General features: G+C 37.1%; 1 protein-coding gene across 2 annotated transcripts; it reads right to left on the bottom strand.

The window, feature by feature from the left end:
• Positions 1 to 12430: 12430 nt before the first annotated feature.
• LOC121304827 (leucine-rich repeat and fibronectin type III domain-containing protein 1-like) lies at positions 12431 to 65247 on the bottom strand. 2 transcript variants are annotated; one of them, XM_041236235.1, is made up of 4 exons: positions 64344 to 65247; positions 40229 to 40288; positions 18866 to 20258; positions 12431 to 13771 (listed from the first exon to the last, which is right to left on the bottom strand). In XM_041236235.1, the coding sequence occupies exons 3-4, from the start codon at positions 20236 to 20238 to the stop codon at positions 12856 to 12858; spliced, it is 2289 nt and encodes a 762-aa protein (XP_041092169.1). In that variant the 5' UTR covers positions 20239 to 20258; positions 40229 to 40288; positions 64344 to 65247; the 3' UTR covers positions 12431 to 12855. The 2 variants fall into 2 exon arrangements, with proteins under 2 accessions (XP_041092169.1, XP_041092170.1); XM_041236236.1 differs by lacking the exon at positions 40229 to 40288.
• Positions 65248 to 72089: the final 6842 nt, after the last annotated feature.

Below are 72089 nucleotides of genomic sequence, written 5' to 3'. Positions count from 1 at the left end.
TTAATAACATTGCCAAATGTATGTGTTTCACCCACTTCCTTCCTATTGTCCTGCCTTCCCTGAATATATAAAAAGTATGTCCCAGCAACACTATAGACCATCCTAATTGTTTTACACAAACTTAAGTAAGTAGCTTCATACCCGCCCTTTATTATTAGCCAAGGACCCGGTGGTGGTTAATGGTTGTTTCTTTTGGTTTTCACTGGAAAAACCAAAAAACCAGTTCCATATTCCAGTAAAGGGAAAGATGGGAGATGAAGAGCAGAGGAACAAAATGAGGGGTCTCTTATCTTATAGACATATCAGCAATTAAAATGAAGGGAGGTACTGGTATATATATAATACACTCTGCATCGCCTGCAGGTAATATGCATGGCACTGCACTGTGCACCTCATAAAGGTGACATCCAGAAGTAACTGAATGAAAAAAATATATATTAGCAGCCTGTGAACTGCCCTTCTCATACAACAGGGGTTCTTTAAAGGGCAATGCCAGTTGAAAATATTGGGCTTATTTATGTTAGGGTTGTTTTTCAATGCCAAATATTGCAGGTCTTTCCATTGGTTGAGGACAAGAGTGGACATTAAACATCTGAATTCACAGTGGGCTATGCACCTGTAATTTCCAATTTATTGCACAAATTGTGGTTTACAGTCAGCTCTGCAATTAGAAGGAGGTCTTTGGCTTCCTTTTCTTGGCACACGGTTTCTTCAATTAGATCGCATCAATGGCAGTTGCTCAATTGACATTTTTACATGTAATGTTCTCGCAATTTCATAGTACAGAGTGGCTTTTAGAGCATGTGCAATATCAAGCTTGTCATGTACAGCAGAGTCAGCCTCAATATTGTTACAGCAACAAACCACCAAAAAAAAATAGTTTGGAAACCTGTTATAATCCCAAATGTATTACCTCCAAGAATCGCTTCCTTCAAAGAAAAACAGAATTGGAATTGAAGAACAGCCACGCCCATATTCAGCACTGTATATTGACAACTTTGATCAAAGTTTACAAGCTATGGTAAACCACGAATGGGATGCAACTTTCCTCAGAATCAAGCTACCTATTTAGGGAATCCAAAATCTTCTACAGTATGTATCCCGCATCTAAACCAGCTTCAAGCTGGTATTGGGTAGTTGGATGGAGAGTCATTGAATAACCTGATTGAGTCTGTCATGTAAACCCTGCCCGTATGTTTTCAGATTCAAAAGAATCAATTTAAAAAAATGCATCTGTTCCTTGTGCATATAAATATAATGCAACTGATTAAACATATAAAATGTGTAAGGTGTTGATCTAGAGGGATACATCCCTTCATGGCGGAATGTTTAGGATGTGGGAGACCACAGCCTGCTGTTCTCCAGAATGCAATCACTGTGGATACAGAGGCCCCTGCCAACGAAATGCTTACCACCAGCTCTCCTTTAGGCTGGAGGATAATCTGTTTTTATTAACCATTAGGCTACTGGGAGGCTTTTAATATATCGCTTATTACAATACCTCTACCTGTTGCAACCACACCTGCAACGCAACGCAAAAGAAATGTAATGGAGAAACTGAAAACTCACTAGTTTAATAATGAATTACAATGTCTCAGCCAGCCTGGTAGACTGATGGTGTTGTTGTTGGAAGCGAAACATTAAAATAATGAGTTTCCAGTTTATGAATTTGTTTCCTTTTCCACTATGCATTTCCAGTGATTGAGACGCGTCTTGTTGGATCCTGATTCTCCATGATGATGTTTGCTGTTTATCTATATTCTGTGGCAAAGTGGGGGTTTGCGTGCCACATTGAGGATCTAGTCCACGGTCCTTCTTATGTAAAAAGAGCATACAGTGCTTGTGCTAAGCAGAGTCCCTCAGCCGCCACCAAACCTGGTATCTCACTCCTTGTCGAGAGGGGGAGCCAACACAAACTGCAGTCATGCATAACTTTGTTTCGTCTGATAGAGTTTGCTCCACGCAAAACTACAAATTCATTTATATCAAAAAACCAACCCCTGACTGCAAATTTCCACAAGGTCTTTCATTTATTGCTTTTATATGCATACTTTTTAATAGCCTGAGGCAAGCAGCATGTGCAATTAGGGCACTGGAAACATAAGCACCAGCCACAGAAACTCTGTAGCTCTTCAAAAATATGGAGACACTGCCTATTAAAAGCTGGGAAGTATACAGTAAGTCTCTAAGATGCAATGATGTAATCTACTGGAAATCTGTTATTGTAGTCTCGCTACATTTGCCTGGAGACAGTCATGTTTTGTTAGTGTCACAGGAGCCTTAATGCAAATCAGTTTCTCCCGACTATTGCAAAGGAAGAGATGGGCATGAATATTTAACAAGGCCTTTATTAGAAAGAGGGGGAAAAGGAATACTGAAACTTCATGCATGGTTAATGCCAGTGCCTTGCAGAATTGTTAAAAAAGAACAGTGGCCTTTTAAAAAATACATGTGCTGTAAAACACTCAATGGTTAAAAATGCAGTGTAACTTATAAGGAACCAGCCAAAACATTTGAAATGACTCCAATGTGCCACTTGCAATAGTGCCCTAAGCAATTCCATTAGCTCTATGGGTCTCAAATATGCAGTGTGAAAGAAACGCAGGCTGTAGGTAACATGCATACGTAGCATACCTAAAACCGCCACCAGGAGTCATTATGACAGTTACATTTTAAACAACCTCGATATTAAAATGAAAGACAAACTATCAGACACAACTCAAAAAAGTTTTATTCAAGCACATCCTATCAAACATCTGCAAAGCCAAAACATCCTATTTAAATGAACAATTAAACATAAAAGGGTTTATTTTCTAACTTACCACATATAAAGCACTACTTCAAAAAATGAAAAACTATAATAACATACACATTTAAAAATAAACTAGCATATAAACAGGTTATGTAGATACAAAACTGTAAAAACAAAAAGAAAAAAAAATTAAACGAAAGTAACATGTTTTCTCTTGCGTGCTTTTTGATCGAAATGTTTCTGCCGAAGCACTGTCGCTAGCTGCAAGACCATAACTCTCCTATTAATATTTTCCCTGGTGCATTCCTTGTACAAAATGAAAGAATAATGGTTGCCACGTCCAGTAGAGATAACAACAGGCTTCTATATATATATATATATATATATATATATATATATATATATATATATATATATATATATATATATATATAAATAGAATATTGTAGGTTATATTCAAAATAAAAACATGTATTGTAAAAGAGAGTCAAAATGACTGTTTTAGCGGTTCTAGGTGGCTGAGATTTTAACTTCCTTATTTTCATGATCCTGCCTTTCTAAGATCAAGATATCAGGCTGCCAGTGCTACTTCTAATCCAAACAAAGACAATAGCCTTACTTAATGCAAAATATAAACGTATTCTCATTACCGTTAAGCAATGATTTACCAAGCAACACTCAGTATTAAATTGCCTCTGCCTGCATTGCTATTGAAAACAATTTGGTTGGCAGACAGACAGATAGGTAGCTAATTTATAGTTTCCTATTTTAAACCCTCTTCTCTCAAACTGTGTGTATCAAGCAAGAAAAAAGCGATAACGAAGATGTGTTCAGTCTGTTCTCCCCAAATGGCTCAGAATCTAATCAGACGATTCATTACGGGTTAATACAGGGAATGCTGCGTTTTACGCTGACCTCATGTCACTGCAGAATGCGATGCGACTCTACTGTAATTTAGGGGGTCAGTCTCTAGCGTGTTTCTAAATCATAGACACAGGGCTTGTGAATTTAACTTGTCACTGACAATTTAGTTTTTTACTCATCTTTACTGTGCCTCAGGCAGAGGACGGGAGGTATGGATTATTAATAACCCTTTTTTTCTTTCTTTCTTTCTTTCTTTCTTTCTTTCTTTCTTTCTTTCTTTCTTTCTTTTTTGTTTCTTTCATTTTTTCTCTTTCTTTCTTTACAAAAGCAATACCGAAGGTTATACAATCAGTTTCTTTAACCACTGGACCGCGCAGCCTAAAATATTGTGTAATGTGGTATATTTTAATCGCCCTGGATAAGTGTGTCTCCTAAGAAGTAAATAATAATAATAATAATAATAATAATAATAATAATAATAATAACATTGTAATTATATGTAAATACTCATGTATTTGTTAAGTAACTATGATGTGAATGCACAGTAATTAGAGACACTTAATGTAAAATGTTCCCAATAAAGCTGAATAGAATCTGTGATTTTCTGCTCATTATATGCTGTATATTTAACATCAATCAAACCCATTTATAGCCTTCAAGAGATGTATTTTGGGGCTCAATGAACCATGCAGTATATGGCTTAAGAGCCATCCATTGGAAAGCCTGCTGTTGTGAGTTATCAGAGTATATATAACCCGTTCACATAACTGTGATAGCATTAGTCTGTCAAATTGGGAATGAAAGAAATCAGGCAAGGTAACATCTCTTCAGATCTTCATATGGTTATTATATTCAATGATGTGCACAATTAGTTGTAAAAAATACTTGTAGTCTAAGATGCTGCCTGAACGGATGAGACCAAGCAATGCCCTCTTCACTTATTTAATTTTTCAAGAATGTGGATTTGTAGACCGAACACTGTTAAGCCAGACTGACACAATGGGTTTGACTTGGAGATGTGCACATATAACATTATTTATAGGTTACAATCTATTGGATTTTTCCAAATACATTGTGAATGACCTGGTTAGCCTGTAGTACCTAGGTTTATGGAGAACAAAGGGATCCACATACATGTTAGCAGGTAATCCATAATAGCTTCATTATTACACTGTCATACATAGTCCTTACATTTATCAGATTAACATAACATGTGTTGCTTTTACAATTGCACATCTGAGAACTGTACAGTATGTAGCGAATGGAAGTCCAGGACAGATAAAAGAATATATTTGGTTGAATAATGAATACCCATGACAAGCCCTTGGATAGTGATATCGTTCCAGGCAGTTTATTTTATTTTTTTGTCCATTTGTAAGCTTCACAGTTCTTAACTTATACACGCACAAACACCTTTGAAAACCAAAATGAAATCTCAGTCTCACGCTTCCCATACAAAATAGTAATACCATAACGCAACAGAGTTTGGCTGTTGAGACATCAGTGACTCTCATTAGTGTGAATGTCAAGCAGCTAACATGCTCGGCTTTGCTGTGACTGCCAGAACAAATGTATATCTACCAACCGCAACATTTCTATTTATTTCATTGATAATGACATTAAAATGAGTCCGTATCATTGCAAACAAAGGACAACTGTTTCAGTACTGTTCAAAGATCGAACCTCAGCCTTGCAAGATGTAAAGTGTAGTGTGGGAAGACTGACTGTTTGGCCCAGGACCTCACCTTCTAGAATGATAGGAGCCACCCTCGTTTCAGGTGTGACCGACGACGTCGATCAGAGGTCACCAAGACCACCGACCCCCAGAAATATTGTACTACTGTTATGGCTTCTGGTAGACTTTTGCAATGTCATTTTGTAGTTTCTTTGATTACATGATGTTAAATAAAATATTAAAATAATGTTCATTATTATTATTATTATTATTATTATTATTATTATTATTATTATTATTATTATTATTATTATTATTATGTCTCAATCCTAAAATTCTAGATGATGCAAAAGCTGTAGTTATTCCACAAATGAGGATGGGCAATACCCAACAACATGTATGAAATAAACAAAGCCCATTTCTGTGCACTCTGTTTATATAACAACTGCAATGTCTGTTTAAACCTAAATCAAACAGCTCAATGCAGAGAATGACTTTTCTTAGATCAAGCGCTGCATCTGTTTAGCAATGCAATATAATTAGGAATGGTGTAATTTGCACTGAGGTTCTGCATCTGCATAAATGCAAGATACATTCTAACATGATATATTAACACTGGATATAACAAACACTTATTGAGTAAGGATGTTACATCTACAAAAGGAACAAACTAGAGAGAGGGGTTAACTGTATAAAAATATATAAAAATGATGCAATTGAATTGGGACACAACTTGGCCCAAACTTCTAAAGGAGGATATCGATGGGTTACAATAGTTTGCCCACATGTCTTGTTTAATTTGCGCTTTTTATGCACTTCAGTTTTCTTCAGTATTACTATAGCATTAAAAAGTTGTTGATACACATTTTGGTATTTGGTCATTTTTAAAAGCAGCTATAAGAACAGTGCTGCCATAATTAAAACGTAAATCTAGCACCGCCATAATTAAACCCTAAATATAGCGTTGCTCCTTCTTGTCTAATATGCTAGATTCTTAGAGTATATACAATGATTTGGACAGCTACAGTGCATTACCTATCAGCACTGTAGAAACCAAGAAGTATATTTGTTCTCTGTCCTTTCCATCCTCCTTTGCCTTTATTTGTTCCAGTACTTAGTCTCTCGGTTCTTGCTGCATCCTCTCTGCTTTAATCCCCTCATTGATGGAATGCTGTTTTGCTTGGTTGTGTCACAGGCAAAGCTGAACCATTCGTCTCCAGACTCTCTCCTCTCCCTTGGACACTTCCTCCATTGATCTGCCCAGAACACAGAGTCAAGACTTAGTAGCTGATCTTGGCTCTGTCTAAATACTACTCAGTGTTTGGTTTGGGAGATGTGTTGTATTTCGATCCATGTCATTGATGTTTTGCTAGTGAAAGCATTTTGGGGTTGTATGTGCTGAAAAAGTTATAACTGCACTATTTCGCACTGAAATAAGCAATAGAACAAAAAAAAAAAAAGATAAATTAAAAGGATTCTTTATATCATTGTCTCACTATTTAATTTCTTGCCTGTTCAATAGCTTACTACTTTATGTGTATTCTCTGTCATCCTATATAGTTCATGCTTTTTTTACTAGGATTACTAACTAATGTGATTGAGACTCCGAATTTGTGAATGCTTTTAGAAATGACCAATAGGGGTGTGAAACAGTAAAATGTAACTCCTCAGCTGCTGTGAGTTATTAAATTAAAAATCTTTCTACAGTATCACAATTACAGATGTGGTAATAAATAAACGTCCATTAACACTTCATGAATTCAACTTTTAGGAAGGAGTCAGAAGCATGAAAAATAACATTAATTAGTAAGTTTGGTAAATCATGATCTAACGATATATAATGATACAGAACACACATACAGTACTACACGCCTTCAAATTACACAGATAGGCTTGTCAAATCCAATATAATTCTTGCCCTGGATTTAATATGGAAAGTTCCTTAACGATTCAAGCCATTTGCAAGAACAAGAATACAAAGCAATGAAAGAGGTTCCATTTATTTATTTATTTATTTACATATGGCGTGGTACCCTGCTATTTACAGTGTGTTTATATGTGCAGGACGAGCGAGGTCCGTCCGCCGCGTTATTGTTTTTTATTTTGTATTTGTTTACTTTAGAACGGGGTTTCCCCCTCCGCCTCTGTGTAATATTGTATTTGTTTGTATTATGATTTATTTGTTATATGTAAAAATAACGGCGAGAGCCGTGTTAATGTTTTGTTTTTATTTTGTATTTGTTTATTTTAGAACGGGGTTTCCCCCTCCGCCTCTGTGTAATATTGTATTTGTTTGTATTATGATTTATTTGTTATATGTAAAAATAACGGCGAGAGCCGTGTTAATGTTTTGACGGCGTGGCCTAGGTTTTGTTTTTGTATTTCTTGCAGCATGGATTGGAAGTCCATCCACATTAATAAAAAAAAAACTTGTGCAGAAGGTGGCCATCACCTGAATTAATTAACCCTCAGCAGCTCATCAAATTAGGACTGTATTTCAAAACCAATGTGTTTGAATTGACTATCTGTAAAGTTGTTGTTGTTTTCTGACCTTTGATGGTTTACTCGCCAGTGTTTACTACTTTTATCTCCTGTTACTTGGCTCAAGGCTAGCTAGAGTTGTCTACCTTTGGGGGCTTGTATTTCTCTTGTTTTGTTGTCTTACTCAAGGCTATATAGTGCAGCCTGGTTTATTCTACTTTACAAGATAAGAGACTAGGGTGTGTGAACTATACATCAGTGGCAGAGTCGCTTACAACAATGTGTCACCTGAAAGACGGAAACATGGAGGTTCAGTGACTTGCTCAGGGTCACACACAGTGAGTCAATGGATGAGCTGGGATTTGAACCCAGGACTATTGATTATGAGCCCATTTCTTTAACCACTGGACCCTGGTTAGCTTACACACACACACACACACACACACACACACACACACACACACACACACACACACACACACACACACACACACACACACACACACACACACACACACACACACACACACACACACACACACACACACACACACACACACACACACACACACACACACACACACACACACACACACACACACACACACACACACACACACACACACACACACACACAAGGAAACTAAAATAATATAATGCTGCTGTTGATTGCATGGTACTATTGATAACAATATCATAAATCAATACACACCAATGTTAATGCATTCTAGCACCGTGGCACCATGGTACTATATTAGGACCACTATGCAACATTTATTCCAATCCAGCTGGTTTCCATTCCTGGTAATGGTGTGGTCTGTTTACAAGGATTACTCCAAGGTATTGCACTGGTTTTGCAATGGTATCCCAGTGGCGTATTTTTAACTTTTCTGTAAGGTGTGCAGTTAGAGTTTGTGACCTCAATCTTGGATTCATTAGCGGAAGCCTCTTGATGTCTACACTGTTTATTTCTACCTTTCACCCCTTGCGTTTGATCCACAAATCCTTTATGCCTTTAAATAAATTATTCAACAAATTATTTTAAAGATGTTTGCACCTGGGGGCTTGCATACTGTGATCTTGCCAAATTGAATGGGATGACTTATTCTATATGCATGCACACAATAAATCCCTTTGAGAACCGGAGGCTTTGATCTCCACAGCAGACTGCATATGGATTCCTGAATAAACTTTGAGAAGAGATGTCACAAGCTGACCTAAAGGCTATATGGTTATTTTGATTTACTATTGTGTTCAACCCTATGAAATTTTGTTTACAATTATGTGTGTTTACATGATAGTTTCTTAGTAAACACATGTGTACTTATACTTAATTACAATGTTCTGTGCATAGTTACAATGTACTTGTGTAATTTTTTTGGTACAACTTAGGAGCAAGAATATATCTTTACTATTATTAAATAGATTTCTGTGTTAATGAACAATGATATTATATATATATATATTATAGATATATATAATATATATATATATATATCTTTATATACATAATGTTATAGAATATATAGTTTGCATATATTTCAATTTTTACATTAACACAGATAATTCCCAAACCTTAAAAGTAATTGGATTAAACCTTCATTTACTCTAATAAACCCAAACCCCTTAAAATGCTTAATTCCAGGATCTGGCTCCTGTAGTATATGTGACAATCTGTCATACATTTAATAAAGTAACGCTCCAGGGGTTTGGCACCTATCCTGAAAAAAAAAAAAAACAGGAACATTCATTTTCAAAAATCTGGACAATGTTCTAGCTAGCTGTAATCAAAGATTCACCTTGTGCCAGGGAAATGACGCGCTCAGTTCTGCAATATGCATTGTCTATCACTCATAGATGCTACTTAAATTTAAACAGCTGTGGGTTAAATTATCAAAATCCTGTGTTCTAAGTATTGCTGTAAATTAAACACAATTGCATATTGGTTCGATTTTTATATCCTCTTGTCAGTAAGGTCATTAATCATCTAGGGGATTACTGTCCAAACAATTTAGCAGATCAAAATTGAATCAATCTTTGCAGAACACCACCATTCTTCTCTTTTTTTTTTTTTTTTTTTTTAACCCGGATAGTGTTTTATCCGGGACATGAAGATTGAAGACACAACAATCACAATTGGTAGGGCCCTCAATTGCATCTACCACTGTTAATAATAATAATAATAATAATAATAATAATAATAATAATAATAATAATAATAATAATAATAATAGAGTAAAATCCACTAAAAAGACAACCCTGAAAATATTGGAACACAAGAGTTTATTACGGTAGGCTTTAGAGCAATAAATAAATAAATAAATAAAAATAAATTCAGAACATGGTTTTAAAATTAACAATAAAAGCAATAAGTATCAGCATTATCAAAAAAATACTTTCTTTATTGGTCACCCTCAAACTTGTACATTGGTAAGCATGGACAAATGAAGGAAAATGAACCAGCAAAGCATCTTCATTGCAAAACAGCCGCATGAAATACTGTTAAATATGAAAAAAAGGCAACCCTGTAAACATCGGAAAATAACTATTTACTGTGGGCTCAACACGCTTAAAAAAAAAAAAATGCTTCAAAACATGACTAATTGTAGACAAGCAGTACACTTCACGTGGTAACTTCACATCACGTCATTTTACCAGTTGATCCCGTGTGTCCTGGAATTTTGGTTTAAAAAAGTCATTCAAGGCTTGTTGACGCACTACAGCTTTGGACGGAAGCGAAGGTGAGCAGATTCATTGTTTTAAAGAAGGGGATCGGTGTACATCTGGAGAAGAGCTACTCTCCATAGAGCGCAAGAAGGCACAGGGAACTGTCATTGATATTGAAGCTGAGGAAGATGAGATGGAACTTGAGTGTATGGACTGTTATTAATAAGTGACAGCAATGCAAGTGACTCTCAGGATGAATAATAAGAAAATGTAATTTAAGTTAATAGAGAATATTTTTATATGCCTTTAATACACTTTGAACCCAGTTTTGAAGCTTTTTTGAGCGTGCTGAAAGTAAACCAAATACAAACTTGTTTTCTGATATTAACAGGGTTGCCTTTAGTGTATTTCAACTTTTTTAACAGTATTTCATGAATTGGTAAGCTCACTGTACAGCCGTTTGGGTGTATTGGAGGGGAACATCCAGTATAACGTGCATTATGTTATTATTCATTACCCAGCTTTTAAAATAGACTTTATTTACAATATTTCGCAGTAGCCCCAGCGCCTATTGGAGACCGGCGATTATTTGAGACTCGGCAATTATTGGAAGTTTTTACGGCATATTGCAAGTTATGTATTATGTTATTAATAAACAAAACACAGTAAACATAAATAATTTAAGTGCTTTATCTCCCTGCAAAAATTCCAGCAACCAATTGGAAATTGAAACAAACATGTAATGCCCTCTTACTGGACTCCCAGCAGGTATATCCCCTTTCAGTCACTGTGTGCATAATTGTACCATATTAAGTTTCCTATCTATATGTCCAGTTTATGTAATGTGTTTTTTTTCAAAGTTTTGGCAAGGTAACTTCTCGAACCCTAATCGTGATTGAATGGGATATACAGTTACAAGGAGTTACAAGGTATACAGCAATATATATATATATATATTATATATATATATATATATCGTATATATATATTATATATATATTAATATATTATATATATATATATATTATATATATATATATATATATATATATATATATATATATATATATATTATATATATTTTGCACACTTATTTTTAAAAGTCTGACACATTAGGGATCTCATAAATAAAAATGACAAAGCACACTCCCCTATTATTAATCACCATGGCAAAAGAACACAACATTCCACTGACCCCTTGATCACTAGTCTGCTCCCACAGCTGGCTACAAGAGGAGTTCATTTGAATATATTTACACTGGAATCATCCATTCAGGTTTTAATGCTGTCTGTCAGGGATAATGGAACTGCTCTCAACTTTAAAACATCATGCACTCATGACTAGAAAGGAAGCTAAGTGTTTCAACAAGATTATCTTTAAATGTCATTTTAAATCGCCTTTTTCCTCATGTTCTTGACTATATTATGGTCTTTTCAATCAATGGATCTGCTCCCATTGTATCATTTTTTTTCTCCAAATCAGATACCTAGATACAGTACTCAATCCAAGTAAAGGAAAATGATTCTTTTCTTGGACCAGTTTGACCAGCTCCTCAACCAGTGCCCTGATCCAGCACAACCAGTTTAAAACCAACAAACCAGCAACTCTAACCACTGCTGGTCATTGCTGGACTTTCCCTCCTGACTTACAGGTTATAAAATCAGATATGAAAAGCAGAAGAAAGACAACAAGAAGGCCATGTTAACCAACACAAAAGCTTTAATACCCTCTCCCAAGGTACTGGTGGTCCAAACGTTGATATGTCAAATAAAGGGAACATGTGATGGCACAGGTTTTTAATGTAAAAACTTGTTATCAACTCTCAAATGGGTTTTTTTGTTTGTTTTAAAGTCATGTGCCTTATATATTTAATGCACACACACACACAAAATATATATATATATATATATATATATATATATATATATATATATATATATATATATATATATATATATATATATATATATATATTTATCTAGGCCAGCCAGATACAATAAATATCAATAACATCATACAGTCTATATTTATTTTACTGGTATGTATTTATCTTTTTTTTTTTTTGTTTAGACTGGGTGCGATATAAGTCTGTGGTATCTTGTGTCTTTTGTGCATGAGTCCTCCAGAATCTGGTGGCAAGTGGAAACAGTCCTGCTATTTGATACATAAAAGGGGAAATGATCAGACAGCACTTTCCAGTTATCCAACATCATGGTGAATATATAAAAACAAACTGAAATCCAAAGGGTCTGTTATTCAATCCCCAAAAGGGGAACAAAAAAGAAAACCTAAAAAATAGAAATTTGACTAGCAGCATTCCCCACTGGTAAGTTGTTGTAATAAGGCACTGCTGCGTTAGACAGTATCTGCTTCTCCTCAGCTCCAGGGGAGTTCTGTCTGAGGTCTCATAATGCCTCAAACCGTGCTTTCCAACATCCACTCTGTGCTGCTAGAGATCACCCTCTGGTTCCCAAAAGGAGAAGCCATGTCCATGTTTAGCTGGGTAGAGGACATGTGTCTTCTTGTCCTTGCCCTTCTGGGGTAACTGTTACTCTGAAACAAAGAGTAGTCCCCATCGAAGGAGAACCTGTGCCGAGTTCTTGCAATGTCGCTGGGAAGGAGGGCAATATTAACCAGGGCACTCTTTTTATCGCTAAGCTTGGGAGCCTCTTTGTTGCCTTTGGAGGAACCTATCAAGCAGAGTGACATGGTGGAACCCGCTACACTGCTGTCTGTATGGACCTCCTCTGAAGATAGGATAGCTGCTGCTTGCTGTAGGTCTATGCTGGTCTGTGTCTGCCTCTCATCTATGGGGACCTGAGGCAACTGGACCTCAGTGATGATAGTGGTGGTGGGCTGGGAAGCCTCTGGTTTATTACAGTCTACTTTCAAGACCACAGCCTTGCAGTCTTTGTTGGCAGCTTCCTTGGCCCGGATCTCGTTCTTCTCCTCCGCTTGCTTAGAGGAGGAACGATGCAGGGCGGCTAGGTTGCCGCTGGTCTGGGAGCAGACGTTGCTCACTTTGGCTGAGGTGTGGTCATCTTGGTTGTTGTACACCTTGTAACGGATCATCAGAACGATGATGAAGACCAGGACAGAAGCCACTATGATGCCTCCAATGATGATGATCATGGTTCCTCCAAGGAACTGACTGTGGATGAACTTGCACTGGCTGTTCTCACTAGCAGTGGAGAACTGGACACAGCCCACCACTCTGGTGGCCGTCAGAGAGGTGATGCCATCGTCGTAGACAGCTAGGACACAAAGGTCATAGTCTCGACCTGCTGCTAAGTCATTCACTAGGAAGGTCTTGCTAGTTGATGGAATCATCCTGGAAAACAAAATAGAAAATAAGGTATGTGGGAGATTGTTTAATAATAGATTTGTTTAAATAACTGCCAGCATTAAACAGTTTTAACCCTAACTAATGGATTGTCCTGGGTGTCTTCGCAGTAGTAATTGTTCCTTGTTTAGTTAGTAGCTTGTATTTTATAAATAAAATAGGTAAATATCAGGGTTAGGGTAAATATCAGGGTTAGGGTCAATTCCTGTTTTTCAAGTCTAATTCTATTTGCAATTCCTTTTTAAAATCAATTCCCAATCCTCAACCCATCATTGATCAAAATTGCAATTAGTAGTGTTCTGTTAAAATTATCTGCTCACTCTTAATCATTTAAAATGGCTTCAAATGAAAACAGTTGAACAATCACAACAACTATTATGTCCAAAATATACATTCTAATTGGAATTGGTTTTAAAAAGAAACTGGAAATGAGATTGGAAGTGACAACGTCATTAAATGTAAACTGATTCAGAATTATGTCCTGTGCTGTAACTTAGTTCCTCTCCCATGGTCTAGCTACAATATGTTACACAGGGAGTGAAACGATACTAGGAAGCAAACATTAGACTTTCTTAAACAACTCTATATGCTTTATATATATTGCAAGTAATCTAAATATTCAGCACAAGAAAATGATGCTGCTTTAAGAATCAACATATGTTTTAAAAACAGCCAGCTGCTAGGAACCAGACAAGCACTGATGGGATGAATGGTCTTATTTCATTTGTACATTTTCTACTATCCTTAGTACTGCAAATGACAATAAAACGCACTGGTTTTCTTCAATTGATGTTTCTTATTGAGATGGATTCTCTACAAACGCATCACTTCTCATTACTCCCTACCACACTTAAAAAATCGAAATAATCCATGCACCCTGTGGGATAACATACCCCAGATTCTTCCATAGTTTGGCTGTTGTCTACCAAATCTTTTTTAGCTTCCATGATCTGACAAGATCAGGAATCAATGTGCTATCCCTTGGGGCAAAGTTTAAGGTTACATCTAATCTTAGAATAAACAATAAAACAAGAAATGTACTAACAAAGGCGAATGATGCACATTTTGTTTTGCTAGAAGCAACCATGGCAACAGCTAAGCAGTATTCTTTATATATCTATAAAAGGGGCATATATATATATATATAATATATCATATATATATATAATATATATATTTATATAAGGGATTCATACATTATTTCCCATTCATATATTTTGTAATAATGTTTTTATACTGCTGCAGCATGTAAATGTAAATACTACATTCAAGTTTGAGTTTTGTATTTTGGTAAATTGATTGGACAGTGTTTTCTTATTAGGCCAGCTTCTTATTCAGAAATCTCTTTTTTTTTAATTCTTGTTTCCTGGCAACGGTGCCCTTTTCCTGATGAAAGTTAGTAAGGATTGTGCTCGGGACTGCCTTGGTGATATTAGGGACTGCTGGCATATTCGTGTTGGCTTGGGCCACTCATGTCAATGTGAGTTTCTGTAAAAGCGCTACCTGACCCATATACCCTACTCAAAAGATCCACAACCTCACACTAAAACACCCTTATTCAGCTCGAAAATGGCTAGGCATACCCTATTTGAGTTTTTTTTTTTTTTTAGGCAGATAGCTTGAAGGTTGACAGAAACCCTTATATGCACCAAGAGGGACAGAAAAATGAAGTGGGATGCGATGTTGCAGACAACCCTATAGTGTGCTAATTAATCAATGGGGCTTTGCTTCTGCATCATCTAGGTTACAGGAGAGCTGACCTGCGAGTGCTTTCATTCTGTGCTGTGTAGTATGGATGACAAGGATGTTGAAATCTATACTGCATATTGGAATAAATTAGGCCGCTTTGATATGATACCCAAAATCAGGATGTCATTTAAATACCTTTTCCTTTACTTTCTTGTTAGCCATTATAAGTGATTATAAAAAATAGCAAACCAAAAAAAAAAAAACAACAATGCCAACAGTGTATAATAACTATATTGCAAAAACAAAGCAGCCCCATACACTTGGTTAGACAGACAGACAGGCACAGAAAGACGAACAGACCTGAAAAGACAAGCAGTCAGACTATATCGTCTGTAAACAATAACAAAAAAAAAAAAAAAAAAAAAAAAAAAACAAACAATGGCACAATTGTACAATAACAGTCTTATTTATAATCATAGTCTGTAATTGTTAATAGCGTAATTAACAACACCTTTAGAGCTTGTTTATAATCACTCATAATGTGTACCCAAGCTAAAGTCTTATGGCTTTCTTAGATTACCCAGTCATGTCGTTTACCCCCCTTTACTTCCCAAAGTGACATGTCCAATATATGAATCACCTCACTGTGGCAAAGTTGTTATACACGGGCATCTGCTTATGTCACATGTAACCTTTTAAATTGTCTTTATTTAAAAATATATATATATGTTGATGCTTCACTTATGTTCTAAAGTGTATTGGAGGTACACATTATTTTAGACAAAATTTACCCCATGTATTTTTCTCCCTTAATGTAATGGTAGCCACAGGCAACATGCAAAATTCTCCCTTACATTTCCTTTATTATTAAGAGTTGCATCAGTAGGCATTACAGGGTTAAATACTGTGTTATTTAAGCGGATGAGAAGCTTGGCAAACCCAATCACGCAGCAGCAAAGTGAAGGGGTGCGAGCAGCCTGACTGGCTCTGGGATTGTACAGCAGCACATAGGCTGATGGTTTTCTCCTGCGTCAGGAGCATTAACTGGAAGTCACTCTCTCTTGTTCTGGGGCGGTACAGCTTTTTGAAGTGACAGACAGCAGAACAAAGCATTTCTTTTCAGAAGTAGTATAAAAACCCCAATAACTGTAAGAACTGCTCAGATGCAACAGCTTCTGAACTGTAATTTGTTTTATAATATGCACCCTACGCTGCCTATAACTGCACAGCCTTGGATATAATGTGCACTTCTTGTAATGCACAGTGGTGTACATCATACAGAAATGTTTCCTGGTATTTTCAAATGATTGTGTTATACTCTGAGAATCATGGTAAACAGGCCATGCGCATTTCAGCGACATATTTGGGTCTCTTCAATGAGACGTGCTGTTTAGCTCATGAAAACACTGTCTAGCTATATTCCATAAAGGCTTCCATTCTACAGTATTTGAGTCCGAGCGGGACAAGTATTTCTCTACCTGTTTATTGCAATCCATTGAAGCTGAAACCATGTAGCCTTTTACAGGGCGCAAATCAGGCAGATGAAATTGGACCTCCAGGAAACCAAAACACTTCAAAGGTAATTTCCATCACTGTTCAGGAATATACCCACTCTGAACGAATCTGCTACTGGGGCTTCATTTACAAATGTTTAGGAGAGAATAGGAAGAGGCCGAAGGAGGTTAAACATATCGAGTTGAGCCCAAACCCATTTTTTTTTAATTATTATTTTATTAGTATTTCCTTAACAGACTATTGAGATAACATCCAAATGTAATGAATTATTTAGCTCCTCAATTCTTTTGAACTCACTAAAACACCTATATTTCCAATGAGTTAGTCAGTGCTGAAGGTCGCCACATTTCAGTGGGTTGCTTAGCAACCCGTCCATGCTCCCTGCTGTGTCGAGTCCCACAGCCCAGCACGACTTGGAAATCTATATATCGAGTTATAAATAAAGATATTAACATTGTATGTCTAATCTCTAATTACTGTGTATTTACATAGCAGTTACAAAGTAAATACATGTGTACTTACACATAAATACAATGTTATTATGCATAGTTACAATATATTTATATATATATATATATATATATATATATATATATATATATATATATATATAATATATTAAACCCTAAAACCTAACCTTTTTCTGTTACACATGTGCACTTAATGTCATTCAAAAAGATTTACACATTAAGTTCTTTGTATCTATGCATAATACCATTGTAATTATGTGTCAGTTCACATGTATTTGGAAAGTAACTAAATGGTAAAGCATAGGTAAGCATTGTAAATACCAGCAAGGTATGGTAAAGCATATTAATAAACATAGCAAAACAAGGGTAAACCTATAGTATAACCATGGGAAAATGCATTGCAAAACTGCAAAAATACAGTGCAAAAGCACCAAGGTAAACTGGTAGCAGTTGTAATTACACATCTAATTAAAACATGTCTAATTTAACTGATATTCATTTAAAATTCCACTGTCAACTTAAATTCATATACCACATCTTAGTAACTAAGTATTAACTATTTAAATGACTTGTAATTTTTTTTTTTTTTAACGGGACAGTGAAAATACCAAAAATATTTTAAAACAATGTATCAAGAATTACAATAAAAGCATTGAGGGATATCAGTCAAACAAACGCACTTGAATTGCTGTGTTTTCAATTTCAATTGATTGTAAGAATTGTCATCAAAACATGATAATAAACTGTACTAGTTTTCAAGGTGATTATGAAGGATTATACACATACTTATGCGGTATTAAACAGCCTTAATATTAGTGTTATCCAAAAAAAAAAAGTGTTTTGAGATGACAAGTTTCGAAATGTATTACTATGAATTTGGTGAATGTGGTTTCTTTCACAGATCCCCAGTTGTCAGCACAGCACATAAGGTGTGAGGAGTGTGGTACAGTATATGAAACAAGCCAAGAGAACAGGTATGACAGCAAGGGGGCCAGTAATAGTATTGCTCAGCTGGAAAGAGTAGACTAAGCATGTGGTTGAGTGGATTCACAGAGTAATCTAATCTAGAACCATAGATATATATATATATTCTATAGATATATATATAATATATATATATATATATATGTATGCACACGTATACATATATAGTGTGTGTGAGCAGCAAATGTATTCGAACACTCCATTGCTTCTGTAGTTTATTGGACTCCATGCATAACAAAAGTACCAACTGTACAAAAGAACGTCTGGGGATACAACTTCAAGAAAAATTGAATGAAATTACACCGGAGATGTTGAGAAAGTACACAGACACAATGCAAAAGAAAAAGATGCCAATCTGTTATTGATGCCAATGTGTTATCGGCATTACTACAGTGTGAACCTCTGCAAAGAACTGGATTCCTACCTGTAAACCAGTGTGTCATCAGAGGTGCTGTTGTATTGGATCTGATACATGCGGATGCCAGGGATGTGACGCTCAGAAGGCCACCTGATGACAACAGAGGATGAGGTCAGCTCTCCGACCACCACCTTCTTGTCTTGGTTCTTGGTGTCATTGGAGCTCGATTTGGACGAGGTGGTGATGTCAGACAAGCCAGGATCGGGCTCCTTCATGTGGCTGGTGTTGTTGATGAAAAGGGGCAGGGGAACGATGTTGACCTCGACGGGGGCAGTCGCTTCCCCGGCAGCGTTGGAGGCGATGCAGCTGAAAGATCCGCTGTCCTTAAGGGTGGTGATGAAAATGTCCAATGTTCCGTTGTCAAAGAGGACGGTCCTGGAGGTGTTTTGAATGAGCTTCCCCTCAGGAGAGATCCAATGGATGGAAGGGTCTGGATCACCAACGGCTTTGCACTTCAAGGTCACCCCTTGCCCTTCCATGACATAGGCTTTAGAGGCATGGTGTCTGGTGATCAGAGGTGGCTCACAGATGAACTCCTCCTCTTGGATGGACCAGAAGTATTTATCCATTAGGGTGTCAGGGGAAGCACATGTCTCCAAGTCATCTTCCCTGGTAAGCCTCCTGAGCCAGAGTAGCTCGCAGTTACAGTGTAAGGGGTTCCCTCCAAAGCTGACTGTCAATGTGGAAGGGTTGGATGCCTTGGCATTGGCCAAGACTTGAGCGCGTAGGAACAGGGTGTCTGGCGGCAGCTTGTGCAGCCGGTTCGAAGTCATGTCAAGCCTGACCAGCTTGTGAAGCATAGAGAAGGTCCCTTCTTCAATATGATCTATCAGATTGTGGTCCAACGTGAGGGTGTTGATGTTGGTCATCCTGGCAATAGCCTCCCAAGGGAGGGTCTCTAGGTTGTTGTACGAGATATCCAAGTCTTCAATGGTGCCAAGAAACTCATCAAACGTGGCAGAAGCCACATGGTGGATCTGGTTGTTACCCAAAATGAGGTGACGAAGGTTGCCGAGACCCTTGAAGTGCTCGTGCTTCAGGGAGTTGAGCCGGTTACCATCCATGTGCAATGCGCGGAGGGCTCTCAAGTCCACAAAAGCATGAGGCATGATCTGGCTGATGGTGTTCCTAGACAGAGTGAGATGAACCAGGCTGGTCATGTTGAGAAAGTCCTTCCTCCGGATAACGGTGATGAAGTTGTCCGTCAGGCGGAGCTCCACGGTTTTGCGGTCGATGGTGGGCGGCACAAACAGGAGTCCCGTTTTGGCACAGAGCAAAGTCAGGGTAGGAGAGATGTTCTGGCAGATGCAGCGACCAGGGCAGTTATGAGCCTTCACCAACACGCCAATCATCAGCACACAGAAGACAAGCCTGTCCATGGTATATCAGCTTACTGTTCCTGAAACGAAATGAAACATTCTGTTACAAATCCTTGACCGACACAATACTTAACTGTTTATATCTCAAGATCACAATTCTTCAGTGAGGATGAACAACCAATAATTCAACAGGGTCACACTTTGTGTCTCTAATTACTGTGTATGTACATAGTAGTTACTTAGTAAAGCTATGCGTACTAACACAATTACAATGTTATTATGCATTAATTACAATGCACTTAATGTGTGCATTTTTGTGCATGATAGAACCTAAACCTTTTCTGATACAGCTGTTTGAGTTTGGAACAAACAGTGGTACTATAGAACTGCAATGAACTGCCTGTGTGTATTAGCTTACACTATTGAAATTCCATGGTGAGTCAACATATGTTACTATTCTACCAATGTCTTGTAGCTACTACCATTAGTATATCACCAGGTCATAAGCATGCATATATATATATATATATATATATATATATATATATACACACACACACACATACACACACACTGTATGTTAGTGTCTGGGTTTTCATCTAATCAGAGACAGATTTTTTTTTTCTATAGATCTTCTAGCATATCCCTGTACAGAAGTCAGTTTCCATGGCAACTTGTTATGTAGAATGCAAGGCTTTGATGCACATCCTAGAGCCCACTAGGCTCCAGAAGAAAAGAAATGATATGAGTTCATTTGGAATGTTTACACAGCATATTGTTAATTTTGCAGCCGGTACGCTTGATGTCAAAGTAATACACAGCACTCAATATCATAGCCATCCAGAGAGTTTTGAGCTTTCCAACAATGCTCTGGGATATGGGATAAAAAAATAAAATTTAAAAATCCTGTGCTGCACTGCAACTTCCGATAATTTTGGATTTGTCTGCAAAAGGTTGCATTTTTTTTTTTTTCAGGCTTGGAAGGACTAAGACCTTCAGTCTTAACTTAGCACTTGCAATGATTGCAAAGCATTGGCTATTGATGCAAACTATGCCTCCTGTAAATCAAGCTGCTGCAGTGCCATATTTGTTGAACACCAGCACAGCTTTCTGTATAATGAGCATTTGGTTAGCTGAACTATAATTGAATAGATCTGGGGTTTAGGGTTTTCATCTGAGTTCAGTAGCTGCTGCCATTGATACAGCTACCTACCGTAGACTTGATCAGTGAGTGTCTGTTTACAAGAAAGAGACAATGCCATCTAGTTATCCGATGCTTTGCAAACACATTTGTTTTAGAGTTTGTAGCAATACACTGCCTTGCACTAAACTGGCTGTTCTAGCCTTCATTATAAATATAAATGTCAGGCAGCTAGAACTACAGCGCTGTTCTTGAACTCGATCAAAACACCTTAACATAGGTTATCAAAAAAAAAAAAAATACTCAAAAAGGTAAGATAACAGTAAAAGGCAATGTAATTTGAAGCTATTTATTCTTTAAACAAATAAGTGTTGACAGTTTAAAATAGACACGGGGCGGTAGAGCATGTGCGGGTAAGATCTTGTGTACTGCTATGTTCTTTGAATCCTTTTTTTTTTTTTTTTTAATGTAGTCTTACTCTCCCTAATCCTCACTAGAAACACAAGCTCTGTGATCTCTGTCATTTACTTTTTAATAAAGCCCTGCTCCTGTTTCGGAATTGCACACCCAGTATCAGCAGTTTATTTAGCTGCCACTACTTCTTATCTACTTAATACATGCAAATGCTGGAAACAGAGAGACAGCTGGGATGTGAGACAAATACTGAACAGTACAGCCTGAGATCAGGGTGGATGTGGCGTTTTCTCTATAGAAACAAACACAGACTATTGGCACAAAGCATATTTATGGATGCCAGACTCTAGCAATAGCTCTGAAAGCTACTCATGAAGGACAGTTTTTTTTTTTTATCACCTGTTTCCGCATGATGACCAGGATAACATATTTGTTGTCTGCTGGAGTGGGGGAAAGATGCAATCGGCTAGTAATAAACTGATTTGCTGAACCATTTCAATAATAGTGTCAGAAGATAGGCGTTGCATTCCTATTCTGTTATGTTGCTATGCTTTGTCTGTGTATTTTATTTTTCTTCTATTCACATTTTTTCTCAATGTAAACACAAACTTATGGAAAATTACTGATAAGGACACATTCCTTATTTGGGTATGATATATGGAGGTTGTGGGTTCTTGTGCTCTGTTTGTGTGTGTGTGCGTGTGTGTGTCAAATGCACAAATTGTGAGTATATTTATTAGAAGGACCAAGAAAAACCAAACACTCAATGTTAAAAATCCCCTGTTATGCATGAAGTGATATCAATAAATACAAGCACCTCCAATACTTCCCTCTAACTTAAATATACTTCCACTATCAGGGCGAGCTGGAGAGATCAAATTCAATGAATTCAATGATAACTGGAGCTGATCTCATCAGATTTCAGAACACAGGCCCAAATCGCAGATGGAAATGTGTACAGTTTCCCAAAATAGCTGATTATAATAATGGAGACCTGAACACTGATTGAAAATGGTTTATAAAAGGAACGGCAGCACCAAATGCGACAGCTGAAAAGAAACAAAGCAATTAACGTTGCAAGTAGCTACTTAGTTAAATGATCAATCAATCAACTTTTGTGTGTGTGTGTGTGTACTAGATGAAACTCATATATATTAGAGAGAGAGAGAGAGAGAGAGAGAGAGAGAGAGAGAGAGAGAGAGAGAGAGAGAGAGAGAGAGAGAGAGAGAGAGAATGAAAGTTTCTCTTCATTTTACTCTCAAGATTAGATTTCTGATTAAGGACTGCCAAGGACAACACTAGAGTGAATATTGTACCCGTTTTGGCACCACTCAGGAAAATCATTTTTTTAGGGGGTTAAAATAGAAAACAAATGCTTAACCTGGTCATTCAGTGAAACAGACTGTCCATAAAATTCTTAGTATATTTTTATATGCTATTCAGGGATACCAAGATATTTAGAAAGTAGGGAGTCTGAATGAGGCCAAATGGGCAATACAACCCCCACCCCTAGTCTTGCTGTAAATCATTTGTTGTTTCCAAACTTTTGAACAATACTGTAAATCAAACAGCAAAAACACTATTTATGTGCAAAAACCCCACCAAAAAAACTGCAACATACAGTAACACTGGGAAGACTGTGCCAATCATGGGCAAAAGAGACTTGCAGCATGATGGCACATGGCAAATCCAGTGTGCTGCTAAAGCTGTAAATCTGTACTTCTAATCGATAAAGTGTGATATATAGATCGAGACAAATACAGCCTCCATATGCCCTCAGATTAGAAGCCACTTAATTTGTCTGCAGCAAGTTTCTACATGTAATGTATGCAAAACAAAACAGTGTCAATGTAATCCTTTAAAAATGCTCCACAATCAATCGTGCTGACAAGTCCTCTAGCTGTTGCTACAATTGTTAAATGGACATGTTCCCTCACTTATCCACTACAGATGTCAACAGGGGTATTAAATAAAACAGTGGCAATGCGTATTGAGGCTGGTGTATCAAATTCTGTACTCCAACAGACAATTTCTACAATAATTTGGGGGACATTAATTGAGCATTATGAGTTGGTGTATTGGAAGTTTGGTGTAAAGACACGATAAATCAGGTCCATTGTCCTTCTATAGCCCTGCACAGGCTAGTGCGGCAAAAGTAAATTGAAATGTATAAACTATTCTGGAAGCAGCGTGTTCTAACCTGTAGGTACAAAGACATAGCACCCAAGAACACAAAAGTGCACTTTTACTGAATAACTTGGAGTGTCACAGAGTAGGATTCTTTCTTCAACTGAAATTACACCCATGAATATTTGCATGCCTATGATAGTAGCTGACATCAGGATAAGTTATGTGAGTGAACTCATGCATGCAACATTGCATTGGAAAACCCAGCATGCAATACAGATATTGCACAGATGTTCTGGTCATGAACATACAAACCATAGCTTACTGCTTTCATCACTGGACACAAAACTGATGTCATTATTGTCTCTTATTCCATTCTGCTGGGTAGTAAACAGTATGCTTATCGTTTATGGATTTAGTTCTACTCCAGCAGTTGAGTTTCCATAGTTACCATTTTATCATTTATAAATCGACCCGTAAGTGTAAATTCGAAAAACAAAAACAATGGAGAAAATACTATGAACATTATACAATTCATCAGGTAAATGATGAGATTTCAAACACCTTCAATATCCACAACAGAATCTTAATCCAATTGAACATGTTTGGGATAAACTTAACTAATCAGTCATCACGATCTTCTGCCTATCGCTGTGTACTAAATATTAATGACTGAATGGATTCACATCCCTCGTTATACCTTCCAGCACCTTGTGGAGTCTATGCCATGTCGTGTCAAGGCTGTGATCAGGGCAAACGTTGGCCCAACCCAATATCAGGCACAGGTCCTAAACAATTGTCCAGGCAGTGTAGTTTAATTCAGTCGATAACAAATAGAGGAAAAGTTTGCATGGATTTTACAGCATGAAGATTAGTACCTTGCTGGGCTTAGACAGAGCTGACCTTTGTGGCACATAATGGAGAGATGCAAGTGATGTAATCAATGATCACATACTGGCTACAGCTCATGGACTGAGGACTATTGATGGCTCTATTGTGTTTAAGTACTTAAAGGATTTCAACAGGTCATATTTGAAGCTGAGAAATACTAGTGAGTGGATGATAATGAAATCAAGCACCCATTTTGAGTAATTTTAAGTGCATTTCAGTAAATTCTGGCAGTCAGAGCACTCAACACCAAAAAAAATGACTTAATTTGACAAGCAAGAGTCATGGCATATTTCCTTCCTGTAAGAAGGAAAATCAGTTTGGGGGAAAATGTGATATGGTGGATATCAAAGTTGTACCGAAATCCATTTCCTTACCCTTTACTAAAAACAGTGTTGCTAAAAAAGTTTTCTTAACTTTGCAAAACTTCACTGAAGGGCTGCTGTTGGCAGTTTGATCCACCAAGCCTGACCGACTCTGTACTAGAGCCTTGCTACTGAACTGGAGCCTGATGGAACCCCACTATATTTGTGGAGATGGTCGTGTCGTGTCGGGTCTGGTCAGGTTTGCAAATATTGTAAAAGTCTCTGGCTCAGGTCAGGTTCTGATCAGGTTTTAAATTTAGGCCCAAGCAGACCTCTACTTCTGTACAGCTTACTAACCACGCCATACTAAGGGTGGGTATAGATATTCAGATCGCTTACACTACTGGCCAACTTATTGATGATTCTCAGCAGTAAGGAATGGAAATGTCATATTGAAGAAAAAGTTTTGGTAATGGTAAACCATTTTGTTAGACGTGGCTGTGGCATAAGTAGAGTTGCTAAGGTAACTTGGCCTTAGATGTAGAATAAGATAAAAAAAAAAAAAAACTGTAGTCATGTATGTTCTGAGCGTACTATAGTATAAATACCAGGCATAGAGGAATATACACCTCTAATACCTCCAGATAATTGTGGACCAATGGCGTAGCATCTGAGGGCTCTCTACAGGCGTTCAGGTAATTGATTAATTGCCTACCTCTGTTAATGATAGTGGCATGTATTGTATGTAAATAACAGTCAATGTAGACTGGAATGTGAGCATTTGGAACTTATAAATGGTAAACAGTGATACAATTTGAAACATGGTCTGGTCTCATCCTTAATTCCAAGTCTACCTTAATTCATAAACCTTTAAGCAGTATGCAACAGAAATTCCAAAAAAATAAGGCCAAAGATTCAAAACAAGCAGCACACCTACTGTAAAAGTACTGCTATTATGGAAATCCAAAAGTTTGGCACAATAAGTAAGTAACAGGGGCACTCCAGAGAAAGACGTTTTGCTGGCAGCAGTTTATAAAATTAACAATGAGAGTCCAGCCTTTCCATTGTTATTTCATCAGTTTATAAGGGGGAGTGGGTTAAGCAGCCTTGAAATAAAGCAATTGTTTCTTACAATCGGTGGTAGCTGCCGTTCTTTACCTATGTGACTGATGTGTATTAAAACACAGGCTCCTTATTAAAAGATATGCTGCATCTATAAAGGGACTTTTTCATTTTCCTTGGCAAAGGTGCAGGGCCTTTCTTGGGTTAAAGGCTACAGAGAAACAAGACAGGAGGAAATAATAAAACCTGACATGTTAAACACAAATCCAATATAAAAGCTGGGCTGCCTTTTATTGAGTTTGAGAGTGAGATCGCTAATGGAATCCGAATAGGGTAATTGCCTTATTTCTGAAAAAGAAGAAACAGTGGAAGGGGCTTAGATGAGTTACATTTCTCTAGAAAAGGTTGGCTTTTCATTCTTTTTTTTATTTTCTTGGTCTCTGAATATTAATGCTTTCTTAACTTATTGAATTAAAGGTCAGTCCATCTATATATAGCTGTGCAGCAATGAGGTTATCATAAAGGATGTTGGTTTTCCAAGTGCTTTTATTCTAAAGTTGGTTATTATGCAAGCCTACTTGTGTCCTCATTCTTGTGCACTGCTCTTGTGTCTAGACAACAAATATAAATAACTAGCCTATTCATACTTGTGCAGACTAACACTGCACATTCAATTATTTTCAATTTGTCTATTTATCTGTTTAGTTGGGTGTGTCTTGGGCAAACTGTTTACTATATAAATCTAAAATGCAGCCTTTGTTTGGGAGTCTTTTCAACAGCATTTGTTTTTGTTGAAATAGTAGACAGAGCGAATAAGGGTTGAACCCTAAACAACAGTAGAGAATAAAACAACATAACAGGATGTAGAAAGGCAAGAAATGAAACTTCCACAAAATGTAGATGCTATATCACTTCAATATAAAACATGACCGCAAAATCAAGCTAGTTAGCTGCAGCCCCCAGCAGGCGTAAGGGTTAATTTGGCAAACCTGAGGCCTCATGAGCAATCAGCTATTTATATCAAGGCCAGTGTCATGTGCAATCTAAGGAGAAGTGCCTCTTGTGGCAGGCTAGGTCAAGCCAGTTTCAAGTGTTATTTTCTCTGACAGCTCGTGGAGGAGAGAGCTGTCTTCAGTATTAGCCTTGTTAGGAAGAGCAAAACCTGAAGGGGAAGCTGACAAGTGTTAGTCTAAAGGTGACATAACCTCTAATAAAAGATTATGTTAAGCTTGTGATAAAATTGGTAATGGGAAAAAAAGATGTGGATCAAGGAAAGATAACTGTGTTAATGAAAAATTCTGTATTAAATAATAATCATCTATACAAGGAGTCTGTAGCTTACTGAAAAAATAGTTATAAACTGAACTGCTGTGGGGAAAGTCATAACTTTAAATAATAATAAACCTACATTTTTATTATGCTGTAGCAGTCGGTTAGAAAAAGCAAAACAAAACACATCACTCTATTAGTATTCTTGGAGAATTCTGCTATAATGTATGAAAAAAAACATGATTAAATTTAAATCAGACATCTGGATTCAGGGATGATGCTTTGCATCTGCTTAGCAATGCAGCAAAATTTGCAACCGTCGTTGGATTGTGATGAATGTAAGATAGGTTCCAAAATAATATCTGACAAAATTAATATTGTCTCAGCACCACCGAATACAAAAACGTTATTCTCTCAACACTTTAGGGCTCTATGAAGGTAGCTCACATGCCTAGAGGGCTTTATAAATTCATAATAAACTTCATTTTCAGATTCCACTCAACTCTGTCAAGGCAGAGAAAACTTTGTAACCAGTTTTATTTCGTTACGATGTCAAAACCAGAACGCACTCAGATCTACCCATTAATCATTGTACCAGACAGTCTAACACTTCAGCAAGACAGTTATTTTCTGGTAACACTTTATATTAACCCTTAGCGGTACATTTATTCAGCGCCTGTTAGGCGTGTCGGGTCCAATTTATTTTCACATGCGCTGTTTATTTTACATGCACTGTTTAAAAGTATTTTTTTCCACAGCAAAACAAGTTTAAAAAGGCCCTGCATATCAACAGGACACTCAGTACTGCATCTCCAGCCCTGCCATACCCTGTGTTCGCTGTATTTTTCACATATCTCTTTATAGATGCGCATACTTATAAATCCTTTCCTGATCACTCGTTTTATCACCAAACTCCTCAACAATGTGATCCAAGTCATTATTTTATTACTGTAACATCTCAAAAAGCTCTGCAAATGTCCGTGATGCTCTTTGAGCCCTGGATGCGGAAGCAGCTATCTTGTTTTTTGTATGTCCATGTTAGGTCTGTGGTGCAGGGCCTCTGTGTATTGTTTAGCTCCAACCCCCCTTTTTTCCTGTTTCTCTCGGCTCCTATCGGCCATTGAAAGGGTTTTTTTGTCTTTTTCCGTGCTTGACGTCTTTTTGATGATGTCGGACAGGGTCTAACATCGGACCGGAAAGGGAAAATTGTAATGTCGGACATGGTCCAACACAGGACCGCAAAGGGTTATGGTGCTGCTTATTAATGGATTATAAATGTTTTATAAATGTATAACATGTGCTTAATAACTATAGATGGTTTATAACCATGCAATAGTCATAGATGGAATTACAATTAAATATCCCAAAGTAGAATAGGTGTCTAAAAACATTTATAAAACATTAATAAGCAGCACCTTAATATAAAATGTTACCTATATGGTTCATACAAGTATAACCCAAGCTGTTAGAACAAAAGATTTGCTGCCAAAAGAAGGAGTGAAGTAATAGGCTATGTTTGCCAAGTTACTGTAGGGGAAATGTCTTATTGATTTTACTTTGCTTTTGATACTAATTGCTAGGTACATACAGTATAAGTGCATCAATGGCTCAGCGATTACATTTTGTGAAAAGATGACACTATTTTAAAAACGCTGCTGTGTTATCAAACCAGTCCAGCTGCATTTGAGTGTGTCTGAGTTCTGATTGTGTCTACGTTTGTGGTTAGCTATATAGTTCTAGCAAAGATCAATTTTCTAGGTAGCTATTGATTTCTGCTCTTGAGAAAAGTACAAGCTGTTTGAGGGATATAAGCTGTTTTTCTTCCTCACTTTCTACTTCCCTTGAACATTAATGTATTGCCAGGATATCTGTGGATCTTGTAAAAAAAAAAAAAAAAAAAAAAAAAAAAATTGGGCCTGGTGAAAGGAAAGAAAATACTGGTATTAAAAGTATGGCCAATCGATTTGTTATTTCCTTTTCACTGACGTTTCCAGAAGCTGGCATTTTTGCCTCAAAGCTACTGAGAAGCAATTTAAAAAAAAAAAAAAAGCCCTGTGGATTAACGTTTCTTTTACAAATGTCACAGGAACAAATAAACTCTGAGTGGCCAAGAGCTTAGAGTTTAGGATACTGAGCTATATTCTTAATATGTTCTTAACGGGGGGAAAAAATCCAAAGTTTCACTTCAAAAGAAAGTAAAAAATAACAGTTACTGTCACAAAAAATATACCTAATGTAACAAGTATATAATATAATCTTTATATAGTGCCTTTCATAGTGGACCACCATCACAAAGTGCTTTACAAGATATGAGACTAGGACGTGTGAACTGTGCATCAGCTGCACAGTCACTTACAACTATGTCTCACCCGAAAGACAGAGAACAAGGAGGTTAAGTGACTTCCTCCTTTGAAGTTTTTTGTAGGAACTTTATATTTCAATTTTGAATATTATTATTAACGAGTCATTTAGCAGACGTTTTTATCCAAAGCAACTAACAGAGACTACAGGGTGAACCATGCATCACAGCTGCTGCTGCAGAGTTACTTACAATAGGATCTCAGTTTTACATCTCATCCAAAGGACGGAGCACAAGGAGGGTAAGTGACTTGCTCAGGGTGACACATGTCATGCGCTGAGCTGGGAACCTCCATATGATTCACTCAAAAGTGACTTGCTCAGGGTGACACATGTCATGCGCTGAGCTGGGAACCTCCATATGATTCACTCAAAATGTTTTTGTATGGAGAGTAATCGTTTAAGTTTCTCTTTTAAAAAAAAAAAAAAAACATAAAAATAAAGGTGTAAGGATCTAAGGATGTCAGGTACAGTATGTTTCTGCAGGGATTCATGCAATCATGTCTAACTATACATATAGTAATCATATATATATATATATATATATATATATATATATATATATATATATATATATATATATATATATATATATATATATATACATACAAAGAAACCAATCTGTTAAAACAGATGCTGACAGAAGTAGGTTGCTAAGGCAATGTTGTCAAACATTTCCAGATAACTACACAAGCCACTGCATTACTGCAGGCTGTTGTCCAGAGTGGTCTACAATCCAGAGCAATCCATTCTGATGCATGTTCAGGCATGGACAGGGAAGCACCTTCCAACTGAGCACCTGCGGTTAGTTTGTTCTCAAAGGCAGATCTGTCGCCCACATCATGACCGAATGTGGCTTTCAACTGGATTGCACAGCTTCTAAAGCTTTAATGGAAGCTCCCTGCAAAATCAACAAATCAAATCAAATGACAATCCTTGTGAATGAAGTGTAAGCTACTGTACATATTGCAATAAGATTGTCCACTATCTTTTTTCTTTGCCCAGTGGCGAACGCTTCAGAATCGTGTTAAATGGTGCACAAAGGAATCAATATTTTAGACTGTTTTTGCCGTCGGCTAGTGATGTAGGATATATACACTAATCGAGAAGAATGCCCCAGTACCGCTGTCTCTGAATGCTCATGTTTTAAACATGATTAGTTTCTGAGCCCCTGTGTATTGCTTCATAGCTAATATTTATTTCTGCTGGCAGCAGTTATGTATTCTTTTGGCTTCCGAGATAACACACAAGCCCCCTTTCATATATAGCATCATCATTTTGTAGCGAAAGATATTGAGAGACGACCAACATTCATCCTTCTTTTATGAGAAACAAATATATCACTCTCGAGCGACTGAGGCAGATTGGGTTGAACATCATTGCACTTTGTCACAATGCGCTCACAGCGCTATACAATTCTCCAGGCCCCTGACTGCTTTTTTTGTGATAAAGCAGTAAAAACACTCTTTCTAAATGTTGCCGTTAGTGAAATTGCTGTCTTATATAAGATACATACAAAAAGAGTAAACACTCGCCCCACACTGAGCTTAGTGACTTGTAAGAAGACATGTTCCTGTGAATCCTTTTTTTTCTGTTTTGAACAAGTGTTGGACAAGCAGATTAGAACCACCTGCCATACGTAACACATACTTTTGCTTCAACTCAATTATATATATATATATAAAATTAGAAGCTACTTTTTTTAAATGAATTCCATCCTCTCTATCACATAATTGTGTTAAAAGTGTTGTATGTCACATGTGCCTTTTTAAGATTATTCGTTGTACATTTAGATGCAGGCTTTAAATACTTCATGAAGTGAATATCATTTGAATTACAAACAATGTCCACATTTATACTGCATGCTATTTGAATTCAAAGCCAGACCCCTGTACTGTATAAAGCCTACTGTGTTTGAATTGAGTTGCTTTGATATATTAAGAATAGGCTTAAAGGTTATAGAGCTAGAAATACCTACCTGGTTTATCAGGGGATTCGTTGATGGATATACAGTGGCCAAAAAAAAGGTTCAATATCCATAATTTATATGATGAAGGTTTATTCTTTTTAAAAGTAACCAATATTACAGATTAATGAAATACATAATTTAATTCTTAGTAACGAGCACATAAAACATCAGTGGAATAACACACAAACATTTTGACTTGAGGATATTTAAGGGGTTTATCCTTAAATTGGTATGTTATTACAGTGATGCAACCAGTACATTGCAGAACAGAGAGTAAATTGGTCCAGTATGAAAAATGAAACTCACATTACTGATGCATTTTTTGGAATCTATTAATGTTTCTTTGAAGCCAGTGCAGTTAATCTCCCATTGAATAAGTTTCAGCGATCACCTCTGAAATGCTTTAAGAAAACAGTGCAGTCTAATATCCAGGCAGTATCTCACAGTATCATAAGAACAGGAGCACATTCTATTGCACTGATATATGTTTAATACACTAAATTACAAAAAGATACCTCTAATGGCAACTCAATGGGTTTGTATTAAGGGCCAATGGTAAAATCCACAGTACAATGGTTTGAACAGCCAATAGACACTGCCAACAAATTGCAGTGCTACAGTAGTCCACTTCCAGGCAGTGTGTGAAACTATATTAGGACCATTGTACAATATATCTTCCAAATTCAATATGTTGCCTTTGCTGTAATTGGCTAATTGGTTCTGCAAGAGGTTTTTTTTTTTAGATCCTAATGGAATTCCAATGTGGTTTCTAAAACTTTTCAATAAGGTTTGTTTGGTCCCTTTTCCACTGAACTTTGGTATATAATTGAGATACATAGCCATTATAGCCAAAAACATGTACAATGCACAGTAGTTTCTATACATTACAAGGCATCAAATATACAACAAGTGTTAAAAAGCAAAAGTTGCAACAAATATGCTAGCTGAGTGATGTATGTGGAGCATAATGGTTACCTATCTAGGTTATCTGCTGGGGGGAGCAGCTGGTTTATGGAGGGAAGGTAATCAGGTGAACTGCACAGATTATTCTCTCTCCAGCCCAGTCGTTTGGTTGGTTCAGGTAGTGTGAGGATTGCTGTCTCATTATTATGCATCAAAATCTCTCTTTGGCTCCAGCATATCTGAAATATAGGAAGCAGCAGACACATAGGCCTGTCTTTCATCCACACACCTATCCTTCTTCTCCTAACAGCACTGCATCATTCGAGCTGGGCAGTTCAGGACAGATTATTCCTCAAATTAGCATGCAGGAGACTGTATAATATGATTTCTCTTATGCTGCTGCTTCACTCGTTTCATGACCGAACCAGTTTTTTTGTTTTGTGTTCCAGCTGAGTTGTGAAATTGATAGGCCTGTCAGAGTTGATGCCTGTTCACTTTTTGCAGGGCAAGCGCAGTAAGAGCAGCTTGTTTGGGCTTGCCCAGCAGCACATAAGGGTGTGATTTGGCCAGCATGACGCCTGAATCCTTCTGCCTGACAACAAGGGCAGATCATGCAGACAGTACATAAGGCTCTCGGTTTATTTTGGGAGATTTTAAGTTTTTTTTTTTTTTTAACGCAATGCATACCAATGGATTTGAGTACTTTTATCCTGTCTCTCTTTTATAAGAGATTCAGAACTAAGAGTCACCCAAGCAAGTACAGGCTATGTGAAAAAATAATGTGGCACCATTCTATCAACAGCAGCTGTGACTCATTGTACCATTGCATTAAGACTGTAGTGTGGTTACTTAGATTGCCATTGAAAATGTGGTTATCAATTGAAAATGCTCATCAGACCATTTTACCATGTAGGAGCTTTAGCTTAATGGTATTTGCCAGTAACCTTTAATTAAGTTTAATGTGCTCAGAAATTTTGCCTTACCCAATTTCTCAATTAATCAATCTACCCTTGGCCTGGAATATGCATCAAATTTTAACACCTCATTAAGTTTCCTAAATTCGTTACAAAACATCCATGTACCATTTGGCTTTGGGACCAACATTATTTGACTAGTCCACTTGTTGTTTGAGTCCTCAATGACACTCAATTTAAGCATTCTCTCTACCTCTACTTTTGTACCCAATAAGGTCTGATATTTACTTTCACCCGCTGGTGCTGTAATTAGGTCATGATAGATAAGAGATGTTTGTTGTCTATCACCTCACTTACCTCCTTGCACTGTGTTTTAGTTAAAGTTAGGGAAACGTGCATTTTAGCCTCCTGCATGTGGTCTACCCTGGCTAATTTCCCCTCAACTGCTGCCACTGCCTCTGTCTCTGACTATGGGTGTTCAACTCTTTTCCTCATTTCCATGACATGCTCTATCACGATTTTACTATCACTGTCTCAACTAAGGAATCATGGCGTCCCAATTTTTCCCATCTTTATTAATAAATTTTGCAACATATGCGTCAGTGTTCGATTAAACCTTTCAACTAGGCCGTCTGTTTGTGGATGATAAACTGAGGTCTGTACAGGTTTAATTTTCAACACAGGTCCTGCATTAACAGATACACAAGGCGTGCCCTAATCTGTTAATACTAAACTATATTCATGACCCCTAGCTGAACAAGACCTTATTTTTCTCCTTTGATAATTGAAGTAAGTTATTGCTTTTCATATGCAAATACCTGTGAACATCTATATCTGTAAATATGTTTAATATTGTAATTGTTATTGTTTTTTTATGTGCGTTTGGAAGACTTTTGATATAATCGATATCAATATCGGAATATGTGCACGACATTGATACAGGATTTTCATATTGTTGCCCCTGCCCTAGAATTAAAGTAGCCATTTAAAGTATTTAAATACTCTTCCCTCCCCATGTAGTAAATCTGTGAATTTCACAAGAGATTTTCTGAGGTTGTTTTAATTATGTAATTAATGGGTAAATAAGACTTGAAGCATGTGTGTTGCACAGACTGTAACAGAATGTAACAGATTGTATTGTGTTAGCAGGGAATAAACCAGCTGTGTGAAACTACATTTGGGCATCCTGTGTACTGAAGTCCTTGACAAAGTTTAGGTCTGCTACTTAAACTTGTGAGTTTTAAATTCAGAACACAAAGTGTTTGATGGGATGTATGTGCCATATTATTATCATGTAAGAGATTGTATTATGAGCTTTATCCCTGACTGTTTTCAGTTCCCATTGCTTTCAGTGACTTAAGCAGATTATAAAACAAGGTCCAGGCTTTACATTTCTCTCTCAGAAGCTGACTGATCAAGGATAAAGGGAACTTATAATTGAATTATGGTGCTGAGTTGAAAGGAAGAAAAAGCACAGAGAATTTTAAACTAAAACTACAATTAGATTTAGGAGACATGTGCCTCCCAGCTTTCTGATATAAATGGAGCAGAAAATGTATACTTCTGTTAGCTTATTTATTTTCTTTTTTCTACTTCAATCTATAATTATATATTTTTTTGGCATTCCTTCTCTGTTTTTACTAAAGGTCCAAGAAATTGTACAATTGTGAATTCTGTTACAGAAAATAAATGTATTGTAACCTTATTAAACTGGAGCTTTTTTTGTACAATTATGTAAAATTATCAGAAACTAAATCTTACATAATACTGTTTTACCATCACTATGTAGGGTCTCATATGAAAAAAAGGTAACACTTTACATGAAATGTCTCAAATTAGTGTATTTGCAAATTAGTTACTTAGTAAATATATCTGTACTTGCATATAATTACAATATATAGCATATATAGTTAGTGTACTTAATGTGTAAATATTTTTTGCATGATATATGTTAGTACACAACTGTATAAGAAAAGGGTTAGGGTTATGGTTAGAGCTAGGTTAGGGTAAGGATTTACACATTAAGTACATTGTAACTATGCATAATGTCATTGTAATTATGTTTAAGTACACATGTATTTATGAAGTAGCTGCTACCAAATACACAGTCATTACAGACACATAATGTAAAGTGTTACCAAAGATGCACATATTATGGTAAATGTTTATTCAATGTTTATATCATAATGAATATAACATTGCCTAGAGCTCTTGTATATGTTTCAGTCCTGCATTTCCAATAGAGGTTACACAATGAAGACAGAGATCTTGAAAACATGTGAGTCACAGGAAAAGCATTGTTGGTTACAAACAAACCAAAGCTTAGAGAATCTCGGTGATGAAACTTGATAAGGGCATTCTTTAGCCTACATTCTTAAGGATTTCTGTGTTCTGTTCCAATTTCTTTCAAGGGTTTAACAATATTCTGCTATTTACATCCTTTACTGGCATTGTATCCCCTAATGTGTCATTACATAGAAACAGAGCTCGCCTTCCTGCAGGTCAGTCACCCTGTGTATTCTCCCCATTAATAAGAACTATCCTTTACCCCCAACATCTCTTGTATATTATTAAAAAGCATGGTTTACAAGGGTCTGAAACCTATTGAGTAGAATCTGACGACACAAATCATATAGGCACTCAGGCTTCACAAATTGAATCACAATGACCGTGCAAGCAAATAAGCATCAATGTGTTAATACACATGCCATTGCCACTTTATCTGGACCTGCATTTAATATCGGGTTGGGTCTTGTTCTTTCTTATCTCACTCAATTGGTGCAGAGAGGTAGGCTGAGGATCTTCAAGATGAACGTGGAGTTCAAGTTCATCCCAAAAGATTGGATTGAGATTAGAATTCGCTGTTAGTAGAAACTGGTAAATATTTGCTTGTGAGAACCAAAGAAAGAGGGGCTTGTTCATGTTAAGCTGAAGGAACATGAAGCCAGTTTGTGGTTTAAAACTTTCAGAAGACTACAGACCACTGCACAGCACATCGGAGGAGACAGTAAAGTTGCCTCATTGTTTTTTTCTCCCTAGTTAATTGTTCTTATCACTGATAATCCAATTACTGTTAAACTTTTCAGAACCATACATTGTTCAAACCCTAGTGCCATATATTTTGTTTTAACCCTAACTTGTTACATCTTATATTGTATTTTATTACTGTTTGCACTTGCTGTAAACTATACTGTATTTATTTTTTTTTTTTTGCACTGTAACCTTGTATTGTCCTGTAACACCTGTCTCCTTGGATAATGGTATCTGCCAAATGAACAAATAATAATAATAATAATAATAATAATAATAATAATAATAATAATAATAATAATAATAAATAATAATAATAATAAATATTGCTAAATAAAGTCCAGTGCAGCTAACACAGCTTGGTGATACCTGTTTAGTGATACCATTAAAAAGTGAGAATTAACATATTTAGACACAAAACTTTACATGATGCTCAATAAATTAATCTTGAGGTGTTCTAATTCATTTGCACATGACTGTATAAGGAGATGCATTGTGTCTAAGAGGAAACAACATCTCCAGAAGCACCTTGCTTTAAGTTTTCCATCAAGTAAGGTGAAATATTGATAGAAGCTCCCCTGCGATGTAACCATACACCTGTTCTATTAGGCTGTATCATCACAGCTAAAAATAAAAAGGCTCATTTCAGTGTAATTGGATCCCATTCAAATGTCCCTTTATTTTGTCCGGAATTGATTAAGTTCCGGATGGCTTGTTAAAAGCTCTCAAAAAAAAAAAACCCTGAGTGAAGGGGAAGGCTAACCCTTTTCTGATACAATCATATTCTTACATATATTGTACAAAAAGATTTACACGTTAAATACATTGTAACTACGCATAATCACAGTGGAATATTTACCAAGCAACTACTATGTAAATGCACTGTAATTACAGACTTCATCTAAAGTGTTACCAGATCTTGCGGAAAATGACTTGAATATGAAAAAGTTACTCAGCTCTGGAACTCTGTTGTATAAAAACGTGCAGCGACTGGCTAAATGTTTAGCAGCAGTAAACTAACCCTCCCACATAAATTCTATGCTAGAGAGAAAAGATTGCTGTGAGAGTGGTATTAGCTATAAGCACCATAATTTGGTAAATCACTAGTTTTGCAATGACACAAATTACAGCTGAAATCATGCACATGTGTATAGAGTTAGAAACTATGTGGGAGGAACACCTGCTTTGGGCTAACATTATACAAAGACTAGAAGATGTCTAGCGACCAAGAAGGATTAAGAAATTAATACCATATAATGTCAGCTCTCTTTAGACTGGCGAGGAGGGAAAATGCACAATTAATGATGTATACTCTCTTTTTTTTGGGGGGGGGGGGGATAATGATAATCTATATTCCTCTCATGAACAACAGAAGCAGCAAAAAAAAGAAAAAGGAGATTGACTTGATATTGGCGTGAGGCAGCTCGGCATCCCAGGGTGTCTGTCACTGCTGCTAATGACCCCTCCACATCTGAGCACTGAAAGCCATTCCAGAGTGACTGATCCAACAGTCCCCTAAATTGTCTCTTCAACCTGCAGAAATATTCATGTATTCAAATGCCATTTCTAATGGAGCACAGTGACTCTTCCATTTTTATTCATCTGCCTGACCCCACAGTGAACAAAGTGCTAATAGAATACGATACAATATCTCTCTGTCTAGATTAAGGCTGTGTGTAGTTCCCGAAAGAGGACCAGAGTTTTCAATCTCTCTTTCTCTCTCTCTGGAGAATATATTTGAAATGAAAAATGTTAATTGCAAAAAGTAGTCTACCACCTACCCTTATCCTATAGTAAAGCATTGTGAAGACCACTGAAGAATGGTAAAGCAAGCAATGCAGAGTAAACTACGCTAAATGCCTTGTATAACCATGGAAAAAAAACATTGTGAAATTACCTTATTTAGGCTGTGCTATTTCCTCTGGTATGCCTTGGGTTAACTTTTGTAGTTGCCCTGGTCTCGAACCAATTTTTTGAATATCACAGTATTCTTAAATTCTTCTTTTAGTATTCCTACCACTGAGTATTTTATAGTTATGGATGACCAATTCAATATGTCAAATTCCAAGTAAATAAAGGTTGTTTTTTTATATTGTGTTTTATATTGAAACACAATATAAAATATGTATGTTTTTGCTTTGCTTTATACCCTGTATCTGCAGAATCACAGAGCTTCAGCTGAAAGGTTATTTTTTTTAGTCCTGGTTCACTTCTTGTGCTATGGTTTAAACTACTTAAAAAGACATGCGAGAAACTGCATGGACACCAAGATTTGTAAGCGAAGAACCATCAAAACAAATAAAGTTAAAGCATTGCTTAGAAATCCTTGAAAGTTCTCTTGCAGACATCATATTGAATCTAGCAAAAAATAACTATCGGCTTAATATCAGAAACATGAAGCACTCATTTACTCTCTGCAATGAAACAAGCTGTGAAGGTTTTCTATATTGATTGCAAACAGCCCTGGGATCTTTTCTTTATATACACCCAACATAACAGTCATTTCTATCTGTTGGATTGTTTTTGTGTGTCTATGGATCCATCATATTCCCTTGCTGTGTCTGTCAGGCACAGGTAATCAAAGCCATCCTTTGACTAAGTACAATCGACTGACAACACAGTATCTGGGTATAGGCTAGATAATAACAAAGTAACACAATTTAACTCAAGGTTAGCAAACTATTCAATTCTGCTCAAGTGGACTCAAGTGGACTGATCAGCTCAAGTGGACTGAGGGGTGGTTGCTCAATCTATTAGTTAATGGAATTCCGTCAATAAATAATCCTATTTTGCATATTGTCGGGATCTCCCCCCCAATCACATTTTGTAAAAAACCACCTACCCAGTATTTGGTCTAATTGATTTGAAATAATCTTTTATGTTCTGTTTTAAATTAGTATAAATATTACAAATGCAAATGACACAAACAAGAAAATAAATAAATAAACATTAAACAAAGTGGGCTTACATTTTCAAATATATCTAAAAGTTATACATACATGATCGAACCCCAGACCAATAATACAGAGATACAATATAAGTCTCCTCACTTCCATCAGTAAGGTTCAAACAATACATGTTCGGGTGGAAACCAGCAGCAGTTTATTCTGACTGTACAACTACATTTGCTAAACCGTGTAATCAAAGCTACACTGCCCTGTGACACATTAAGGAACTCCCTATGCAGCTGAGTGCGCAATTTCTTCGAGAAGCGTCCACAGCATGGGAGAACGCCTCAGCAGTACAAAACACAGCCACCTTTTTGTGAAGTACAAATGGCAGCCAGTTCACTAACATCTCCTTCTAGCTGTCACTGGAGGAGTAAGAACAATGTACCAAGTTACTCGTGTGTAGTCTTGCCAGTAAAGATCTCTTCTAAAAGTTTACCTCTGTGAATATAGTAAAATCACAGCAAAAGTACAGTAACGCATTGTAAAAAAAAAATATATTTTTTATGGATAACATACTCTACAAGCTGTTAAACAAGTATTCTAAATAAATTTATCAACTGCTATGGATTTAGGGTAAACAGATTTTAAGGTATTTTTTTTACTGTGGAATAACTAATTTTATTATACACTGGACCATTTAACATGATCAAGTCTGTTGATAAAGGCCAAAAAATGGTTGACTTTATATCACTGGAATATCATGGAAATGGAAGGTTCACCCCTTTGCCTGGTGTCCTGGCCCCTCTTCGTTTGTCTCTTACTGCCAGGTCCGTCTCTGGCTAAAAACAAAACAAAACAAAAAAAAAAAATGGAATTGATTTATCAGGATGCACTGTTAATCATCTCCTGATCCCCTTTCACTGTGGACGATAGTGTCACACTGTCTGCATCCCCCTGGTGTGGGGCATGTCCTCCTGGTATACCCCAAGCCCATTCATTTCTCAGAAATGCTATGCTGCGCTGCTCTGATGGCGATGGTTACTTACCCGCCCATTGCATGCTGGTATTTTATCTCTGCGATAAAACCTTGTTCAACTAGTTAAAAGCTCATGTTATGCACATCCATGCTTCTGTACAAATACTATTAAAATTAAATGGCATTATATTCTTAATGTGAGTGAAGACATTTTTAACAGTTAAAAGGAAACAAGCAGAGTTTTGAAAGCAGGGCAATGCACTTTAAAACCAGTCCATAGCTGACACTGTTGCTGCCCCCTTGTGGCAGGGTGGAGGCCCTGCACATGAAAATGTGTGTTTTGTGATTGGCAGCCATCTTGGCTCAAGGGTTAGGGAACTGCCTTGAGCCAAGATGGACACCCCTTTGCACAGCCACATGTTAATTACATTAGAAAATTGTGGAACGAGGCCAGATGGTGATTGATTTATTGATGGTCAATTAACCCCATGGCTACATGCTATTTAAATGACAAATACACGTGTGTTTAGAGTGAGAGTGAAGGCATTGCCAAGAGTAAGAGAGAGTGAGAATTGAGGGTTTGTGTACCCGGTTTGTGCACCCAGCTAGCCAAAGCTTAGGGCTGTTCATGAAGGCTAGTTATTTGGAAGTGCTGAATTGTAGTTTTCCTTCTGGGTTGCTATTCTTGATGTTGACCAACCTTGACCTTGAGTCTGCTAACCCTGTAAAACCGCAGGTAGTGCTTTGTCAGGTATGAATTGATCTTTGCTTGGCTGTGTCTTTTGAACACATGCTTTATAATATAATTACTGTTCTTGAATCCAAGAACGCATACAGCGTGCTCGAGTAATGCAAGTATTGTACTAAATGAACTTTGAGGTGCAATTAATGTCTTTTGAGATGAATGATATCGTTAACTCAAATATAAGTGCTCTTGCTAATTGTGCGATGTGATTAGCGGTCTTTGGTAAAATTATGCCTTTCTGAATGAATAACTTTAATTATAACCTATCCTAATGAAGTAGATCATATCACTCATACGTTATCAATGTGGTCATATTTATATTTGTGTGTGTGTGTGTGTGTGTGTGTGTTAACTAAGTTTATACCATACAAAGTATTACAATCAAGAAATCAACCTTTGTGTCTAAGCATATGTAAGTGCACCAAGGAGGGCAATATTTAATGATTTAAATTATGCTTGCATCTATCATCGGTCAAAAAGATCTTGATGACAAATACAGCACTATCCTCGGAAAAATTCTATATCAACCATTTTCGCACTTTCCCTTTTTGCTTTGCCATTGCTGATCACATATTAGTAAATACATGTGTTCTTACACATCATTACAATGTTGTTATGCATAGTTACGATGCACTTAATGTGTACATCTTTTTGCATGATATATGTAAGCACACAATTGTATCAGAAAAGGGTTAGGGTTAAGGTTATGTCGTGCAAAAAGATTTACACATTAAAAGGGGTTGATATAAGGATAGGTGCAGTGCAAACATTTGCAGCTGCAAAATCCAAATTAGCAGCCAGGTAATTATTTTTGAGGTGAGGTGAGTTAGGAGTATAGAGAGCAGTAGGTGCTGTATGAGATTTGTGGAGAACAAAAATCAAACAAAAAAATATACATCATAAAAAGGGCAGCAAAGTCCTCCTCGTGCACAAAAAAAGAAAAATTGAGAGTCATTACTAATTAACACAAGTATTATCTGTTACCCCCCTTTAACTAAAAGAAAATGCTGTTATATACTCCAGTGCATAAACTCTATTTAAATAACTTCATATAGCTTACAGACAGCACCGTCAGGATCTAAGACGTTAATATCTGCAGTCAGCTGTCAACATACACAGAAAAGGTGTGTATGCACAGCACAGTTATTGCAATAACAGCAAGTACATTAATTATGAGAATTGATTCTGCATAGGAGTCTTGAGTGCACATTTATCCCAGTCTGGCTGCCTGCTCCTAATTTCTTTCAAAGTGTGTAAATGATAATAAAATTGTTAGGGTCCTGAGTCGAGTAGATTCTAGCTGATTGTGGTAGGGGTGGACTATGCTGGAAATTCACCTGCTGCACCCTGGCACTCTACTGGTTAACTCAGATGAGCACAGTGAAATCAATTGCTGTATTGATCAGATACTGTTTAGAGGAAAATGAAAGAAAAAAGAAACCTGTATGCAGTACAGTATCTGGAAGTCATTTAAGCAAATCAATACCATGTGTACTATAACTGCCAGTGTTGTGCTTTTAAAGCAGGCAAAGCTAAGTGCTTGCAACAGTTTTTGGTATTGCAATGTGTTCTTGTTACTTTGAGTGCAGCGTTTCTCTAACGTGTTCTAGTTGGAAGAGAGGGTCTCAAAACCCCTTATTAAAAACGGCATTCACAAATAAATGATATCTAGATTCAGATTATGAGATAAGGTCAGGTGTTAGGTATATGAACTGATAGAAAACAGATTACTGTCAGAGTGTATATGTATATGTATATATATATATATACACACACACACACACACACACACACAATAATTAAACATCACATCTGTAGTATTCTTAATCTGCTAATATTTAATTGCAAAGCCTACTTTGTATTAAAAGACCTGCTTATTGCTCTGTAGTCATGAAGTATATTAGGTCTGCTTGTAAAATTCTCATTTCATGAGCCCCTCAATTCAGAATCGCTGGTAACCACTGTTAAATCAACTAACCAGACTATATACAGTCCGCCACCATTAATCAAGTTACTTGTCATTGTACTCTACAGTAGACATGAGCAGAATTATTTTCAGATATTCATTTCTTAATCATCATTACCTGGAACTAATCCCAGATGGCTCCAATGTAGTTAATTAGCCCTGAAACAGGAGTAGACAACCATTCCTACTTCTACGAGATCAGCCCACATGTGTGTCTGGGCTATTTTCTAGATAATTCGAAGTAAAAGATGATCTTTTAACATCTGCAGGACTAAACAGAAACTTTAAAAAGAAATGTCCAAATGTCTTCCATGTAGAAGGTATCTGATGTCTTTCTTTTTTATGTATCAATTCATCTACCCCTGCTTTTCTTTCTAATTTAGAATGTCCAATCATGTTGCTTCAACACAGCGATTCCCCCAGTAGCTCAGGAGAACTGATGGTCAGTGTGCATCCATTGATTTCACAACAAGCCAATTTATAGCAAGGAGCTCTACAGAGCTCTACACGGTCCCTGTGGAATCCCATAGCAAAGATTGTTAACATCTCACAGCCAGGATGCCGAACCTGCACTCCCCTGACCGCCATGCCTCTACTGAGGGGGCCACTGTAACGACTTTTAATCTGAGTAAACAAAATCACAATGTCATCAAGAAGAAAATCAATAGGCTTGTTTTTGCATGCTGGATTAGCAGTTCATTAGTTCACTGATGGGTTTTTACAGTCGGGATCTCAGTCTTTCACTTCCCTAATCTAATTCCCAGTGACTTTAAAGAAATTTAGTGTTCATTTTGCAATCTAAAAATCACTGGGGATATGCAGTGAGATTCTTAAGAATAAACAAGATTAGCACTCAAGCATTAATTATCTTTCCCTTGCAGCTGACGCACTTTGTGAGCAAAATGTAAGGAGGGAAGGTAGGGAGAGGTGGTAAAGGGGCAAATATTTACACGTCAAGACTAATCAACAGAAATTATATATAGGCTTAATTTTTTTTTATATATATATATATATATATATATATATATATATATATATATATATATATATATATATATATATATATATTATATATATCTTGAGGTTCCGAGTTAGTGTATATTTTATACAACGGCAACCACAATGACAACGAGCAGCCCATAACCTCATTACCAGATCTGCTGACGATGTTGTATAGCTAACTTTCTTTGTTCCTGAATATTTCAAGGCACCTCATTATTTCAAATGATCTTCAGATAGGATTTATATTAATAACTTGGGTTACAACTCCTCACAAGGCTTACAACGTTTGTGAGAAGGTCAAAATCTGCAGAGCTCTCATTCCAACCATCAGAGATTCTGATCGACTCAGTTCAAGTTCTGGCTCTGTGCCCGATAGCAACGTGCTAATGGATGTTTTTTTTTTTTTTTTCTCCTTCTTTCAAACCTATTAATTTCTCACTGGGACTGAAGCCTGTCTTATTTATACTCTAATTGAAGTTTACCGTGATTCATCATGGGAAAGCATTGTAAAGCTCAATACAAGTTCAAGATTTGTATTACAATGCAGTCGAAACTGTATAACCATTAGTGTTCCCAAGAGATGTATTCCTAAGAAATAAGTTAGATTTATTTTTCCATTCTAATTTGCATCGTTGGCAGGTCAAATATGTAAATAATTCTTAAAGGTTGTGATAATAAGCCTACCGGGGAGTATGAAGAATGGGGGTCAGACGAACAGTAAAATAAATGATGGATTAAAGATTACAAAGTGAAAATGATCAAAGCCACACTTGCAGGATTTTATTTTTATACAGACATAGTATTACAAAAAGACAAACTTTCAGTTTTTGTTACTGATGAGGGAACCTTCATTGCAGACTCAGTGAAAATATATATTTTTTTCCAGTGGTAAGAAACGAGAAGGGAAAAAGAAGGACAGGGTCTAAACATTGTCTCTGATAATATCAATTCAGTTGTTTACCCAAAGTTGGCCAAAATCTCATGTTCTTTCCATGTTAGAAAAGCAGTTTGTGATTGATAAAGGTTAATTCAGCTTAGCTCAGGAGTATTCACATGCAGAGCAGTGCCATAGCCAAAAAAAAAAAAAAAAAAAAAAAAAAATGAAAAAGGACACTTACACTTATTTGGTTGAATATGGAGTGTATTGTACAAATGAGCTCTCTTGTTTTGTTTTTAACTTTGCCATGATGTGAAGTGCTCTCTATATAAAAAATACTTTTTTTGTATTTGTATAGTTACAAATGTGGTTAAGAAAATACTTTATAACCTATTAATATGATGTCAACTGAATCATTTTCCCAATTGAACTGAAAAACTGTTGATTTGGGACAGAGAAGAAAACTGTGCAGTCAATTACTTTGAAAACCAACGTTTTAATACTATATCGCTTTTTTTTTTTTTACAAAATTGAAATTGAAAATTTAGCATTTCGAGTGCATTTGTGTGATGAGTAGCCAGCAAGATAGAAAATCTTTTTTCCTGTGTTTTTCTGTGCCTTCTTAAAATTTCATAAAAAGCTCATAAGCCCCTCCTGCAGTAGTTAGAGAACTGTCTGCTGTAAAACCACAAACACAGAATATCGCAAGCTTCACAACCACAGTCCACAATTAAACGGTTAATATTGTGTCGGCTGTCACAAGGAGAAGAAAAAGAAGAAACTTGCTTTTGAATCCAGTTGCTACAGCAGCATATCATTCCACTCCCTCTCTCCCTGCTGAATTCAACTCCGCTTGTTTGCGACTCAACGCCCAGGCAAATTTATCTGAGATTGACATATTATACTAGTCAGTGATCTAATGAGAGAGCAATTATTCAATAATCTTGAAGAGCAACCATTCAACCATTCCTTCCCCGAATTTCAGCCTAAGCTTCTAAATTCTAAAGTTTTTTTTTTTTTTCTGTAGCTGCTATAGCTAAAAATAACAAATTTAGCAAATGTTTTTTCTAACCGAAGACAGAAATGAAGGGAGATAAAAATAGAAAAGTTGAAAAAACAAAAAAACATCCTTCTGATTTATGACTGTGTAGTTGTTTTCTCTTATGAGTTTCCTTTGCTTCATAAAATGCTGTTGTTCAAGCTGCCACGCTGTTTTAACAATCCCCAGAGATTTCCTGCAATATACAGCGCTAGAATATAGACGGGAATTGGATTGGAAATTACAAAGTCGTCGTGACACAGTCAAATGGGTCTAAAGGGAACAGGGGTGGCAATGATTGGGGTCTGACGGGTATTTAAATAGTCTCCCAGCAACTTCTAATTCCTTATGACATGTTGTCTATGGAAATCGATAAATACTAAAACAAACTTCAATGACTTAGAAAATGTTTTTTTTTTTTTTTCTTCAGAGTGGAAAAGGGTCTTAATTCTTATATCACTGGATGATGTGGAACTCTCAATTGATAAAATGTGAAGGATCTCATAATGGTCAATTGGGGTCAATTCCTGTTTTTCAAGTCCAATTCCTTTTTAAAATCGATCCTGAATTCCAAATGTCCGGAATTGTCCATCAATCTTATGACTGTTCCTTGTGAGCTATCAGTATGAAATGATATCCGGGGATTGGTGGAGCAGATGCACTTGTTGACCAAAGGGTCATGGGTGACGCTATAAAAAGGTGACATAGTGATGTGATCTGTTCCTTTGTGAGTGGTTATATTAAAGGATAACCTGTATTGTGAAACATGAGTGTTTTATTTGTTTTTGTGTGTCGTAAATAATACTGTTTGTAATTATTTAGGTGACTAACACAATCTGGAGCTATCGCCAAAGGCCAGCATTAAACACTAAAGAACTGTATTCAGCATGAGCACTAGAGCACGCACTGTGGACTAGTGTTTGTGTTTGTGTATGCGTTACGTGTGAGTGAACTAAAAACAGGACTGTTATTTCGGGGCCAACCCGCGGATTACAAATAAGCAATAGAAACCACTGTATTGCTTCATTAACATTGTTATTATTTACTGTTGTTTTGCCATCAGGCCATTGGATTTAAAAAACCATTAAACAACATTGCAGCTGGATTATAACTGTCTGTCTGTTTATTGACTTTGCCACAGCAACATGTTGATTTACAGCCAGATACCCACCTCCATAAATCCCTACAATTGGAGAATTCCTATAATATATGCTAAATAATGTTATTACAACACAATTAGATAGCAGTTTTTTATATACAGTTCTTGCTTTGAAAGTGAAGTTTTCCCACAGTGTAGCACCTGCAGTTGTGATTCTCCTCTGTCCTTTCACCTGAAGAGATGCTAGGCAAGCCATTCATTAGCTAGCTCTTCCCAGCTGCACATGGCTGATATATCACTGGCTGTGCACTGTGGCCCAGTTTCTGTTCAGGTTTTGCTTGCATTCTATCTTCGCGGACTAGACAAGCACAATTCCCAGAGGGAAGACCTAACACTTGTGCTTTTTGCAAACTCTGCAAAGTTAATGAGAGGAATGACACTGTACACAAGGGCACATATCAACATGGCTGGATAAAGCTGTGTTAATCATAGGCCTTGACCTTTGCTATTTTACTAATTTTTTTTAGCAACCTCATTATTATTTTAAATTCTAATTTAATTATTTTCCTTCTATTTTCTCCACAGTTTGGAATTTCTGGTAAGACTTTACATTAAGCATCTCTTACTTTACATACAGTAGTAGTTACTTAGTAAATGCATGCTATCACTGCATCTTTAAAAGCGCTTTGTGATGGTTGTCCACTATGAAAGGCGCTATATAAAACTGATTGAGTGATTCATTGTGTTATTACTAGGGCTGTCAATCGCAGTTAACTTCTGCGATTAACGCGTATATTGTTTGGGAGAATCATTTTTTTGAATGCATGTCAATCACACTCCTCTGTCTTGTCCCTCTTAGCGTGTCATAATTAATTTCCTACAGCACCATTGTAACGCACTTGAGTGAATGCCAGGATTCTAGTTATCCTTTGAATATAAAATTAGTCATGGAACCACACTGTGTACCAACGCACTCTAACTGAAGGACTTGTGAATGGGAAGTTTATTTAAAAAAAAAAAAACTTTTGTGACTGTTCATTGGATAGAAAGAGGGTTACGTGTATCTACTGTCAAAGTGAGTTCCAGTATCACAGAAGTGAATCTAGCCTGTCGTACCACCTGTGTGCTGCTAAACATGCCTTTTTATGTTCCTTCACTGCAGTAATTCCTCACAACGGCTTAAGAGAACTGAAGGTCAGTAGGCGTTCTCCAAACCCATGACCAAGCCAACTACCCTGTACACTGAGGATCTCAAGAGTGGATATCGAGGCGTTGCTGCCTACTGGAGGAGCAGCCCTGCAATTGTCCACTTGAGCTTATCGGCCATGTGTCCAGTAGTAGTAAACTGCCCTAAGGGAACACGAAGCCACTTTGTGACTTGGGAGTTGGTTTCAGGCTACTGCATTGCACACCATGAGACACTTGGAGTTTGAACCAGGTGAAAAAGTGGCTTTGTGTTCCTTCAGCTTAATAAACAGCAGAGCAATTATTTTGTTCACATTTTTATATTTTAAATGTGAAAATGTTTTGCTTGCTGTAGCCCAATGGATAGGAACTCTTGTTTTGTGTAGGGTTTTTCTTATTATGAGAGAAATCGTGTTGCACATTTTGAGCAATCAGAACCTTACCCAAAGCAATAACACTCTGTATTAACTTATATAATAATGTTTTGTTTTTATCAGCGTATTATCCCGTGATCTGTGTTTTAACAGAATTTATTACTGCACTCAGTAAATCATGCTTCCTATTTCAATTTCAATTCCATTGTGTTATTGGTATATGAACACACCAGAGCATTGCTAGCCTCTATATGGTTAGGCGATAAAGGCAGAACAGGTATTGTACATGAAAACACACTTGTATCGTGACACGCAATAGTTTTTATCTTTCTTTTTCAGGTTTCTTACACACACACACACAAACACAGCACTGGCAGATGTTGGGAATGAGGGTGTTACTAGACAAGTCTTTTATTGGTTCATTATCTTTGCCAGATTGCTCCATTTAGTTGTTTACATGCTGGCGCAAGAAAATCATCTCACAAAATATTTATGAGGTCAAGTTCAGTTTGATAACAAGCACATCATTACCTAACATTTAGCTGTTGAAAGACCCACATGGGCCAGCAGGCAATTATATAATGAACTCACACTGTTGCTGTCCTTGGAGGAGCAACTGACAAGTAACAGGCATTCAAACCATTAGAACCAGGGAGAAATGGCAATGAAAAAAAAAACAAAGCTTATTAAAACAGACAAGCACAGGTATTGGGATCGCACTGCAATATATTAAACCCATCAGTAAATGTAATCAAATTGACCTAACAAAAATATAACCTTAAGGACTTTATAAAATATTTGCTTGTTACTGGAGTTTGCAACTTGCACAGTAAGCAGTGCTAATGAGAGCAGTACCAAACTATTGCAGCTGCCCTTTTGCCTTGTTATAAATGTTAAATATATATATTTTTTTTAATTCAAGTACATCTAAACCTGAGTACAGATGTCATCTGGTGCATGGACCACATGTAGGAATCTACTTAAATCACTGTAAATTTCCGTATTTTTCACGGGTAGGTTGATGAATAAAATTAGGATTTCATGGACCTGTTTAAACATTCAAACAAACACAGTATTTCAGAGCACTATAATGCCTAAGAATAATGGTACTTGCTTCCTTACTAAAACAGAGTGCTGCCATTTGTTAAAGGCACGCATGGTTTGCCCATACACTGAGACTGCACGTTCTGCATCCACTGAATTGATTGGAAGTTAAGGCAGAACTTTGCCAAGTTATACAGACATGGACATTGATTTGAAATAGCCCCAAAACTTGTTTACCCAGGGCATCTGGCATACTTTAATAAAGGCAATATATGCAGCACGTCTGTTGTCATTTTATTTGTCCCATCCAAAATGAGTCAAAACAAAGAAAAGATGTTTGTTTTTTTTTCCCTCTCTATACTTGTTCGGTATGCATTGGCCCCGAATAGAGGTGAATTTTGTGGTGACCCCTCAATGTCACGATTTCCACGAAATCGCGATTTAGGTAGACCCCCCCTAACCGTATGAAGTAATGCTAAAGTAAAAAAAATAAATACAGCACACTTCTTTATGTTTAATACAAGCTCTTGAAATCTCCTTTGTTGTGGTGCATAATACGTCGTGTGTGGGGTGTTAGGGAACACAAAGCTACTTTTTTTTTTCAGGAACAGGGGTTTGAAACCTGGTTCCAGTAGAGCAGGAGGACTAGTCTAAGGCAACTTTGCCGTATTAAACCCCAGGTGTGCATGCAGTGGCCTAAAACCAAACTTTCTTGTAATAAAAATCATCTTGCATAGTTTAAGTAGATAGAACTGATTAACTGCACTAGATGACATATTTTATAATAATACCAGACACCCTGCACACAACTTATAGTAAAAAACCTTCTGATAGCAAGATTTGGGAAGTAGCAAAAACGAAGTTGATTCTACCTTTTCAATTGTTTTTTTTTTGTTTTGTTTTCTTTCTATGAACTTTCAAACCATTTAAATGGAGCTCACATCATTACTGAAATCCATGTTTTTTTATGCAGGCAGTTCTCTTTCACTTCTGTATTTTGAACCCGCCTCCATTTAACTCGATTTGCTACAAGATTGTAGATTGCAACTTCCCAATTACATCAAAATGTGACCCTGCATAACCATACAGTAGAATAGACCATGCTAGAGCAGGACATTTGGTTTCAGGGTTCTGCACGGCACACCAAGGGAGACTTGGGTTTTGATATAGCAAAGTCGCCCAAAACTAGGTCTCCTGGAACCAGGTTTCAAGCTGCTGTGCTTAAGTGGCTTTGTATTCTGTCAGCTTTACACTGTTGCTACCATTATTCTTAAAAGTATATTAATGTGGAAATTCATGTCGTCTTGGATTCATGACAGTAAAATGACTGGGAAGGTTACAGACTATATTATGCATTTTGGTTCAGCAGTCCATTTAAAATAAGAGTCATTCTTAACTGTGCACAGTTGGAGGCATTACTGCATTGTACTTCAGTTCCTTCTTAAGCAGATACTATAACAGTGCCTTCTCCATATCAAATGGAATATCTTAAGTACTTAGCTAAAGGAATCGTGAATTGCTCTGCGGTGAAATTTCTAGAGGAGGAAAGCAGGTCTAATTGAGGTGCTCTTATAGTTTTAATACCCTTTGACTTTGTAAAGGCTTAAGCCAAAGGCTTTATCACATTATGTGGTCAATAGAGATGGTACATCTGAGATGTAGGATGAATGTTGAAGCTCTGGTCGGAGTCAGGAGTTTGCATTTGTGGCCTGTATATTCAAGTCTTGGCTTGGGGCTGTGCTGATTTTAATAGCTTTTGACCTACCAACTTAATGGTTTGCAGCAGCCCCACCTTGTCTCTATATATAGATACTGCAACAACCAAGAGATCCATTATGGGCAGCTAGGGTAGCACTGATTCAAGCTGACGAGTGTGCAAGGTGAATACATTGATCTGGACAGATGTATGACCGTTCATTGACCGTTACTGCTTCCAATTCTTCAAGGGAAGTCGGAATGGTGGAAATCTGCAGGGAAATTTGTTCTCAGGGAAAAATCTCCCCTTTTGCAAGCTTGTGAAAAACATCAGTAATTATTGGTCTCTTGGATGCAGGAGCCTCTGAGCTGTCAGCCCTCAATCAATGTCAGATTTGATGTGTTATTATAACTGGATTTTATTTTATTATTATTTATTTAAAAGGTACATGTAGCTTAACTTTTGTCTGGAGAATCCTTTACCACAACATATCAAAACATTGGGAATACCACTTTATGTTGGCTATACCCCATTGACCGTCTATGTCAGACAATGGCACTATATTGATGATACAATAGGTTCACAAGGACACCTATTATAATGTCATGAGGACTCAGGAAGAACATAAAAGGAGCCAGTGTCAGAATATAGCTCTTACCCCCCCCCCCCCAAATCTTTGTTCACCTAGGAACCAATATTCGGGAATATTTGTTCCCCCTTATTTTTTGTATCAAAGTGATCATTCTTTGCATATGGGTCTTGATCCATGCACTTTCAACTAAAACAGGGCTTCTCAAATTCGATCCTGGGGACCCTCTGTGGCTGCTGGTTTTCATTCCAACTGAGCTCTCAGTCACTTAAATATACACTTAATCGAACTAATAATTTGCTGAAGGAGTTTGAGAAGCCCTGAATTAAAACCTCAATTTTAAGACCACTTTCCCTAGCCCTACCCAGTCCCCTCTGACAGGTCCAATCCCATCTAAAATAATATGGGAACAGCCTGCAAACATGACTCACGTTGACCAGCAGAATTAACAACAGCAACTAAGATTCTACAGCCAAAGACAAAGCAAGATGGATGAAAATGTAACACTGAAGCAGCAGAACGCTCTAAACATGATAAAACAAATAAATAAAATACCATTTGCCTTTAAAAAAAAAGTGCCTTTGCACCTGCTGCCAAATTAGAGTGTTGCAAGCATATTACCGGTTTTGTTAATAAAGGTTTGATCGAGTAATTAGAACTTCGGAGGTAGGTGAAAGCAGAGAGAATGATAACTGCTGACTGTTTTTTTCACGGTTCAGGAGATGTGTTGAATTTCACACTCAGCGACTGTAAAATTTTGCAGCTGATTAGCATAATAATGTTCATTTAACACAGAGGCCAAGCAAGCCGATTAGAAACGTGATCATGCTAAGGCTGTGAAGTAGCTGGCACTCAACCGACCTGCAAAAAAAAAAAAAAAAAAAAGAAAAGTCATACGTGATGGGTTTACCTAGTTTGTTGTCCTCACACTGCATTTGGAATTACTCCATGCCATTGTAACGATAGGCTAATCTCCAATAGCCAAGCTATATGTATTTACAGTGCTAAATAATGATTCTATTTGTTCCAATAAGCAAACTTGCAGTTCTGCGATTCTGTGATATGTTACTTGAGCGACTATAATAAATGGACAGGGATTGACAAAATATGATACACACCCGTCATATAAATTGTCAATCAGAAGCACAGCTATGGATTACCAGTGTGTATTGCTCGTTCATGTCGTTATGATATCGTTCTACTGTCGCAGCTGCCCTTGCGCAACTGAATTATTATACCTTAGTACATAGCTACACATTGCAAGCTTTTGCATTGTCGTTGAATTTCATTTGGTAAGGGGACCACCAACTTAAGCAAGGCCAGCAGAGCAGAATCAATACTGTTCTTTGTTTACCGTATATTTTCTTCTAGCGATACCTGACACTTCCCAGTCTGAACAGTAGGAGCCAAAATGTCTGAACGGCACCGTAGGGAATAAGAACACAAAAGGGGAGACGGAGGGAGAGAAAGACATCTGCAATGTAATTGACCAGAGATTTGCAATGTGTAATTGACCGGAAAGTTACTTCCCTGAAACGCAGCTAAGGCCAATAGATTGTCTGACTTGGAACACAGAAGAAATTCCAGACAAAGTCAGATGCAATGGAGTTTGTGGCAGTGAGACACTATTTTAGAGGCTCTTTTTAAACTACTTACAGTAGTACACTAGCCTTTCTTAATTAACACACACACACACACTTGTAACATAGCAGACTAGAGGTGCACAGTATGATCGAAGTTTGATGAAGACTGGTGCAAAGTTAAGGCAGTGATCAGATGGACAGACAGACACAATTGACACATAAGGGTCACAGTGTTTTGAATGTGGAGCCTAAAAAACAAACCAGCTTCTACTGTCACCGCTGCTGTCTTTATCTTGACTGCTTGTGTTTTCCACATTGACATAGGCTCTGATAGATGGCTGTCTGTTGTATGCACCTGAAAGCCGTGATTGGATGCACTCATGATAGACATTCAATAATGAGGACTAAACAGAGCTTTTAAAATCCCAATGCATGAGTGGAGATTCATGCTGAACAGTAGACTATCGCACATCGCACAGCACTTACTGCAGGAGCTCTGTAAAGCCTTACAAAACGCAAGAGTTCCACTTCATATAATTCAGAACCACTGATCTACAGCAAATGGTGGCAGTATTGACATCCAAATAGTCCTGCTAAATTGTATGGATAGTCCATTAACTCCCCCTAATTATTATAACCCCTTAGAGGTACACAAGGAATTGAATGCTTGTTGTTCAAACAGTTTCTTCTAAAACACATTTGAGAGCGACTCAATTATCACGAGGAGGAAACTGACAATGTGGACGGCCAGATCCAACCGGTCAGCACATTTTAAACCTTGCTATTTCATGCACCTCGTTGCAAAAATAAGAAAGTTTACATCATGTTTATTTGTGGGACACACATGTCCCTTGTACCTTAAAGCAGGGCTTTTCAAATTCGGTCCTGGGGAGCCCCTGTGGCTGCTTTGCAACCGAGCTCTCAATTATTTAATTAGACCGTTAGTTGAACTGATAAGTTGCTTAATTAGACTTTATTTGTTTCTTGCTCTGTAACTTTTTTTTCCAAAAGGTTATAAAACAGTGTCATCTGTAACTGATTTTACAACAGCTCTAGAGCCCACCTCCTTCCTGGCGTGTGCTTGCGAGTCATCAGCGATTCCTGTATCCAGCACAGTGTGTATGTGCCACTGAGCGCTCTCAAGGTCCCTAGAGAATTCCTCTTACACATTACAAAACAATGCGCACACAGGCAGCCATTGTCCCCACTAATTGTACAGTATCTTGTCTTAATAATCACACAGCTATATTTTAATTGCAATACTATGACTGCTTGATAAAAGCACATCACCCCCAAATGATTTGAAACCATTTTCAAAACAGTTTCCCTTGACAAAGGTATGCTAAACACACCAAAATCATTGGGATATATATATATAAAGCTTTTTACCTCACATGTATTTCTTATGAAATATTATAATTTGTTTATATACATGTATTTTTGTATTACATTTACGCCATCCTACTACTGTATACTACCTGAAGTGATGTAGCCAAACTGGTATGTCTAGTACCTGTACAGAAGTGTCAAATATTTCATTTGTATTTATTATTCACACAGAAATCACACAGCAGCATTGAACAGAAATGTGAGACACTTATTTAGTAATATAATTTAGTAGTCGCCAATTAGTTTTTTGTTATTTTCTCCCTAAATTACTTTTTTTTTTTAGCTTAGCTCATCATTACCACCCCCGTGCTGACTCGGGAGCGGTGAAGATACGCTGTCCTCCAAAGCGTGTGCTGTTAACTGTCCGTTTTTTTTTTTTTTTTTTTTGTTTTGATATACTGTAGACTCACCATGCATCCACCCAAAGCTACAGCATCCCAGGAGAACGCAGCTCTGGGCAGCTTACAGGCAAGCCTGCAGGCGCCCGGCCAGACCACAGGGGTCGCTGGTGCATTGTGAGCCGAAGACACCCTGCCCAACCTAACCCTCCCATAATATAGATCTTTCATTTAACATTATATTAAAGAAACGACAAAATGATATTGCAAAAGTCTACCTGAAGCATAATAGTAGTACAGTATTTCAGTTGTTCGATATGGAATATGAAAAATTAATGCAATTCAATATATTAACGGAACATTATTCAGCAGGTTTCATTTGACTTTATAAAGCAAAATTTGCTAAATCTATAGTGTTACAAAGCTTTTGACCATAGCTGTGTGTGTGTGTGTATGTGTGTGTCAAAACTACTTCTACAGAAGACTCCTTTCCTGGCACCTCACTTGAAATCAAAGGTATCTTCAGTCAATGGCAGGTCATTGAGAGTACAGACTGGATCTTTGATGGGCTTAGTCTCCTACCCACAGGACAAAGCTTCGGAGGGTGTATCTATCTTACATGGGTGATGGTTTGGAAAACCTGTCTGCCATTCAGAAGTAGCAAGGCAAGCAGCGGCCAGCTCTATCCACAGCAACAGCAATCCAGTGACTTATCAGTTGTAATTCCATCCTGACTACTAAACCTAATTTGGGGATGGATCAAAAAAACCCTTCTAGTCTTTATATGGGGACATATGGAAGACGTAAATACATGATGACCTCATATGAGCTGGCTGCTGTGATTTCACCACAGTTCTAATAGATTGCCTTACAAATTATTTATGTGTATGCACAAAATGTGTTTCAATGTTTAAATTTTAAATAAAAATCATAAATAAGCATCAATAAAAAAATAAATAAAACGCGACCTACACTATTGCTTGAACTGTACTTACAAACTCATTTTCTTGTCAGCCTTTTTCAATAGCCTAGTGGCTGAGATACCCAAATGCAAACTGAAGCGTGCAGAGTTTGGATCCCAGTGGTGACTGAGTTATCAGAAACCGCCCACAGTGAAGCTAATTAAATTAGTTAAGTTTTTGAGAAGGTAAGTGTGGAAAAACTATTTAAAATGCATATTTAAAAACGTATCCTCATTCCGATTTCAAATCTTTCAGGAAATTGTTTTTTTTTTTTTTTTTTTTTTTTTTTTTTTTCTTGATTCTGTGTTGCCTGAATAAACCATTACTTAATGAGGATGTAGAGTAATCAGTAAACCGGAAATACAGCCACTGCACTGAAATATCTTGGGAATCAAAAGTTCCTGATACTATATCTCTAGTTATTGCCACACTGCAGTGAATAAGGTTCAAGAGCAAACATACACTGATCGCCACATGGCTTAATATCTATGAAGAATGATCTCATTATTGATGTGTCATGTCCCCAAAATGTGACAGCAACAGATCTGAAGTTTGTCACCCTCTCCAAGACTTCACACGTTCTGAATGTTTACTTCCTTACCCATGTTCATTACCATTCCCAGCTGTTTCTGCACAGATCAGATTATTTGCAAACTATTCCAGTAAACAACTCCTTTGTAGGGATTGCAATTAGAATTTATATTTTTAGAGACGTGACAATTGTTGTGACGGATGAACTGCTTTCATTTGAAGCCAATTTAATTGACAAACGGCGACTTCCATTTAAGTAATGTGCTGCCACTGTGAGAAGCTACTTTTAACAGAATACTGCTGATTGCAATGGTGTGTTGGAATTAATTAAAAGGGAATGGGAATTGGAACTGGGAATTGAATTTTAAAAGGAGTTGGGTAGGGTAGGATATCTCATAGTTATAAGCGTTGTCGTCTTGTGCAATTTGGCTCACTGAAAAAAAAAAGAAGTTCTGGCTACTCAAGCTGTGCGAAATGATATCACTCATAATAAGAGACAATATACACACAAAGAATTAGCTTATTTTAAAACACAAACTGTACTATTATTAAAATCAATCTGTTGTGATGCTTTTTATTGTGTCCTGCATCACGACTGAATTGGACCTAGCATGCAAGGTTTCAGTTAAAACACAGCAAGTCTCGATTTCGTTATCCCCCTCAGCACCTTCAATCTGACTAGGTTGCTGTACCAGCCCTTACAGAAGGAACCATAACCCGTACTATTGATGTGTTGCAGAAACGAATGGCTGCATAAATAACTGAACCCCATTATTTGGTAACCTCAGGAATGATTACACACAGCCAGCGCAATCAATCACCTGCTGGTGTAAACACCTCCCTGGTAACCAGGCTCTGCAGCTTGATTTCATAAACAAGGCAATCGTTTTCAGAAAATAGTTACATTAGGGTTATTACCAATTATGAAATCCAATGGCTGCTTTTGGCTGCTAGAATTTCTGTCTTCTTGCTTGGCAGATTTTGCAGAACGTGAAGGTTGACACTGGCACCCATCTTCTGACACTCTTATGGGGGGTGCGCAGTGACAGGTGTCTATGGCAGAGGTGACACGTGGGGGTTGTCTGGGTGGCAGGCCACAGCATTGATGACAGTGAAGTGCTCTCAGTCTGGATAACAATTCCAGGGCTGCTGACAGAGGCTATCTGGTGGCTACTTTGATCACACTTTTTAATGGCTTGAAACGATCATGTTATTTTACAATGCTACTAATTCTAAATGATAAAATGCCCAGCAGAAATGACTGCAACACTGCTTTAAACCCCAATAAAGCGTAGTTATCAGTTATCCATATTTAAATAATCCCATCAAAAAGTAATATGAGGATATGATACACCCAAACTACTGGCACATTGTAACCTAAAAACATAACTCGGTACACTTTGACTTGAGGGGTAGGGTCTCTTTGATTTACATTTCTGGTGCAATATACTATTTAAGCATTCTTTGACTTTTTCTCATCAATGTGTAAGACTTCATGGGACTTAAACAATCAAGACCATTCCAGATATCACCTTGAAGAATTTAATCAGGGTCCAGCAACACAAATCATCAAAATTGCCTCACTGACTGGGCGGTCGTTGCATAAACGTGAACATAGACAACTCGCTTTCTTGTTGTGGGTGGAACTGCAGTGCTATACTGCTGAAGTATTCCCTCCAGAATACACTATCCCCTCCAACTCTTCAGCACGCTCCCTATTAGTTTATATATAAAGAACGTGTTTAGCAGCTTACTTTTAAACATTGAACTTAGTTGAATTTTCAGTTGTTATCTATAAATGCTATTTAAAAATGTCTAATTGCTTTAACTTCTACCCCTTGCTTAACCAATTATATATAGCCTATAAAGGTTATACATGTATCAATAAAAACAATTTAACAATAAAAACAACAATTTCAAATGTTTTGGAATTGTTTGGGCTACTGAAAACCCTTCATAGAAAAGTGGCCGCAATTAAAACATGTAGATTGTATAACAAAATAGAATTTGTTGCAATGGAAGAATATAGAATTTCAAAACATTTCAATAATCAAACCTGTCTTTGAGAAAAAAAAGGACACAGACATCTAAACAACATAAGACCAAATAAACAGACCTAATAAATCTTATTTAAGCATGACTGCGTGATACAGTAGCTTTGAGGATCAAGGGAAGCTGAAATCGGTCTCCTTTAGACTCTTATTATCTTTAATCAGATTTCAGAATACTAAGGTTAAATCGTTTCCAAAAAGGTTCAGTGACTGCTAATTAGTGCAAATGCTTTTAAGGTCCTGGCGGTAATTTGCAAAGCATTATACAGCATCCAGTAACAGAATCCTATAACTTCAAATAATACATATTTATTATCTAATCACTAACCCATTGTGCCCTGCTGGAGCCCTGTAGCATAGTTTTTTCAAAGCAGTATTTACTAAGTCTATTCTCCTGAGGTCTAGCCCCGCTTCAGCTACTGTCTGATCAATTGCGCAGCATGTCTCATGAAGACAGCTTGTCTATGGTCTTTAGGGCCCCAGTGCACGACAAACTCAGGGTCCTACGGATCAAACACACAACCAAAGAATTGTTGGCATGACACAGTGGGAAATGCAAAACTATGTGGTAACACTTCACATAAAGTGTCTCCAATTACTGTGCAGTGACATAATATTACTCACTCAAAATATGCCTACTTACATGCAATTGCAATGTTTTTTATGCATAGTTGCAATGTACTTAATGTGTAAATTTTTTGCACAATATAACCCTAACCCTACCCTGAACTGTTACCCTTTTCTGATACAATAGTCTACTTACAAACGCATGCAAAAAAATGTACACTAAGCACACTGTAACTATGCATACTAACATTGTAGTGATGTATTAGATTTGCTATGTAACTACAATGTAAATACACAGTAATTAGAGACACTTAATGTAAATTGTTACCCACTATGTAACATGCACAAGCCTTCATAAAGGCTACATAACACTGTCTATAGCCTTCAGAATCACTGTGAAAACCATCATGCACATGCAATCCTTATACCACCTCCATTCAAATAAACTGTAATGACGGGTTGTGCATGTAGTAATACAAAGGTGCTACTAATGCAATATACAGTGCTCCCCCTTCATAAGGCGTCCCTTTATACTGCAGAACAGGTTATAAGGTGGACCGGCCATGGTTCCCATTTGCCCCATAATGCCATTACACTAACACTAGTAGTCTTGTTATAAGGCAGAAGACAAATAGTACAGCCTCTTAACTATGGACCTCGACTACAGCGTTATAAAGTGGGAGCACTGTACATGTATTGTCCAAACCAACTAAAGCTACAATACCTGGACTGATTGTTCATTAAGCTCCTTTGCATTAGGTGATTATCAACTAAGAAAAACCAAGATATTCAGCGAGAAACAGATTCCATTTGGGGAGAACTGGCACCAAATGCCTCCATTCTTTAGTTCTGGAATATGGATGACATTTCTGTTTGCCAATGCACTTGTGAAAGCTCAATCTTTTGCATAAATCTGAAGAGGTGATTATGGACTGCATTCATCCAAATAGTAGACAAGGGCTCTGAATTTATACTGCTGTGGTACTATTGTAAGAATGACGTATTCCAGTGTAGCTGCACTGCAGTGACATTGTGATGGCGTGTTGCCATTACAGATCAAACTGATTGCACATTAGATTGAGGTGTACATTTGTGGGGCTTAGAGTGTGACTGTTTTTTTTACTACACAACAGACCCTCTAAGAACCAGTGTATCCAACACGTGGACAGATTCTGGACAGACTATTAAAAATGGATGAGAGATTAAGAGGGGTGATGTGACCTAGCAAGACTTAATTACAATCCGTTTTTTTTTCATGCCTATTTTTATTCCTTCATCCGCCGAATCAGTGGTGTTACAGATTAAGGCATAAGACACATACAGTACTATGACAGCTACATCAGCACTCAGTAAGAATGCATGCTCGTGAAATTCTAGATGTTGTTTGTACCACAAAGCATCCATGAATTGTGATCACTGATGTCTTTGCTGTTAAATCAATTTTCTTACCTACCTAATTAGTATTAGTCCCTGTTTTGTTTTGCTAGAGAGAGTTTGGTTTAAAACCACTGCTTCTCGGTACTTCATCACTTCACAAATGCTTTCTTTTTGATGATAAAAAAATGAACAAACATTATTTCTGTGTATAAAATGTATGTACATACGTATGTATGTATGTGTGTGTGTGTGCGTGCATTTAAGTGGACTTAAAATATACAAGTTGGATGTTTGGTTCTAGTTTTATAAAATGAACAGCTGTTTAGTCTCTTGGAGTCCATTAAAGGCTGGAGGAAACTCTTTGAAGATATGGCCCATTCTGTTTGCTCGATCAGTCAAGGTGTCTTTATATTGCTAGAAAAAAAAAAAACAACAAAAGCAAACCTGAACTAGACTAATCTAAACCCTGTTACCTTCTCTCTGTCTGTCTCATATATATATATATATATATATATATATATATATATATATATATATATATATATAATATATATATATATATATATATATATATATATATATATAAAAAACTGTAATTTCTACCCTCTACGCAATTGTGAAAACGGTGAAGGGGAATAAATTACAGCTAGCAACCTGGACAGTATTGGAACAGTATTGCTCTGAGCTCAATGTTTATAGGAAGGTTATTGCATATAATTGTTTACCAGCTCTGTGTATAATTAATAGCGAATGCTGGGGGAGGCCATTCCTAAGTAGTGAAGTGAAGTCACACGAATGTCCTTCATTAGTCCTTCACAGAAAGTCCCTTTTACGAGACATGATCACCCCTGTATCTTCTTGGAGGTCCTGGTAACATGACCACAACCTCCGAGTCCCAATTTGACATCTGGTCTTAAAAGGAATGATAACCAAGCCTTTCAAATCCAATACTAAGGAAGATAATAGGATCAACAATTCCAGGTTTCTTTGAATGTAATTAAACCGTGGAGTAATTAAAGTGTGTATAACTTATTACAATTCTAATAGATCTTGCAACTTGCATTGACTATGCAGGTCTCGCATGGGCAGTTTGGACAGAAGACATTTATCTCTTACCAAGTACCATACTAGATTAAAGAAAGCATGCAGTTTGTATGCCACCTTATAGGCTGCATGTTACACTTCCTGGACCATTTTCAATTTGGTAGTAAAATGCTGTCTACCCCTGATCAATTATTATGATGTCAATCATCAGACCTTATGGCCCATATCAGGAATTTTGAGTTAATAAATATATCATTCCAATATTATTTATTCCAATTGCAGGTACAGTATTATTAATAGTTGCCATTGAGTGGAATGTGGGAAGCAGTAAAGTTTACTTCATGAATTCAAGCATTCAATGGAAAATGGCATGCATGTGTATTTAGAATTTGCAACAAAACATATATAGCAAGCTCCAGTCCGGAAGAGTTGCATGCCTACAAAACGTGATCTAATACATTGAAACAGTTAGCTATTAAAAATGGTTGTAACAACCATATACAAAGCTATAGTTTGCCATATTGCCAAATGCATTGTAACTGGATCCAGAGCCTTGCCTTTGGTGCAATAACATTGGATCAGTAATAAGTCCATATATATATATATATATACACACACACTCACACTGGGACCTATTACTGATCCAATGTTATTGCATATGTCGGCAGACTACAGACACAGCGTCAGACAACTGTACTGTACGTCTTCTTTAAAAGCTCAACAACTCTTGGTTATCACTGGCCCCCAGTGGCCGTGAGAATCACTCTCTTAGTTCTTCATCATTTGCAGCGTCTGAAAGCACCACAGCTAAGCGTGGCATCCATGCAGTAGCAGCTAATGAACAAGTAGGCGGACCCGAGGCCATAAATTGACTTCTCATGGTGTGTCCACGTATTCACGACTCAGTATAGGGGATGCACGTAACATATATCACGGTAGAAAGTATGATGTCACATTTAGCTGATGTTCCGCGTGTAGACTGCATCATTCTTTAATTGTACAACACTTCCACTATTAATTAGCACAATTCTACCAATAGCACAATCGCTAAACGGCGTCATTTCTAACAATAGGGAAAGCTGTATAGTCCTCCCGACGTTTAGGATTCAACATAATTATTCACTTACTATGCCTGTGCCCATGAGCTTTAAGAAAATGCGTTGTGTTGACCTTTACCTATAGTACATGCATTTGTGTGTAAGAAGAGAAATCAGGTCAGTTTGTTCTGAGCCTGTAAAGCCTTTAAAACCATGTTACATTATTGAACGTCCTTGTCAGAACAAGGGACTTTCGATATCTTGTTTGCGATCGTCTTAGAATATAACATAGAGATATGATTAGAGTTAATGGCACTGACAATGCTAATTAGGGTTGTATTTCCACTGCTCCTATTAATAACAGTCAAACCTATGCAGTGCCCACCTCGTTCAGTTTTGCAGAATATGCATTTGCACCAGCTAGAAAAATCGAGACTGTTCAGCGCAGGTATAAAGTGCATACAATATTTCGTTTATAATACAATTATGAATGTTATCGAGCAACCCAAAACTAAGGCGTGCTGTATATGCTTGGCAAATACAAAGAAATGCACAGACGATATGGGTACTGTTTTTTAAATAGTGTTCCAATATATGATGTCACACGCCTTTTCTTAAAACTCTTACATAAATAATAATAATAATACATGTAATTTCCCTGCTGAAGGCCGCAGCAATAACCCATCAAATGCAATGTAAGTGAAATACACATTCTTCTGCAAACTTTACAGACTGCACTTTGCAATAATCTCACATATAAAGCCACATTCTGAAATCACCTCCCGTTCCGCTCCGACCTACTCAACACCTTTTTTTTTTCTTTTCAAAACGCATCTCCCAAGTGTATAAACCCTTCAACACACCTGTTAAACGACATAAAGCCACACGTTTGCTGCAAAGGAAACATTCAACGCACAGGCAAACTTGCGATGAATTTATTGAGTGTCTGCATTATCCATCTGCACCAAGTACTCGCGTTATAGGCTACCGCACAGATTAAAATAGACAAATAAATAATTAAATAAATAAGAAAACGCTACTAAGAAATATAATCGCATGCAATAGATTTATTTTAATTGTTTCAGAACACTGTCGAAGCACAAAAAAAAAAGAAAAACTAAAAAATGTGTCATGTAAATAAATTGCTAATTGTTTAAAATCTACTCCATACAACATGTTTTATCATCAATATTGATTATTTCTTAAACATGTCGTTATACAGTGTACAGTGATTCCCAGAAAGAGTCGCCTTTTAACAATATCTGCACTGAAGAGAATACGATATATTATAAAGTTTACATGTATCGTCTTGAATGTTAGTTGTAATTTGTCCTCCTACGCCGTCTACATGCAGCTTTTAGAAAACACAGTCCTTAAATAAACATGATTAAACGTGGTGTATTTAGCAGAGGAATCACTCTACCTTTGAACAGGAACATCCATGTAAGAGAATGGTATATCCTCTCCCACGCGTATCTCTCCTGCTCTGATTGTATTAGCTTGTGGGATCTTCCAAAAGCTTGATCCTTCAGCCTCTGCGACAGCTTCTAGTCTGTCGCCAAAGTGACACACCATTCATTCTGTATTCACCACCAAAAAACAAAAGCAACCGAGAACGCTGAAAAACAGGCTGTAAAAACATGTATGTCTTCTCTGCCGGAATAAAACAGCCACATAAATATAAATAAATACAATCCCGAGAAGGTTGAAAGACAAAGAAAAAAGCAAAAGCCTTTTTTTTTTTATTGTTTCCAGGGAAAATTCCACTACACTACAGCAAGGGCGCCTTATTAAAGGATAATGCGTTTCTCTTTCGATTTACTGATATTAATAGAATGCCTTATTTCTGAATCTCTGGGCATTCCCAGGCTGGTTGGAGTTAAACAGTCAGACTAGAATTTACACCAGCCAGCAGTTCACATCTTTCCTCGTCTTGCAGGCAAATTACACCCTGGGAAACTGGTTTTAGAGAAGCATAAAGCACGGGTCGACAGATGTTTAATTCAGTCGTGCCGCTACTGAGAATTCCACCAATTTCTTTAAAAATAAACTTATCACATTGAAGTAGCCCAATACATGGACATATGAGGTACACACCAACATGTTTTTTCTTTCTTTTTTTTTTTTTTTAGAAAGCGCAGATGGCGATGTATACCACGAAAGGCGACCAAAGTCGCATTTTAATTAATTAAACCCTGTGTATATAAAGCGGTATATGTGTATTCTTCCCACTGTCAAACGCGTTATATGTTCCTTCTTGTCCGGTTCAGCACAACTTGTTATAAAAAAATAAAAATAAATAAATAGATTGCACAGGGCTGGAGCGACTCTCCAACAGTTCCTTAAAAAAAAAAAAAAAAAAAAAAAACACAAAAATAAACTTGTATTATTCGAATTCTTGAAGGTTCAGTCTACGCCAGTATTGTAGCGCTTTCATTGAACAGTCAAAAAACTGCAGTGTATCGAATGAGACACCACACACCGTATAGTCCAGTTAAAATCATAGTAGACTGCGGGTGCTTTTTCTTTTATTTCGGATTGAATTCCACTTCATTTCGATTACAGTCATCAATTCCACTGGCTTGGGTGGATTCTATTTCGGTCCAGCCAGTACAAATAGCCAACAGCAGTAGACGCATTCTCCAGCACAGTGTAGATGCTCGTGTCCGAGGTTTGTGTGGGAGTGTTTCGATATTCTAGTCACATTCCAGAAACTTTGCATAAACACACATAGTCTATAGTAGTCTTTGAATTATCCCCGCATCTGCATTACCAATACTGTACCCTTTCCAGGTAACCAGAGCGCCGGGGTGGCTGTGGAAAAAGCGCGTGCGTCCCAGATCCCAATACGGGATGCTTCCACGAACCGCGCCAGTATTATTTGGTAATGCTTGAAAATGCACTCGCGCGCATCACTCCGGCAGCAGCTGCGTTGAACTGAAGCATTTGACAGAGAGCTTAGGTGATAATAGCGAAAGTAATACACACGCTTCCAGAATGCGGCCGAACTGCACTGACGGACCCCGCAAGCAGGATAGCTGTAATGCAGTAGCACAGAGCAAGTGCTTGTCTCGCGGAGGCAGGCTTCAGCAACGCAGCCTGCGAGAACAGGGGCTATCTAATTCTCACTGTATTATCGCAGCGCAGTTTAGCACTGCTCTGTCCCAACCCAATCGCTAAGGAGATCTCAATAATTTACAGGCTTCCTAATGCACAGACAAGATGCGTTATTGAGCAACGAATCAGGGGAGGCGCCCTGGTTATCATTAATACAACAGTCTATGATATGATTAAGGCATTACGACAGATTGTAAACATGTTTACTTTCATCGATACCATGATGCATAGAGATTGGTTGTGTTCTGCGCGTGTTTTGTAATGTACCACTTTAGATTTAGAATAATAATATATAATGCGCGATTTTAAATGTGAATGTATTTATTTAACCAAGATATAATAATTGTGATATACTTCTTATTTTATTTCTCCCCAGGGGTCTATTCGTTTAATATTATATATAATATATATATATTATATATATATATATATATATATATATATGATATATATATATATATATATATATATATATATATATATATATATATCAAAAATCATACTTTCCCATTTTGGTTAAGTCTGTATTTTTGTCATTATGTTTTATTTTCGTCTTTTTTCAACTTTTTTTTTTTTGCTCATTTTAAAAAGGTATCCTGAAGAGGCCGGTTTTGTTTATATTCGAAGAGAATGAAGATAAGATCCCTAATATACACGGGCATGTTGGCCATTATCTCAGTTTAGTGAGTTTGATCGTAGGCATCTCACTTGATCTTAGTGGGTAGGTAGAGTTACAAACCGCACCGATATAAGACTGCACGGGCAGATCAGCGGTGCAGCCCTCAAGTATATGGTGAAGGGAGCTGTCCACGTCAAGGGGTTCTGAAAACATGCTTTTTTTGCTTCTCTGTTGTAGCTGTTTAGAGCCGAGAGTACGCATCATATCACAAAGATAGACAGATGCAATACAAAGCCGGTTTGTTGACTGGCATATCTACCGTCCCGAGGGTTCATTTTTTGGTTTGTTTGTTTTTGTAAACAGTTGAAGGTACTTTTGTGTTTCATTGGGAAGCCCGATTAAGATCGATAACACCCCCCCCCCCCCCCCCCCCCCCGTTTATGCGCTTCGTCAAATATGAGCTAGTAAACCAATGTGGGATTTCACGTATCGTCACCAGCAGATTTAGAAATCGTGCGATCTGATTGATTGACAGAATTCTCTATATCGAAGTATCTCAAGAGAAACGCGTTTGCTGTTTCCACCTTCGCCGCGCGTATAATTCATGTTAAGATGGGTTGTACGGGTGTGAATCGACTGTCACTCGTGTTTCCCGTTTTTTAATATACAAAAGCTGCATATCCCTGTTGCAAGATCGCCCACAGTAGACAAGACTAACAGGATGGCTGGTAGTAGGCGATCGTTTGACATGGGCTTCTTTTACGAGACAACACGTTACCTATATTTAACGAGGTAGTGTCAAAATGACTTATTCTGGTACCTTCGCTACAGATTTCAACTCCCAACTTGTCTGACGGTATTAGAGACAGTAATGGCTGAGGTATGGGCAGGCTTCCCCCAGAACAATTTCAACACCATGCAGGGTTGTCAAGTTGGAGCACTATTGTCCTGGCTGCGCCCACGTCTTACTAACATTAACATGACTCGTGCGTTTCCAAGCCATTGTTCCAACTAAGAAATAGCTTTATTATTATACAGTATATATATATATATATATATATATATATATATATATATATATATATATATATATATATATATATATATATATATATATATATTTCGTATTTATATAGATATAAAGTATAAATAAATGTAGTCAGTTTCATAAATATAATGTCAGATCAAAATTTAGTGACCGTCAACTGCAGTGTGATAATTACAGTCTAGTTGTAAACACTGGCAGTTGACCTGTAAAGGGAGAATACATTCTCTCTTTTTTTTTCTTCCCTTTACAGATAATGGAGGTCACAACCCGACCTGCACTACAGGACACCTGCGGCAGGAGAGATAGCTCTTGACTGCAATGAACTTGCCTTTCAGTTTGCAGCTTTCACGTTTCGACAACACAGACAGCCGAGCGCTTGCTTGCTGGACTGTCGACGTTCTCTTCCACCTAAGTAATCTACATTAGTATGCACCAGTGGGAAGCACGCTGCTAGGAGAGAGACGTGCAGTAGAAAAGTCGCTTGCTGATTTATGTTGAAACATATTTCTGTTGGCGTTATGATAACGGAACCCAAGCTGAGCGCTAACAATTAAAATAATAAAATAAAATAGGTAACATTACGAGGGTCGGTAAAAGAGACATTTCTGTAATATATATATATCTATGAATCGTGCATGCGTTTTAATGGGATCCATATCTTTTTTATTAACTTTTTGCAATACAATTTTGAAGCATGAGCAGCAGCAATACAAGCAATTTGATACTGGGTTGACGCCATAGTTCTCACTTTCTTGGTTTTTAATAGTCTAGACTTGGGCTTCTTCGGATCGTTCTATTTTCCGACTTATTGGAATCGTATTCCTCAGAACATCGGGGGATGCAAATTCCGTTGATGTTTTTAAATCAAAGCTTCATTTTATTTATTTATTTTTTTTAACTTGGCTTTTGCTCACTAGCATTTGACTCTATCATGACAGGGTTTTGACAACAACAAAATGAAAATTGTCTCTTGTGGGTTTCCACTGGAAATCCGACACAGGTTATTGACCAGGGAATCTGCAGTGCGTGGGCCTAATGCTGTAATAATAATAATAATAATAATAATAATAATAATAATAATAATAATAATAATAATAATAATAATAGTCGAATCCCTTTTAATTTGCCAGAGAGAGTTACTTTATGGTCACTTTTTGAACATTTTTACTTCATCTTGTTATTTTAATACACTTGATTTATTTATTTATTTATTAGCAATTGCTACTGTGTGCACTAATTTGCAGACCTCAAACTAGTTTCGAAATCTAGTTTAGAAATCTATTTGCTGATGACAGAAATGAACAAGTCTAATTTCAAATCGTTTTCAAGTGCATCCCATGGCAGACACTTAGCAAAATTAATTATTGTAACTATTGTTTAAAAAAAATCCCAATAAAACCTAAAATAGTAAAACAAATAAACAAAAACAAATAGATGATTTTTCTCTAATACAAATTCGTTTTCTTACATCTTTTACCTATACAATGTATTGTACTTGCATTGTCATAATATATAGCATTTATCACCATTATGAAATTTGTTCTGACATCTCATCTCAATATCATGGAATAAATACAATAAATAAATACAATATAAAAATATTATGAGATTGTGTTGTGTTGTGCGACACAGAGCAGATAACATTTATCCTGTGCAATCACATAATAGTGATTGATTTGGTTTATTTTGGGGATAAGCTCAATCATATTTGACTTTGCTCCTAAGCCAAAAATTATCAAATTGTCATGCATTGAACTTTGAAAATATTAACATTGATTAGATTAAGCCTGTGAAACTGAGAGCCATCTGCTTTAACAAGCACACTGAAAGCAATATCAAACTCAAACTAGCAGGACTGCACATTAGATTAATATTCTGGCATTTCACATTCTCCCGAGCATTCTCCTGACTTACTGGAATAAAACTACAAGCTACCATGCTTCAAGTCAGGTGCAGAGGCAGTTCAGATCAAAACAATAAGGACTGCTGCGTTCAGCACAGATGTAACTGAATCTACACACATTGGACAGTCATCATTAAATACAGCATTCATAGAAACTACCGCAATCAAATATGTATGTGAGTATGTATCCATGCATGTATGAGAGAGAGAGACAGAGAGAGAGAGAGAGAGAGAGAGAGAGAGAGAGAGAGAGAGAGAGAGAGAGAGAGAGAGAGAGAGAGCTGTCATTGCTGGGTAATACCTTTCTCCAGAACAAAATGCGGGAGACCAATCGTTGGCATTACATACTGAATTGACTTGGCTAGGTATTTAATTTGTGCAATGATTACCTCCTTGTGAGTCGTTTGAACAGTCTGAGATGTGATGGTATTAAAAAAAAAGGGAAGATGCAGCTTGTTAATGTGAGGAACTTCCCCGTTTCACAAAAGTGTACACACAGTCATTTTTCCATTACTGAAAGGATGAATAATTATACGGTCATTTGAGAAATGGTGGTTACTATCTATCTTAGACAAATTAATGCTCTCAATTTTGTATTTATTTTTTTGCTGGAAAGCCTTTGAAACATCTTTTAAAATGATGGGAAAAAAAGGTTATCAAAATGGGCATTCTTTTACTGCCTTCAGACATTGTGTGGTGAGTGGTTTTACACGGCACCTCCCCTCGCCCAAATTCTTTCCCTTCACACGTGGGTTAATTCTCAACCACCAGGAAACAACTCCTCAGAGTTTTGCACACATGAGTTGGAATGTGCTTTCAAGCACTGCAGCATATTATGTTGGCTGAGAAATCTGAGCAAATATTACCAGGATAGTTGGTATATTTACATAAAAAATGCAACTCCGAAGCTAACCCGTCACTTTGGGAATAAGACTCTAGGGTATCTTGGGTGCATATCATGCAGGGGTCTTTACAACCTAAGATGAGCTGGGGAAATTAAACATTGCTTATTTACTTAGTGTCAATACCCTAAACTAATCAGTGATTGCACTCAATGCATCATTATTATATTCAGTCTCCTACTATTGCCTCTTCATAAGACAGTTTGTGTATGCTAACAAGTCTAATTGATTAACTGACTAATTAGGCAAGTATTTTAAACAGCTCATGCTGTTTTTAAAAAGTCACAGCAATGCTTGTATGAATTGTGTTTAATAAGCAAAGTAATTATACCTCCGCTGGCTAAAACGATTTGCTGGATTGAATGGTTATGAAAACAAATCGTATTTTCTTTTCAGCATGATCCCCCACAACAGCAGAAAAACCTACTACCACTACAATATAAAATAACAATCTAGACTCCAGTGTTACGGCTGGATGTTCTACTCATATTTCTTTGTGTTTTTATCACAGTACACAGTGACACCAGGTGGTGACATTTTCTTAGTGCAGTTTTAATTTTTATTGCGATTACATGGTCTGATTTGTATTCACCAATAGTTTGGAGCACTCTGATATGTAGGATTCTATCTATCTCTCTATCTATCTACTGTATCTATCTATCTATTGCTCTATCTCCCTATCAATCTCCTTACCTTTTTCAAATGTTTGCGATAATGTTGAGTGGTTCTAAATGCAATTACTTAAATAATGTTCATTTTTGTAGGTGCTTTTGTTGGCGCTGCTCATTTGTTGAAGTTGCCTGTCAAAGATAAGTAAACTTTTAAAAGAAAAATTAATGACTTGATTAGAAGTCTTGTTTTTCTTCGGTAGTACAATGCAAAGAGTGTAAAAGTTTTTTTTTTTTTTTTTTTTTTTTTTTTTTTTTTTTTTTTTTGTTTTTTAACATAACTGCAGATTATGTAGGAGCAAACAAGAAAGAAATCAAGCAAACCTTACAGAACAAGACACATCAGGCTGGCTGAGTTTCAGAGCAAATAAGAACAATGTGTCACAGGCCACGACACCCAGCAGACAGGGAAGCAATGATCAGCTGGCTTAGTGGACCATACAGCCAGAGCAAACTGCTGGGCTAATTTATACAAAGAGCAAAAGTTACGACAACAGGCCTGTCAATGTGTCGGAAGCCAGAAAGCCACAGGGTAAGAACCAGCCCTTGCAGTGTCTGCGAGATTAAGTGACAGGATCACATAAGCAGCAGATCAGCTCAGCTCACACACAGACAGGCAGTCAGAGGGAAGGATCCCCCATTGGATTCTGTTCGGAGGATCAAGAATGCATTATAAGATGTAAGAAATCAACCTATCACATTTACAGATTAGGCATGGCACATCCCGTGCAGAGGGATCTACTGAACATACTGGTAACGTAGACTTTGAGATCAAATACTGATGACCTCACACTGTAGTGCCAATTTTTTACACTTAATTTGAGGTTCTTTTTTTTTTTTTTTTTTTTTTTTTAAGTTTTTGTTTCATGATGCACTGACAGTAGACAATAATTCCAAGGAAATAAGTGTTAC

This window comes from Polyodon spathula, chromosome 40, assembly GCF_017654505.1.
Source record: "Polyodon spathula isolate WHYD16114869_AA chromosome 40, ASM1765450v1, whole genome shotgun sequence".
Taxonomy (NCBI): Eukaryota; Metazoa; Chordata; class Actinopteri; order Acipenseriformes; family Polyodontidae; genus Polyodon; species Polyodon spathula.
Note: the sequence above shows the minus strand (reverse complement) of the source record. Positions and strands in the feature narration are given on the sequence as shown.

Coding starts and splice junctions, on each gene's coding strand:
- LOC121304827 (XM_041236235.1), bottom strand. CDS start 20,238: ATGGACAGGCTTGTCTTCTGTGTGCTGATGATTGGCGTGTTGGTGAAG. Junction 13,772..18,865: donor GATGACACACTGGTTTACAG/GTAGGAATCCAG, acceptor TTTGTTTTCCAG/GATGATTCCATCAACTAGCA.